This window comes from Leptonychotes weddellii, chromosome 13 (assembly GCF_054177405.1).
Source record: "Leptonychotes weddellii isolate Sample4059 chromosome 13, ASM5417740v2, whole genome shotgun sequence".
In the NCBI taxonomy this organism is placed as follows: Eukaryota; Metazoa; Chordata; class Mammalia; order Carnivora; family Phocidae; genus Leptonychotes; species Leptonychotes weddellii.
Genome location: NC_138381.1, coordinates 76,553,332 through 76,614,995, shown reverse-complemented (window position 1 = coordinate 76,614,995; position 61,664 = coordinate 76,553,332). Strand labels below are relative to the sequence as shown.

The following is a 61,664-nucleotide window of genomic DNA, read 5'->3' as shown; positions in this document are numbered from 1 at the left end:
CTTTCTTTCCTTTTTTTTTTTTTTCCCCTTTAAGATTTTATTTTTAAATAATCTGTACACCCAAGGTGGGGCTCGAACTCACGACCCTGCGATCAAGAGTCTCGTGCTCCATGGACTGAGCCGCTCAGGCACCCTGAGACTTTTTGCGGGGGAGGAAATTTCCTCACTTCAGAACTGTTAGCAGTTCAGGGGAGGGTTCCTCCAATACAGAGTGGGTACCAGTCTCTCAGAGCTTTTGATGATCAGCCTGCTGATTGTACAGATAAAAACTATGGCCCAGGGGCACCAGAGTGGCCAACCATCTGATTGCAGCTCAGGTCATGATCTCAGGGTTGTGAGATGGAACCCTGCCCCAGGCTCCTCGTTCAGTGGGGAGTCTGCTACTCTCCCTCTCCCTCTGCCCTCCCTCGCTCGTGCTCACTCGCTCTCTAAACAGATAAATAAAATACTAAAAAAACTATGGCCCCGGGAGCTGTAAGTTTCCTCAACCTGGGTTCAAATCACAAAGTATCATTTAAAACTTCACTGGCCTCCTTGGGGCACCTTTGATATCCCTAAGTTGGTGTATTTAAGAGCACAATTGGGAAGGTGAAGCTATCATACTTAACAAAATCAATGGAAGCCTATTTTCAGTTGGTACTTAGAAGCCCCCAAAAGAACCTAGTCAGTCATAGCCTCTGCAAAAGAAAAAAACTCAAAGATGAAAACAATTAGAACAACTCAACACTGAATCAAAAATTACTCTACATCTTCCATTTCCAGTTCTCTGTCCCCCACAGTATGCCTTCTGTTTCCTCTGCTATATGCAGATCTTTCCAAACTTCCTTTTTCCCCTCTGAAGTTTCTCCTTCCCCAGCCCTGCCGCCATCCATCCTCCCAAAACTAACATCATAGCACCTTTCAAAGTCAGTTACTTGTCCTAATCCCAATAATCAGGTCCTTTCTTTCATGTCCTGCTCCTAAATAGAACTTCTTAATCTTGCAAAAGACTTTCCTAACCCAAAAGAAAATTCAAAAGAGTTCACCTGACAATCAATTTGGACTATCAGTGCCCTTAATGCAGGCCCTTCTGACTTTTACCAACTAATAGGCATGCTCGTTGGACCTCTACAGGCCCAAGAATGGATAAATAAAGCTGGATAGGAAGACCCCCCTGCAGGATTTTAAACTTCCTCATAATGAGGCCCTAGAGAAAACTTCTAATATAGCTGCAAATTTAATCAAAATGATTCCCCATATGTGGGCACCTCAAATAAATTAGAAGGCAGTACAAAACAAAAAAGGAAGAACTTGTTTTAGAGTTTTTTGATAGATTCGAAAAAGGTTTTGTCCAAAATTCTGGAACCCTTAGATTGGATAAAGGATCAAATTATTTAATTCAATGTTTCTAGAGGACTTCCTTTTTTCAATCTTAACTGTGGTCAGACAACATGACCCTGACCAACAGACCAAAACTCCTCGTGATCTAGCCACCACCACTAACAGATTGGCAAAGATGATCGGCTAATAACAAAAATAAATTTTAAATAGAACAAATGGCTAACCTTATGGCTCTACAAACGGCAAACCTCAAATCCATGTCATAAGTTAAAACATCTGGGCACATCTGGGTGGCTCAGTCGGTTAAGCGTCTGCCTTCCGCTCAGGTCATGATCCCAAGGTCCTAGGATCTAGTCCGTGTCTTGCTCAGCAGGGAGCCTGCTTCTCCCTCTGCCTGTAGCTCCCCCTGCTTGTGCTTTTGTGTTCCCTCTGGCAAATAAATAAATAAAATCTTAAAAAAAAAAAAAAGTTAAGGGGCGCCTGGGTGGCTCAGTCGTTAATCGTCTGCCTTCGGCTCGGGTCACGATCCCAGGGTCCTGGGATTGAGCCCCACATCGGGCTCCCTGCTCCGCAGGAGGCCTGCTTCTCTCTCTCCCACTCCCCCTGCTTGTGTTCCCTCTCTTGCTGTGTCTCTCTCTGTCAAATAAATAAATAAAATCCTAAAAAAAAAAAAAGTTAAAACATCTGGCTCAACTGATAAAACATGTTTCTTTTGCAAAAACCTGGACATTTCAGGGGTCAGTAGGGTGAGCCACTCTTGATCTCAGGGTCATGAGTCCAAGCCCCACCTTGGGCATGGAGCCTACTTAAAACAATTATAAACAAAAATACCCTGGACCTTTCAAAAAGGAATGTTTGAAATATAAAAGATGGCTCCAAAAGAACAAAAAAATCTTGGGGTGCCTGGGTGGCACAGTCAATTAAGCATCTGACTCTTGATTTCAGGCCAGGACATGATCTCAGAGTCCTGAGATCAAGCCCCGAGTCTGGCTCCTCACTGGGCGTGGAGCCTGCTTAGGATTCTCTCTCCTCCCTCTGTGCAGCCCCCTGCAACCCCACTCACATATGCATACATGTGTGCACTCACTCTCAAAAAAACAAAAACCAAAAAATCAAAAATCTCAAAAACAATTCCTCGATCAGATTAGAGATGTTCCAAGGACAAAAGGGGGATTTTTTTTCCCTTTCTCCTAGCAAACACCACCAGAGAAACTCCCATAACAATTCAGAATGAAGACGGTTTTATTCTTTTTTTTTAAAGATTTAATTTGATTAATTAATTTATTTCAGAGAGAGAGTGTGAGTGGGGGAGGAGCAGAGGGGGAAGGACAGGCAGACTCAGCGCTGAACCCAAAGTCTGACTCAGAGCCCAGAGTCTGACGTGGAGCCCAAACCTACCACCCCAAGATCACGACCTGAGTGAAAATCAAGAGTCAGATGCTGAGCCATCCCACCCAGGCGCCCCTAAGACGTTTTGCTCTTACAGACACTGGAGCAACTCCTTCAATCCTCAACCACTGATCTATTTTCCAGTCCCTGGCCTCAAGAATACAAAAGCACTTAACCATCAGGGTCAGGGTCACTAATCAGCCACCAACTGTCACATTATCTCAACCCCTAGAGTTCATTCTTGGCACTTGACAAGGCAACCATTCCTTTTTATTGGTGCCCTCATCCCCAGCACTTTCTTTTATTTTTTAAGTAGACTCCATACCCAATGTGAGGTTCAGACTCAGGACCCCAAGATCAAGAGTCACTGCTCTACCAACTGAGCCAGCCAGGCACACACACCCCTCCAGGACTTTTGTTAGGAAGAAATTTTTTGCACGCATACCAGGCCCATATTTCCTTTGACCAAAAAAAATGAAGTGCTGTTATATCTGCCTTCTCAATCTTCAGAATTCCTAACTGATCTGCCCAGTACTACCCTCCAGTAAGTCCACTGCCCCCCCTCCCCGTTCCTAAATGCACTCCCTGATCAATTGTGGGTAACCTCTTCTACCAATATAGGACACATAACCTCGGCTTCCCTAATAACTATTCAGATTGATCCATTAAAGGCCTTACCCACTATTAAGTAATACCCTTTAAGCACTATGGCCATTAAAAGAATAACTCCTATTATTCAAGACTTTATCAACAAAGGATTGATCATCCCCACTACAAATCCTTGTATTACCCCAACTTTTCCAGTTAAAAAGCCCCATAATAGAGGAAGGCATTTTGTTCAAGACCTTAGGGCAATTACCAATACAGTTATACCCTGTCACCCTATTATTCCTGACTCCCACATCCTCCTCTAATATACCAGCTGAAATTACTACGTTTTCTGTCATTGCCTTGTGCAGTGCCTTTTTCAGCATCCCTGTCAGCCCCCAAAGTCAGTATCTTTTTACTTTTGCATGGAACAATCAACGATACACTTGGATAGTCCTACCCCAGGAATATGCTAAAAGTCCTACCTATTTGCTGACCTAGAAGATCTTGATTTCCCTGGGATATCGACACTTTACAATATATAGACGATTTATTACTATGTTCTACCACCCTAAAGGCTTGTCCCACTGATGCTCAGTGCCTTTTCAAACAATTAGCCAACAAAGGACACAAAGATCTAAAGATAAATTACAACTCTGTTCGGCTTCAGTCAAAATCCTAGGCCACCTTTTCCTGGATGGGCTAAAAATAGAACCAGACAGAATTACTACCTTCACCCAGTTCCCTCAACCCCAGACTAAAAGACAATTACAGGGTTTCTGGGTCTTGCTGGGTACTGTCGTCTTTAGATTCCCAATTATTTCCTCACAGCTCAACCCTTATATGCCTGCCTTTGCAAACCTGATCCATGGCCTCAAGAGGCCCAAGATGACTTTATATCTTTTTTTTAAAGTTTACTTACTTATTTAAGTAATCTCTACACCCAGCATGGGGCTCGAACTCACCAGTCAAGATCACAGGGTCACCAACTGAGCCAGCCAGGCGCCCCACCTTTATATCTTTAAAACAAACAAAACCAGCTCATCTTTTCCACAACTCTAAGACACCCTAATTGCCAACTGCCCTTCTCCCTTCTTGTTCATCTGGGAATCCCAAAGGCTTGGAGGCCTACAACATCCCATAGGATATTATAATCTTCAAGTAGACCCCGTGGCCAAATGTTTATCTCCCAGACTCCATGCCCTAGCAACCTGCCTCTGTACTCATTACTGCCGCTGAAAAACTAATAACCAGATTCTCTCGTGCAGGTATTAGTTCCACATACGCTTAAAACTCTTAGACTCCCGCCACACCCAACACCTATCTGCCAGTCGACTTACAAAATTTGAACTAGTTTCCTTCCTCTCCAAGCATTTCAGTCTCTCATTGTCCTCCTCTCAGTCCTGCTACCTTATTTCCCTTACCCCTCAAAAACTCAACTGAACACAACTTCATCATTGTAACTGACTCATTACTTACCCCTGGGTTAGACTTTCACGAAATACCCTTCCCAAATCCAGATTTTATTTGGTTTACTGATTGATCTTACATTAAAAGATGATCAAGGGCCATCTGGGTGACTCAGTTAAGCGTCTGCCTTCAGCTCAGGTCATGATCTCACGGTCTTGGGATTGAGCCCATGTCAGGCTCCCTGCTCAGTGGAGAGTCTGCTTCTCCCTCTCCCTCTGCCCCTCCTCCCTGCTCATGTGCTCTCTCTCTCAAATAAATAAATAAAATCTTTTTTAAAAAATGATCAATAGGGGGTGCCTGGGTGGCTCAGTTGGTTAAGCAACTGCCTTCGGCTCAGGTCATGATCCTGGAGTCCCGGGATCGAGTCCCGCATCGGGCTCCCTGCTCAGCAGGGAGTCTGCTTCTCCCTCTGACCCTCCCCCCTCTCATGTGCTCTCTCTCTGTCTCTCAAATAAATAAAATCTTTAAAAAAAAAAAAAAATGATCAATAGGGCGCCTGGGTGGCTCAGTTGGTTAAGCGACTGCCTTCGGCTCAGGTCATGGTCCCAGAGTCCTGGGATCGAGTCCCACATCCGGCTCCCGGCCTGGCGGGGAGCCTGCTTCTCCCTCTGACCCTCTCCCCTCTCGTGCTGTTTCTCTCTCTCTCTCTCTCTCTCTCAAATAAATAAATAAATAAAATCTTTTAAAAAAATGATCAATAAAAATACAATGCAGGACACTCTAGTACCACTGAAAAAATTATTGAAGCAGAATCTTTATCCCAAGTTCATGTGGCCCAACAAGCTGAATTATATGCTCTAATAAGAGCATGCCAATTGATAATAAATAAAACTCTCATCGTCTATACAGATAGCAGATATGCTTTTGGGATCACCCATGATTTTGGTAAGCTCTGGAAGCAGGGTTTCTAACATCCTCTGGACAACCCATAAAAACAAAACTTAGGGGCACCAGACTGGCTCAGTCGGTGGCGCATGGGACTCTTGATCTTGGGGTCATAGTTTCGAGCCCCATGTTGGGTGTAGGAATTACTTAAAAATAAAATCTTTTTAAAAAAACCCAAAACTTATTTATTTTTTAAAAAATTTATTTATTTGACAGAGAGACAGTGCAAGAGGGAACACAAGCAGGGGGAGTGGGAGAGGGAGAAGCAGGCTTCCGCTGAGCAGGGAGCCCAATGTGGGGCTCGATCCCAGGACGCTGGGATCATGACCTGAGCTGAAGGCAGACGCTTAACGACTGAGCCACCCAGGTGCCCCCCAAAACTTACTTATTAAAACTGCTTGACTCCAGGGCACCTGGGTGGCTCAGATGGTTAAGCGTCTGCCTTCGGCTCAGGTCATGATCCCAGGGTCCTGGGATCGAGTTCCGCATCGGGCTCCCTGCTCCTTGGGAGCCTGCTTCTCCCTCTGCCTCTCTCTCTCTGTCTCTCATGAATAAATAAATAATAAAACAAAACAAAAACAAAACAATAAAAAACTGTTTGACTCCATTCTCCTTCCCTCCAGCTTAGCTCTTATAAAAGTTCAAACCCATTTCAAACTTGATAACCCTGAAGCCAAGAGCAATCGTTAGGCTGACCAAGCCACCAAAGATGTGACACTTCAAACTTCTGATTCACAAATATTCATCTGTATGACACATGGGGCACAAATAAAATGGTCCTATGGGCACAACAATACTATTGTAAACCATCTCTAACTGTTGCCCAACTAATATTTCAAAATGTACAATTTGCCCCCTTGCACAATCCTGGGAAACCATATCACACTGTGTTAGGTCAAGTTCCTCTTCCTGAGGGGCCTTTTGACATCTGGCAAATTGATTTCATCCAGCTTCCCCAGTGGTAACGATCTGTATGTTTTCTCACAGAACTGAGGCATTTCCTTGCAGGCAAGCAACAGCAAAAGCAGTGGCCAAAAACCTATTAGAAAACAATCATTCCCAATTGGGATATTCCTTGATAGCTACACTGTGATTGAGGAACCCATTTTACTGGACAAATTGTCCAAGAGGTCTGCAAAATCTGGCCATCTTTCAACATTTTCATAAAGCACCTACCATCCTCAATACTCAGGATTGGTTGAACACTCTAATGGCCTAATCAAAACCCAGTTGGCCAAACCAACAGCTGCCTTTGGTCCACCCCAGTCCAAAGCCTTGCCTCTTGTCCTTTTAAATCTAAGGTCTCTACAGATATAAATCTCACTTTTGTATTAGCTGATTGCTATAATCTATCAAGCTGCAACTATATCTCATCCACCTCCCCTAACGCTACTGCCCTCTGCCAGGTCATCCCAGAGCAGAAGATGAATAATGAAACTTACTATCAATGCTTGGGTCCAGTAATCTCCAGGGGAATGATTCATAAAAAGCCCTGTCACTGGAACCCTTGGAAGAGGTTTTGCTATAATCAAACCAATACCAAGTTCTAGCCTTACTGCAGGGCCCCTATCTTCCCACTGTGCCACTCTTCTTTCCCAATCATCAGTAGCACCACTCTGGGCGATAAAACAGGAGCAATTCAATCTTGGTGTGCTCCTGAAGCGTACTTGTTCATCTGTGGTTGTCCCCTTAATTGTCTTCCCCTATTGGCAACCCCTATGAAAAAATAACTAACCAAACCCTACCCTTCAAATGCATTAACTGGGTCACTAGACAATGCATGCTAGGATTCATACAACCCCATCTGTCTATCATGTTGCCCACAAACCCCACAGTCCCTCATAGAACCAAAAGGGCTTTAAGGTATAATAATTGCTAGAACTGGTCTGGCCATAGGCATGTTGGCCCCCTGGGAAGAGTTTGCCTATCATGAAGCTACCCTGTGTAATTCAACAAATACCCTAGAAGAATTATCCCACTATATTGCTTCAGTCCTGCAAAACTTAACAATCATTCTTGCACTCCCTTGCTTCAGTAGTCCTAGACTATCAAATAGCACTGCCAGTTGTCAGGACAAGGGGGTGTCTGCTGTTGCTGATAGCTCTTGTTACACCTTGAGAACTACTTCCTCCCCAAAGTAGAGCTACATAATTTTTTTATACAAGCCTCCTAGCTTCACAATATCAACAACCCCACCTCCAGTGAAATTTGGAATCACGTTAAAAGTTATCTACCATTATCCAATCTCTTTAGTTGGTTGCCTGGCAAAATAGGAAACATCCTTCAATCTGGACTACAGGAGGTGCCTGGCTGACTCAGTCATAGGTTCGAGCCCCATGTTGGGTGTAGAGATTACTTAAAAATAAAATCTAAAGGGGTGCCTGGGGCTCAGTCGGTTAAGCGCCCAACTCTTGATTTCAGTTCAGGTCATGACCTCAGGGTCCTGGGATAGGGTCCTGGGATTGAGCCCCGTGTCAGGCTCCGTGCTGAGCTCCGTGCTGAGCACGAAGCCTGCTTGAGATTCTCTCTTGCCCTCTCCCTCTGCCCCTCCCCACCCTGTCTGAAATAAATAAATTTTTAAAAAATTAAGTCTTGGGGCACCTCGGTGGCTCAATCGTTAAGTGTCTACCTTCGGCTCAGGTCATGATCCCAGAGTCCTGGGATCCAGCCCCGAATCGGGCTCCTGCTCGGCAGGAAGCCTGCTTCTCCCTCTCCCACTCCCCCTGCTTGTGTTCCCTCTCTCGCTGTGTCTCTCTCTGCCAAATAAATAAATAAAATCTCAAAAAAAAAAATTAAGTCTTAAAAAAAAATCTGGACTACAGTACTGTATGGTACTATTAGTTTTGGGATTAAGCATCTGATTGCTATATAAAATACTCTTTCTAGGGGTGCCTGGGTGGCTCAGTTGGTTAAGCATCAGACTCTTGATCTCAGCTCAGGTCTTGATCTCAGGGTCACGAGTTCAAGCCCCGCACTGGGCCCATGCTGGGTGTGGAGCCTACTTAAAAAAAAAATACTCTGCTTGTTTCCAGAAGTTGCCTCTCTTTCTCTTCTTCCACTCCCAAGCTAATTATGATGACTTGGGCTTCTGAATGTACTGCTCCAACCCTATGCCCTGTGATTCTTGAGGCATAATTAAAGACCCCTGCCGTTAGCGTCACAGTTAAGAAGCTCAGATTTAAAATTTGTGTGTGAGGGGCGCCTGGGTGGCTCAGTTGGTTAAGCGACTGCCTTCGGCTCAGGTCATGATCCTGGAGTCCCTGGATCGAGTCCCGCATCGGGCTCCCTGTTCAGCAGGGAACCTGCTTCTCCCTCTGACCCTCCGCTCTCTCATGTGCTCTCTCTCTCTCGTTCTCTCTGTCTCAAATAAATAAATAAATAAATAAAATCTTTAAAAAAAAAATTTGTGTGTGGGATGGAGGAGAGAACCATGTGGTCAATAAATACTTGTAGAGCGGATAGATGTATGCATTCTGATTAGGTTATGTTTCTTTTTTTGATAGGTGCTTCTATTGGGGTAGATTACAACTGGATTGTGTTACAACTTGAAATTTGTTGATACAATCATGCTTAAATTTGATGGTGGGTGTCTTGTGGTTTTCTTCAGCCACTCATTTTATGATCAAACCTTACAAGTGGATGATTTCTGCAACTGATGTCATTTTCAGTCTAATCTTATCCCTAGAAGGTAAGTTTATCTCTAATTACTAAGGATGTCTTACTGTTACCTAGTCTTCATTGAATCTTTATTACATAGGTAAATGTAGCTTTCTTCATAGTACGTTTTCTTAAAATATATTAATAAAAATGTATCATTGAGTAAAAAATGAGTAATACCTATGGTTTAAAATTGTGTTTAAAAATATGTGTTTGGGGGGGCGCCTGGGTGGCTCAGTCGCTGGGAGTCTGCCTTCGGCTCAGGTCATGGTTCCGGGGTCCAGGGATCAAGCCCTGCATGGGTCTCCCTGCTCCACGGGAAGCCTGCTTGTCCTTCTCCCATTCCCCCTGCTTGTGTTCCCTCTCTCACTGTGTCTCTCTCTGTCAAATAAATAAATAAAATCTTTAAAAAAAAAAGTGTGTGTGGTTAAAAAAAAGTGTGTGTGTGGTATATGTGTAGATGCAATAGAATACTACTGAGCCTTAAAAGGAAGGAAATTCTAATCATTGCAATAACATGGATTAACCTGGAAGACATTATGCTAAGTGAAATAAGCTGGCATGAAAGGACAAATATTGTATGATTCCATTTATATGAAAGACCTAGAATAGTCAAATTCACAGAGACAGAAAGTAGAATGTTGGTGGGTTTAATGTTAGTGTTTAGTAGGTACAGAGGTTCAATTTGGGAGGATGAAAAGGTTCTGGAGATGGATGGTGATGGTTACACAACATTATGAACGTACTTAATGTCACTGCACTGACACTTAAGAATAGTTAAAATGGAAAATTTGTATGTGTATTTTACAACAATAGGAATAATTTTGTTAAATATATATATGCGCAGTCCAGTAGCAATGAGCACAACTTAACATCCAGATCTTGGTTTCTAGTATTCTCCAATAAAAGTAACCAATGCTCCTTGGAGAAATGGCAATTCTAGCCCTGGGGCAAGAAATACACAAGGTGAGTTTGGAGCAATGTGTAGTGCCAGAAAATACGGAAGTGCTAAAAACAAAAAACTCACCAATGATGATGATGTCACAGGGACATGGGAGCCACCTGATAAAAGCAGATAAAGTAGTGTTAGATTGTAAACCAAAATAGGGGCACCTGGGTGGCTCGGTCAGTTGGGTATCTGCCTTCGGCTCAGGTCATGGTCTCAGGCTGGCATAGTGGCTTCCTTCCAAAGAGAACAGTATGGAAAGGGGATAGGGAGGAGTAACTTTCCAGTGGGGAAACCTAACACTACCTCAGTTTGTGGTCGAGATCAACATCAATGGTGATAAGTATGTTGATGGCATATACCTTTAACATGATGTGTGGAAAATGGCACTTTACCTATGTAGACTTTTTCCCCAAAACCCATAACCCCATAACCCCATAACCCCTCTAATCATGAGAAAAGCATCAGACAGATCCCGGGGAACATTCTACAAAATACTTGACCAGTACTCCTCAAAACTGTCAAGGTCATGAAAAGGAAAATCAGAAACTGTCACAGCCAAGGGGAGCCTAAAGAGATATGGCAGCTAGATTTAGTGTGATGTCCTGGATGGAGTCCTGAAACAGAAAAAGGACTTTAGGAAAAAAACTGAGGAAATCTGAAGGAAGTATAGACTTTAGTTAATGAACTGATATCAGTTACTTAACTGGAACAAATGTACCACACTAGTGTAAGGTGTTGATCATAGGGGAAACTGGGTATGTGTTCTAAATTCCCAGTTTCTGTACTAGCATCCTAATTTTTCTGTAAATCTAAAACTGTTCTTGAATTAAGAGTTTATGAAATACATATGTGTGAGTGTGTGTGTTTAGAAAGAAAAAAGAAAATAGAGGGGCGCCTGGGTGGCTCAGTTGGTTAAGCGACTGCCTTCGGCTCAGGTCATGATCCCAGGGTCCTGGGATCGAGCCCCGCGTCGGGCTCCCTGCTCGGCGGGAAGCCTGCTTCTCTCCCACTCCCCCTGCTTGTGTTCCCTCTCTCGCTGTGTCTCTCTCTGTCAAATAAATAAATAAATAATCTTTAAAAAAAAAAAAAGAAAGAAAGAAAAAAGAAGAAACCTACTACTACATCCAACAACGTGGTTGAATTTCTCAGACAGAGCAAAAAAGCTGGACTCGAAGGAGTACAGACTATACGTTTTCACTTATGGGAAATTCTAGGATAAGCAGAACTAACTTGTGATGATGATAAGGATCAAAATAGAGGTTTCCTGTGGAGGAGGGTATTACTGATGGGGATAGAGCATAAGGGGGCCTCCTGGGGTGCTGGGAATACTTTAGATCTTTATCTTGATGGTGGTTATAGAGTTACACGTTTTTGAAAAATTCATCAAGAAGTACATCTAATGGTGCAGCCACTCTGAAAAACAGTATGGAGATTCCTCAGAAAGTTAAAAATATAGCTACCCTACGACCCAGCAATTGCACGCACTGCTAGGTATTTATCCAAAGAATACAAACGTAGTGATTTACAGGGGCACATGCACCCCAATGTTTATAGCAGCAATGCCCACAATAGCCAAACTATAGAAAAAGCCCAGATGTCCATCGACAGATGAATGGATAAAGATGTGGTATATATATTTGTATATAAATATAAGCAATGGAATATTACTCGGCCATCAAAAAGAATGAAATCTTGCCATTTGCAATGACGTGAATGGAACTAGAGGGTATTACGCTCAGTGAAATAAGTCAGTCAGAAAAACAAATACCGTATGATTTCACTCGTATGTGGAATTTAAGAAACAAAACACATGAACATAGAAGGGAAGGAAAAATAAAATAAGACGAAAACAGAGAGGGAGGCAAACCGTAAGAGACTCTTAACTATAGGAAACAAACAGGGTTGCTGGAGGGGAGGGGGGTGAGGAGATGGGGTAACTGAGTAATGGGCATTAATGAGGGCACTTGAAGTAATGAGCACCAGGGGTTTGTATGCAACTGCTGAATCACTGAATTCTACCTCTGAAACCAATAATACAGTATATGTTAATTAAATTGAATTGAAATAAAAAATTTTTTTAAAAGATGTACATCTAAGATTTGTGCACCTTAACATACAGGGTATAATGTGTTACACCTCAATCAAGCAGGAGGCACTGTTACTGCCAGTAGGGTAGCCTCTAGCCACTGGCCGCTGGCTGTATAAAGTTCAACTTAATTAACTTTAAAAAAATCTTTTTTGAGAGAGTGAGCGTGGGGGTGAAGGGGCAGAGGGAGAGAGAGAGAATCTTTAGCGGGCTCTTCGGTCAGCGCGAGGCATGACGCAGGGCTCAACGTGGGGCTCAGTCTCAGGACCCTGAGATCAGAATCCTGAGGTCACGCCCTGAGCCAAAATCAAGAGTCAGATGCCTAACTGACTGAGCCACCCAGGCGCCCCTGACTTAATTAATTAAAATTTAACAACTCAGTTTCCCAGTTGGATTAGCCACATTTCAAGTGCTCAACAGATGTGGTAGCTAGTGGCTCACATATTCGACAGTGTAGATACAGAACATTTCCATCACTGTAGAAAGTTCTGTCAGACCACACAGGTGTACAACAGTGTTGTTCCATAGAAAGAGAATGTCAGCCCATATGTCATCTTAAATTTTATAGTAACCACATTAAAAAAGTGAAAAGAAACCAGTGAAGCTAATTTAAATAATATTTTTCATTTAACCCAATACATCCAAAACATCATTTTAACATGTAATCATTAGAAATGTCATCAGAGAGGGTGCCTGGGTGGCTCAGTTGGTTAAGCGACTGCCTTCGGCTCAGGTCATGATCCTGGAGTCCCGGGATCGAGTACCGCATCAGGCTCCCTGCTCGGCAGGGAGTCTGCTTCTCCCTCTGACCCTCCCCCCTCTCATGTGCTCTTTCTCTCTCTCATTCAGTCTCTCAAATAAATAAATAAAATCTTTAAAAAAAAAAAAAAAGAAATGTCATCAGAGAGATGGCTTCTATTCTCATTTTGGAATTCCAGTATGTACTTACAATTATAACTCATCTCAATTAGGACTAGCCACATTTCAAGCACTTGTTACTCACATACTAGTGGCTACTAGATTAGTGCAGGTGTAGGTTACATCAAGCTGCTGACTTTAGTAGCTTCTGGGGATAACGGCAGGATTGTGCAAGAGGATCTCTCGCTTTGAAGTATGTTTAACCAAGTAACATTTAAAAATTTTTCACAATGAGCATATGTTCACGTGTTTCTTGTGTTAGTTGGGTCCTCCAATTAACAGAGGGTCAGACCAAGTTAGGAGCACAAAGAGGGTTAGTGGAGATACCGCTGTGAGTCACAGAGGAGGAGGAAGCAGTGCTGGGCAGAGAAAGCCTTCAGACCAGGATGCAGGTTTGGTGTCTGAAAAAGGAAAGGAAAGAAACAGGAAGCAAGAACCTCAGACCAAAGCATGGACTTGGCCGCCCCAGGGTGGGTTGTCCCAGAGTAGATTGCCTGTTAGAGTTGTCTCATGTTGGACACAAATGTCATGGTCCTAGTCTCCCTGCTGTGCTCAGTCATCAGCGGAGAGCCCCTGGGAAGCATGTCCCGGCGTGAAGGCTGCGCAGAATCCAAAGGTGCTACAGCTGGAAGCTGGCAGCAAATAGCAGCCCTCCCACTGACCGGCAAGTTCTTTCCTCTTTTTTTTTTTTTTAATTGTTAATTGTGGTCAAACAAACAAAACATAAAATTTACCATTTAAATTTCTTTTTTTTTTTTTTAAGATTTTATTTATTTATTTGACAGAGAGACACAGCGAGAGAGGGAATACAAGCAGGGGGAGTGGGAGAGGGAGAAGCAGGCTTCCTGCGGAGCAGGGAGCCCGATGCGGGGCTCGATCCCAGGACCCGGAATCATGACCTGAGCCGAAGGCAGACGCTCAACAACTGAGCCACCCAGGCACCCTGCCATTTAAATTTCTAATTACCATCTAATTTCTAAGTGTACAGTTCTGTGCTGTTAAGTATATTCGTATTGTTGTGCAACCAACCACCAGAACTGTTTTACCTTGCAAAACTGAATCTCTGTCTCCATTAAATAAAACCCCCCAATCCCCCTGCCCCTGGTAACCACTGTTTTGCTTTCTGTCTCTATGAGTTTGACTATGGTAGGCACCTCACATGAGTAGCATCTAGAGCATTTGTCTTTTGTGGTTGGCTTCTTTCACTTAGCATCATGTTCTTGGGTTCATGCATGTTGTAGCAATTGTCAGAAAGTCGTTCCACTGTATGGGTAGACCACACTTTGCTTATCCATTCATTTGCTGATAGAACATTTGGGTTGCTTCCACCTTTTGGCTAGAAGTGAATGATGCTGCTATGAACATGGGTGTACAAATATCTTTTCCAGATCCTGCTTTCAGTTCTTTTGGATATATACCCAAAAGTGGAATGGCTGGATCATATGGTTATTCTATTTTTAATTTTTTAGGAACCACCATACTGTTTTCCACATCGGCTTTTCTGGGTTTTGTTGTTGTTTTTGTTTTAATAATAGCCATCCTGATGGCTGTGCAGGGTGTTACCTCCTTGTGGTTTGATTCGCATTTCTCTAATTAGTGATGTTGAGTATCCTTTCATGTGCCTCTTGGCCTCTTGCAGGGTCATCTGAAAGGCTCTCCCTGACGGCCAGGTCTAGAGAAAGCCAACTTTTGAATTACATGGGTTTTAAACTCTGTGGGTCCACCTGGATTTATTTCGGTAAGTACAGGACAGTCCTGTAAATGTATTGTCCTTACGATCTTCTTAATCACATTTTATTTTCTCTAGCTTACTTTATTGTAAGAATACAGTATATAATACATAGAACATACAAAATATGTGTTAATCGATGTTTTTATTATTGGTAAGGCTTCCGGTCAACAGCAGGCCATTAGTAGTTAAGGTTTGGGGGAGTCAAAAGTTATACGTGGATTTCTGACTGTGTGGGGAACTGGCGTCCCTAACTTCCGTGTTGTTCAAGGGCCAGCTGTAATTAAAAATTAATAGCAGAATACTTTACAAACCAAGCAGAAGATCTAGAGGGCAGCAGGGACCACCCTACTTGAGATTTCTGTAGAAGTTGCACACTAATAGAATCTTAGAGCAAACCTGCCCGGCACTGGGCTAGGCTCATTTCATCATCTCAACAACTCTTTGAGGAGTCTATTTTTACCTTCCAGGGTGCAGCAAGAGCTAGCCTGGAGGGTGGGGCGGAGGATTGTATTCCCTTCCGCCAAAATCTCCTGTAATGCTTCTTCACCCACTCACCACCGTGAATAAACATTTCACCTAAGTTTAAAAACAAAACAAAAAAAGTATGTTCTTATGCAAACACAGATTCAAAACTAGTGCCTGGGTACCACCCTTCCTGCAACCAGACTGTTTTCTAAAGACCTTTAACTCCTAGAGATGAAGTCACTGACCCAAGGTTGCAGGCATTTAAGTCAAACTGGAAAATCTCCAAAATCCTTGCTGTTTTGGTACATGATTTAAGGGTAAGAACACTTGAAAATAATGTGGAGAACACGAAGAAAGCTATACTGAGTGTACCACTCAGGAAATAAATGGTGCCACAGGTATTCAGGAGGAGAATAAAACTCACTCTGCTTGATGTATCAAAATAGTGATGAAGGGGCAGAAGGCAAGCTGAGGACAAAGCACAAGCTGACACCCCGCTTTCCGCCCCCTCCTGCCCCCCCACTCCCAGGTGGGACAGGTGGGACATTTCTCAGGCACTCCTGGCTGCCCTAACGCTAAGGGAAGGGGAAAAAAATGGTTAGCTAATAGAGATCACAGTCCTGCAGGACATGGGTCTCCGTCAGCTTACAAAATGTCTTCGTGATTCACAAGAAAAAAAGTGTTCTTATCAATAAAAGCATTCTTGTCAATAACCTAACTTCCAGAAGGAAGCTCCCAACTGTCTTAATGTTATGCTTTACTAGAGGGAAAAACTTGACAATGACAAGGCCTCCAATATCTTGTAGGTTGTCCTCTTTTAGCATAAAAAATTCTTTTGAAAACCTCCCTTTTGGGGCACCTAGGTGGCTCAGTCGTTAAGCGTCTGCCTTCAGTTCAGGTCATAATCCCAGGGTCCTGGGATCGAGCCCCGCATCGGGCTCCTTGCTCCGCGGGAAGCCTGCTTCTCCCTCTCCCACTCCCCCTGCTTGTGTTCCTGCTCTCACTATCTCTCTCTCTGTCAAATAAATAAATAAAATCTTTAAAAAAAAAAAATAGACAACATCCATTGATGCTTAAGATGTGCTAGACCCTGGACTAGGCACTTTTCATGCATTATCTCATCTAACCTTCACACCATTCTTGGGAAATACTTTCATTTTTCCCAGTTTACATTGAGGAAATAGGGATTTGGAGAGATTAGGCAACTTGATCAAACTTATGTACCAGCAAGTAGCAACTGTGAGGTTCAAGTCAAAGACTGCTTAACTCCACAGCCCAGTTGACTACAACACTCTAGACTTTGCGTGCAGTAGATGCTCTCTCTCTATGGACTTGCCTATTCTTGACATCTCATATGAATGGAATCATACAATAGGAGGTCTTTTGTGACTGGCTTGATTTAGCATAACTTCCCAGTAATGAGTTATGACATCTGTGAAATGTTGTCTATGAGAGAAGCTCATTAGAGACTGTGCTAAAGGTTTTTAAGGGGGCTTGTCATGAAGGCACCTTCTGCCTAATGCATACCAAAATTCCATACTCCCAGGATGAAAGCCGGTAAACTATGTTGTTTGCATAAACAATTAAGGCACACTGAGCTACTCTTATCAGTTGGGGTGGTGGAACCCTCCCCAAACACAAATTCCCAGATCCTAGCCAAGGGCCAACCTTGGAAGCAGGATTTTCAAATGATAGTATCCCTGGGCCTGCTATGTTAACTGTTTTGTGCACAGATTTTGATAGGATTTATGCTGATCTATAGATCAGTTGGAAATGTAAGATGGAGAATATCACCATCTTAACCATATTGTTACAATTTTTGAACACATGATGTCTTTCAATTTATTTACATCTTAATTCCTCTCAAAGATATTTTGTAGTTTTCAGTGTGCAAGTCTTGTTTTTCTTTTGTTAAAGTTATTTCTAAGTATTTTCTACTTTTTGATGTCATTGTAAGTGGAATTAATTTCTTAATTTCATTTTTGGTTATGTCTTACAAATGTATATAAATGCAATTAGTTTTTTTCTTAAGATTTTATTTATTTGAGAGAGAGAGAGAAAGAGCGCAAATGAACGCTGAACAGGGAGCCTGATGCAGGGCTCCATCCCAGGACCCCCAGATCACAACCTGAGCCAAAGGCAGCCACTGAACCAACTGAGCCACCCAGGCACCCCACAATTGTTTTTTGTATATTGATCTTGTATTCTGCAACCTTGAGCTGTTTATTAGCTCTAATAGTTGTGTGTGTGTGTAATCTTTAGCCTGTTAATATGGTGGATTACATAGATTGTCTTTTCTGAACAAGCCTTGCATCCCTGGAATAAACCCTACTTGGTCATGTTATATAATTTTTATGTAGTGCTGAATTCTGTTTACTAGTATCTTGCTAAGGATTTTGCATCTATTTTTACTTTGCGTATTTTTTAATCAGCTTATTTAGGGTTTTTTTTTAATCATTGCATTGTAGGAGATACATATACACCTCTCCTACTACATATATATATATATTCATTCTGGATTTTAACCCCTTATTAGATATGACTTGCAAATATATTCACTCATTCTGTAGGCTGCCTTTATACTCTGTTAATTGTGGTCTTAGATGCACAAGTTTTAAATGTTGATATAGTCCCGTCAACTATTTTTTTCTTTTGTTGCCTGTGCTTTTGAAGAAATTATTGCTAAATCCAGTGACATAAAGCTTTTCCCCTATGTCTTCTTCTAAGAGTTTTATAGCTTTATGTTTTAGATCTATTTTGAGTTAATTTTTATATATGGTGTAACACAAGGGTCCACCTTCATACTTTTACGTGTGGGTATCCAATTTTTCTAACAACATTTGTTGAAAAGACTGTCCTTTCCCCAAAGAATGGTCTTGGCACCCTTTTTGAAAAGTATTTGACCGTATTTGCAAGAGTTTATTTCTGGGCACTCTATTCTATTCCTTCATTCCTTTTTATGGTAGAATAATATTCCATTGTGTGGATATACCATATTTTATTTATGGCAAGCTTAACATTTTATCTCATTTAATCACTGGGTGTAATCACATCTGTGATTTATGGATTACTGAGCCTTTGCCCAGAAACCTGGTTTTGATCATTAGAACATTGTACCCTCTGAAAATAGTGTCTATTTTGTTTGCTTGCTTTGGTTTTTGCTTATTTTATCCTTGGCCACTCAACATGGGGTTGCTGGAATCTCAGTGTGGAGAAAATCAGGTACATCTATCACAAAGAAAGCTAGCAATATATTCCTGGGAAAAATAGACAAGCTCCATTGCTAAGTTTTCTACCTATGACTATTAGAAATTTCTAATCACGGCGCGCCTGGGTGGCTCAGTCGTTAAGGGTCCTGGGAACTAGCCCCACATCGGGCTCCCTGCCTGGCAGGAAGCCTGCTTTTCTCTCTCCCCCTGCTTGTGTTCCCTCTCTCGCTGTGTCTCTGTCAAATAAATAAATAAAATCTTAAAAAAAAAAAATTCTAATCAAACCTAAAATAATTCGTTTTGTAATCCACGCTGCTAATATTCTAATACCCTATCCGTAGAATGCTTTCTAACTTTCAAAGCAGAGAGTGATTTTTGACTTGTTTATTACTCCTTCCAACCCAACCCATGTGCTACGTGTGTCCCACACAAGTTTAATGTTTGGAAGACAGAATGACGAATACCAGCTACCATTTTTTGAGTACTTCCTAAGTACTCTTGTCACACACATTATCTCATGACCTCATCTTAATATGTTCCTGCAGCAACGTTAACCACTTAGGTGCTGTTATTCACTGAGCAGGAAATTGAGGGTTAAGTAATTTGCCAAGGCTGTGCCGCTGAGTTAAGGGGAGGAGCCCAGGAATCCGCAAAGGGCACAGCGCAGGGATTCTCCATTTTATTGAGAGTCAGATTCCGGAGGTCCCGGCGACAATGGGCCCGGGAGTTTTGTGCAACCCAGGTCTCTTGACTCCCACGCGCAGACACCAAAAACTGTCCTCTGTTTTGCCGCAGACCCGGATCTTCCTCCACGTAGAATGCAAATTCTATGGCTGAAAAGCTTGAGCATAGAAAGGAAAAAGTTGTGTGCTTTTTACCCTCTTTCCCAGACTGGCGGTGGAAACTCCACCCCCCGTCTCCATGGAAACCCGGCAGCGGTGGCGGCTGTCACCAAGGGTGGGGCTCCGGAGGCCGCCCCTCCCCCACCCGGTTTGCAATACTCCCAGCCGGGGGCCATCGCTGTCACCCCTTAACCTCTCCGTTCCTCTTCTCGGCTGTCCTCCCTTTCTGTTGTCTTCTCGTGCCCCAAACCACATCCTGGGGGCCTCCCTCCTGCACGGTCCTCAGCGGGGCCGGTGCACCCCGCGTCCGGGCCTGGAAGCTCCCGAGCGCCTCTTTTCTGCCCCGGGCCCACCCCTCGGCTGCGCTGATTGGCCGCTCCTGGGCCATCCCCTCCCGCCCCGGGCAGGCAGGGTCTCTACCTCGCGGAAAGTTTTCTGCGCCAGGAGGAAGTTGGAAGTTTGGGGACCCTGAGAAAGCTGCTCCTGCGGCTGCGGGGGTCTGGGTGGCCATGGAGGAGCCCCCTTTGCGAGAGGAGGAGGAAGAAGAGGAGGAGGAAGGGGACGAGGCTGGGCCCGAGGGGGCTTTGAGCAAGAGCCCCTTCCAGCTGACGGCCGAGGACGTGTATGACATCTCCTATGTGATGGGGCGCGAGCTGATGGCCCTGGGCAGCGATCCCCGGGTGACACAGCTGCAGTTCAAGATCGTCCGCGTCCTGGAGATGCTGGAGACGCTGGTGAATGAGGGCAACCTGACGGTGGAGGAGCTGAGGATGGAAAGGGACAACCTGAGGAAGGAGGTGGAGGGGTTGCGGACAGAGGGCTCTGCGGCCGGCGGGCAGGTGAGTGCCGGATTCCGGGCCCTGCGGGGGCATCCTGGGCTGCGTGGGAGGGCAGCTCCCAGTGGCCCGGAGGCCGCTCTCCCAGGAATATCCGAGCCCCTGAAAACGACCACAGCGCCCACCCAGTCCTCAGATGAGAAGCATCCTCATACATTTATCGAGCACTTACTAGGTGCACTTACCGGGCTGCGTTAGTTCTGAATCAGGGGCTTTGAGCCTTTTTGACTTGACCTAGCTCAGTGGCTCTCAAGCTTTAGCCTGCAGCGAAACCACCCGGAGTGTTCGTTAAAGCCCAGATTGCAGGGCCCTGGCCCCAGAGTTTCTGATTCAGCAGGTCTGGGGTGGGACCTGAGAACCTGCATTTGTGACAAGTGCCATCGCATTCTGAGAATCTTGACCTAGAATAAGAAGTAAATTTTAAGTGAGAGAAATCAGTTCTGTGACCACCAAAAGACGCCTATAAGAATATTCAGAGCACCTTTATTCAGAATTGTGCCAAACTGGAACAAGTGCAACAGAATGGATATTAAAACTGTGGTATAGTCACATGGTGGAATACTACACGGTAGTGAAAAAGAGCAGAGTGCTGATACACACAAGTGTGTGCGTGACTCTCACAGACGTTACGCTAAGCGATAGGAGCCAAGCACAAAAGAGAGCCTACTATATATATTTATGGGAAATTCAACAACAGGCAAAATAATCTGTATTTATAGAAGACTGATGGTAGCTCCAGTTTTTGGGGGGGGGAGAGTTCATAGGGAGCGCATCTGGGTGTGATTACATAGGTGTGTACCTATGTTAAAAATCATCAAGGGGTGTCTGGGTGGCTCAGTCCATTAAAGGTCAGATTCTTGGTTTTGGCTCAGGTCATGATCTGAGGGTGTGGGATCCACCCCTGGTCCAGCTCTGCACTCAGTGGGGAGTCTGCTGGAAATTCTCTCTCTTTCCCTCTCCCTCTTCCTCTGCTCCTCCTGCTGCTCATGCGTGCACTCTCTCTCTCTCTCTAAAGTAAATAAATAAAATCTTTTTTAAAAAAGTCATCAAGCGGGGCGCCTGGGTGGTTCAGTCGTTAGGTGTCTGCCTTTGGCTTAGATCATGATCCCAGGGTCCTGGGATCGAGCCCCATGCTGGACTCCTTGCTCAGTGGGGAGCTTGCTTCTCCCTCTGGCTGCCAATCCCCCTACTTGTGCTGTCCCTCTCTCTCTGACAAATAAATTAATTAAGATAAAAGCTTGAGGAAGTGAAGAGATATTTTTAAAAAATCATCAAGCTATAAACTCAAGATTAGGCATGTATGTTATACCTCCATTTTACAAAATTACCCATTATATTGCTTTCCATATTGATGAAACAAAAGTTTTAAGAAACAATTTATCTTAACTCACCCTTATTAAATATGATGCACAATCATACTTGCATATTCTTTTTTTTTTTTTTTTAAGATTTTATTTGTTTGGGGCGTCTGGGTGGCTCAGGCGTTAAGCGTCTGCCTTCGGCTCAGGTCATGATCCCAGGGTCCTGGGATCGAGCCCTGCATCAGGCTCCCTGCTCAGCGGGAAGCCTGCTTCTCCCACTCCCCCTGCTTGTGTTCCCTCTCTCACTGTGTCTCTCTCTGTCAAATAAATAAATAAAATCTTTAAAATATATATATATTTTATTTGTTTGTCAGAGAGAGAGCATGAGCACACAAGCAGGGGGAGCGGCCAGCAGAGGGAAAAGCAGGCTCCCCCACTGAGCAAGGAGTCCAGTGTGGGACTTGATCCCAGGACTCCGGGATCATGACCTGAGCCAAAGGCAGACGCTTAACCAACTGAGCCACTCAGGAATCACTTTACTTGCCTATTCTATTTTTATGAGTTTGAATATTCTTGTTGCGATTGATTAGATCAATATGAATTACTAATGGGTCTCCAGCCACACTTAAAAAAAAAAAAAGCTGCTCTAAGTGGACTATCTCATTTATTCCTCTTACTATCAGTATATCCATTTTACAGAAATGAGGCATAGAACAGTTAAGTAATTTGCCAAAGGACTTACTGCAAGTAAGAGGTGAAGGCAGGATTTGAACTCAGAGATGCCAGTCTTCACCACCTCACACAAAATACATATATTCGACCTTATTTGTTGGAATGACATTTGATGAGTGATTGCACCGTGCTGGACCCTGGGGCTGCAGAGGTAAATTAGACGGGGACCCTGCCCTCACAGAGCTCCTGTCTAGTGGGAGAGGTAAGACACCCCCACCAGGGTGCCTGGGTGGCTCAGTCGTTAAGCGTCTGCCTTCAGCTCAGGTCATGATCCCAGGGTCCTGGGATCGAGCCCCGCATCGGGCTTCCTGCTCCGCGGGAAGCCTGCTTCTCCCTCTCCCACTCTCCCTGCTTGTGTTCCCTCTCTCGCTGTGTCTCTCTCTGTCAAATAAATAAATAAAATCTTTAAAAAAAAAAAAGACACCCCCACCTCCAGAACTGCAATACAAGAACACAAACTGAGAAGCGTGCCAAGAAAGGACAGGAGGAACAAGGTCGCTGACATTTGCAGGGAAATAAGAGCGAAGGTTTCTGGTCACTTCCCCTGGTACACTTATTTCAGCTACTTGTTCTTCCCAGTGACAACTGTACTTGTAGATACATTTCTACTTTAGTGTCCATCATACGAGATAGTTGAGTATCATGATCATAGTCTGGCTTTTGAGACTCAAGAGAAGTTAAGTGACTTGCTCAGAGTGGCTCAGCTCACGTTCTGAGCTCATCCCTGCCACCTCCAACCCCAGGAACAAGGATATGGAGGGAGCCCCACCATAGACCGTGTACAGCATGCTCTGCATGGGGCCCGGGTGATTTCCTGTGTGGGGCACAGCGGACAAGCTTTATCAACCAGCAGATGAGATGGCATTTTCCTCCCAAACCGCAGTCTTAAGAACCAGGGGTGGGGAAAAGGGCAGAGAGAGTGAATTAGTTTAGAATCACTAGGCAGTTCATAAAAATACACCTTATTATTTTTTTCGGGTTTTTTAATTTTTTTAAGTATTTTTAATTGCGGTAAATTACATGTCAAATTTACCACCCTAACCATTTTTAAGTGCACACTTAAGTGTCATTAAGTACATTTACATTGTTGTGCAACCATCACCCACCATTCCTGCCCGAATTCTTTTCATCTTGCAAAACTGAAACTCTGTCCACAGGAAACACTAGCTCCCTACTCCCCCTCCCCCTGTCTACTTTCTATCTCTATGAACTTGCCTATTCCACTATTCTACTTATATTCATATAAGTAGACTTGTATAGTATTTGTCCTTCTGTCACTGGCTTATTTCACTTAACATAATGTCTTCAGGGTCCATCCGTGGTGTGGCTTGTATCAGAATTTCCTTCCTTTTAAAGGCTGAATAATGGGCGCCTTGGTGACTCAGTCGTTAGCAGCGGGAGTGGGAGAGGGAGAAGCAGGCTTCCCGCTGAGCAGGGAGCCCAATGCAGGGCTCTATCCCAGGACCCTGGGATCATGACCAGAGCCGGAGGCAGACAACCAGGTGCCCCTCTTTTTAAAACAATTTAAGTTCCAAATTCAAAAGGTGCAAAAGCGTTTGGCCTGAAAAATCTACCTCCCCACTTCTCTCTACCCCCAGCCACCCACTTCCCCTCCCTGGAAAAAATTTAAATGATCAGTTTCTTGTGTATCCTTCCAGAGGTACTTTATGGAAACAGAAGCAGATATGAAAATATTTTTCCTTTTTTTTACACAAATGGTATTATAACATATACCCAGTTCTGCCTTTTGTGTATTTTCACTTAACATAGCATGAAAGGTGAATTAAATCAGGATATAAAGAGCTTCATCATCTTTTAATGAGGAAAACTTCCATTGTATGGTATTATCAATTGTTCAGCTGAGGGTTCTTTTTTTTTTTTAAGACTTTATTTATTTATTTGACACAGAGAGAGAGAGCACAAGCAGGGGGAGAGCAGCAAGCAGGGGGAGCAGCAGGGAGAGGGAGAGCAGGCTCCCCGCTGAGCAGAGAGCCCGATGTGGGGCTCGATCCCAGGACCCTGGGATCATGACCCAAGCCAAAGGCAGACGCTTAACCAACTGAGCCACCCAGGAGCCCCAGCTGAGTGTTCTTAACTTGAAGTTCTTGGACGCCCAAGGGGATCGTTGATTCTTTTTTTTTTTTTTAAAGATTTTATTTATTTATTTGACAGAGAGAGACACAGCGAGAGAGGGAACACAAGCAGGGGGAGTGGGAGAGGGAGAAGCAGGCTTCCCGCGGAGCAGGGAGGCCAATGCGGGGCTCGATCCCAGGACCCTGGGATCATGACCTGAGCCCAAGGCAGACTCTTAACGACTGAGCCACCCAGACGTCCCGGGATCGTTGATTCTAATCCAAGAGGCCCATGTCCTTGCATGGGAAAAAATTATATTTTCATTAACTTCCAACTGAAATGTGTCAGTTTCTTCAATTGTGAATGTAGACAACAAAGCACAGTAATATTAGCAATTCCTGTGGCAATCACCGATGGAAATCACAGCTATCTTCATGTCCCATTACAGTGTAGTTCACATCTCAAAGTTTTGTTTTTGTTGAGTATTTCACTGGCCCTGCGTCTAGCTCACTTTATTTAATAAAGAAGCAGGTATATTAATCATAAATTTGTTTTTAGAGGATTTTGATGAGTGTATGTCACCTTAATTGGTCTCCTTATAATTTTGTGCCTTTCATTTTATACATTTTAACACATTGTTTGGAGGAGGGCCACGTGGGCCTTCCCAGGCTGCCAAAAGGGTCCGTGGCACAAAAACGGTTAAGATTCTCTGCTTTAACCAGTCTCCTATCAAAAGACGTTTATGTTCCAATCATTTGCTCTTAGCACGTGCAACACTGAAAAATCCTAACAAATGTCATTTGGCTCCTGAGGGAGAGTGTCTTGAGGAAACGGACGCACTGGATCAGAGGGAAGGAGCATCTGAAATTCGGATAATATGTAATGTTAAATTACGCTTCCCAGAGGCCAAGGAGACCCAGTCCTCCGGCAGTGAGCACAGGTGCGGCTTCCCCACAGCCCTTACAGCTCAGGGGGTGTTCAAACACCCTGATTCCTGTCAGTGCGACGAGAGGAACGTGCTCACTATTACTGTTACCTCTTCCTCCCGTGCCTTGTTCTCTCCGTCACCTGCGGCCTGGTTGTGCCTTAGTTTTTATTTAACTGGGCATCTATTCGTGGACATGTAGGTTGTTTTCAAACAGTTGCTTAAATCTTAGTTTGAAAACATTTCAAGCCTATGGAAGAGTTGCCAGAAAAGCACCATGGACATCTGTATACCGTTCACCGGGATTCAGGTATTGTTTCAGGTGTGTGTGCGTGTGGTGTGTAGTATGTCTTAGAAGATACACACCGAAGTATTTATATACACGCACAAAACACATATACGTGTATGTATATATGCATATACAAAAGTAATATGCATTATGTATTCACTACTAGTTTTCCTCAACTATTTGAGCAGACATTACGTTAGTTGCAGGATTAGTAGAAGACTAGGGTCCTTTACCCTAAATACTTCAGTGAGTATCTCACAAGACCTACTATTGCATAATCGCAAGTAAATGATCGAATCCAGAGGGAAAAAGTGATAGAATACAAAGACCTGATATACTACCCCTATTCAAAATTCAGAATAATGTCCTTTACAGCCTGTTTTTTCTGGTGCAGGACCCAATCCGGGGTTACACAGTACCTTTGGTTGACATATCTCTTCAGTCACCTTTAATCTGGAACAGCTCCGCAGCTTTTCCTTGTCTTTTACGACCTTGACATTTTTGAAGATTATGTATCAGTTGGTTTGTAGAATGTCCTTCAATTTGGGTGAGTTCAAGTGATACGTGTTTAGCACGAATACTGCTGGAGGGATGCTGTGTCATAGTGCATCGTATCAGGAGGCACGGGACTCAATTTGTCATTACTGGTGATGTCAACGTGTATCACTTGCGTAATATGGTGTCTGCAAGATTCCTGCACTGTAAAGGGGACTTTATTCCCCTTTGTAATTCATAAGTACTTGTGGGAAAATACTTTAAAACTGTGGAAAATATTCTGTTCCCCAACAAGCTTTCACCCAAAAGTTTTAGATTCATTCATTAGTCTCCCCTGAATTGATTATCACAAAGTTGGTTAAAAAAGGATGATTTTTTTTAAAAGATTTTATTTATTTATTTATTTATTTATTTATTTATTTGAAAGACAGAGAGAGTGAGTGAGAGAGCATGAGCAGGGGGAAGGGGAGAAGCAGACTCCCTTGCTGAGCAGGGAGCCTGATGCGGGGCTCCAATCCAGGACCCTGGTATCCTGACCTGAGCCGAAGGCAGTCAGCTTAACCATCTGAGCCACCCAGGTGCCCCACTGGTAAAGATTTTATTTTTGGGGCGCCTGGGTGGCTCAGTTGTTACGCATCTGCCTTTGGCTCAGGTCATGATCCCAGGGTTCTGGGATCGAGCCCCGCATCGGGCTCCTGGCTCCGTGGGGAGCCTGCTTCTCCCTATACCACTCCCCTTGCTTGTGTTCCCTCTCTCGCTGTGTTTCTGTCAAATAAGTAAATAAAACCTTAGGGAAAAAAAAGTAGAAATAACGTTTAACCAGCTATCTGGGCAATCCTTAGCCCAGTCAAGTAGACACATAAAATTAACCATCACATCCCCGTTAATGAACTAATTTAAATATTTAAATTTTAAGTGTGAACAAACAAGTTTGCCTTTTTGGGGTGGACAGTCCATCCTCATGAGAGAAACCGTATAAGCGACCAACGTCTTTTCTCGCAGGTAAACCTGGGACCGGACAAAATGGTGGTTGACCTGACAGATCCCAACCGACCACGCTTCACTCTCCAAGAGCTGCGGGACGTGCTCCAGGAGCGCAACAAGCTCAAGTCCCAGCTGCTGGTGGTGCAGGAAGAGCTGCAGTGTTATAAGAGGTGGGGCTCCCCTGCCCTGGGTGCCCCCGCACTGCAGAGACATACCCCGCCTGCAGTTCCTTGACACGCTCTGTATTTGTTCTTATTTTCGCTCAGCCAGTTTATTGGAGACCTACTCGATGCCAGGCACTATTCCTGGCACCGGGCTATAGCAGTGAACAAACCAGAGAAAGTCCATGCTAGTCTAGGGGGGAAGACAGGCAATTGACAAGGAAGTCTGAGATGAACATGCAGGATGATGGTGGTAAGTGCTCTAAAGAATGTAAACCAAGGTGACGGGGGCGCCTGGGTGGCGCAGTTGGTTGGGCGTTCGGCTCCTGATTTTGGCTCGAGTCATCATCTCGGGGTTGTGGAAGCGAGTTCTGCGTCAGGCTCCTCGCTGGGTGTAGAGCCTGCTTGAGATTCTCTCGCTCTCCCTCTGCCCCTCCACCCTCCTCTTTCTCTCTCTCCCTCTCTAAACCAAACAAAAACAAGGTGACATATGACAGCAAAGTGCTGGGGGCTTGGGGAGGGGCCTGTTTTACATGGGCTGGTCAGTGAAGACCCTTCTGAGGTGAATGACAAGAAGCAGCCAACCATGTAAAGATGGGTAGGGCAAAAGTAGAGCGAGAGCGCTAAGACCCTGAGGTGGGAACCACCGTGGCCAATTTAAGAGACCCAACATGGTAGAAGTTGGAACACAGGTAGAGGATGAGAGGTATGCCTTGTGAGCCCCAGAAAGGGGCTCTAATTTTATTGTAAGTGTAGTGAGAAGTCATTGGAAAGTTTTTTTGTTTTTTTTTTTTTTTAAAGATTTTATTTATTTGAGAGAGAGAGAATGAGAGACAGAGAGCACGAGAGGGAGGAGGGTCAGAGGGAGAAGCAGACCCCCTGCTGAGCAGGGAGCCCGATGTGGGACTCGATCCGGGGACTCCAGGATCATGACCTGAGCCGAAGGCAGTCGCTTAACCAACTGAGCCACCCAGGCGCCCAGTCATTGGAAAGTTTTAATCAAGGAAATGACAAGATCTGATTTACTGTTTTGTTTGTTTTTATTTTTTACTTATTTTTTCAAGGAGGCTCCATGCCCAATGTGGGGCTTGAACTCACGACCCTGAGATCACAAGTCGGAAGCTCTACCCACTGAGCCACCCAGGTGCCCCTGATTTAGTGTTTTAAAAGATCAAATGTGGGGCACCTGAGTGGCTTAGTCGTTAAGCGTCTGCCTTCGGCTCAGGTCATGATCCCAGGGTCCTGGGATCAAGCCCCGCATCAGGCTCCCTGCTCGGCGGGAAGCCTGCTTCTCCCTCTCCCACTCCCCCTGCTTGTGTTCCCTCTCTCGCTGTGTCTCTCTTTGTCAAATAAATAAATAAAATCTTTAAAAAATAAATAAATAAAAGATCAAACGTGACGGGCACCCGGCTGGTCTTGATCTCGGGGTCATGAGTTCAAGCCCCACATTGGGTGTGGAGCCTACTTTAAAAAAATCGGGTGCCTTGGTGGCGCAGTTGGTTAGGCATACGACTCTTGGTTTCGGCTCAGGTCTTAACTCAGGGTCCCGGAATTGAGCCCAGTGTGGGGCTCCGCGCTCAGCAGGGAGTCGGCCTCAGGATTTTCTGTCTCTCCCTCTCCTGCCCCTTCCCCTGCCCACTCGGCATGCGCACGCACACTCTCTCTCTCACACACAAATAAATAAATAAATCTTTAAAATAAATTATCAGTGTGGTAACCTGATAACTGAACCAGTTGGTTCTTTGGAAATACACACTGAAGTATTTAGGAATATAAGGGGGTAAGATGTCTCCAGCTTACTCTCAGGTGGTTCAGAAAGAAGATAGATGCATGGTTGGATGGGTAGGTGGGTGGGTGGATGGATGGATAGATGGATAGGCAGATAGGTGGGTAGAGAGATATACAGAGAAACAATTGGGAGGGGGATCTGGGTAAAGAGTATATGGGAATTCTTCATACTAATCTTACAACTTTTCTGTAGATTTGAAATTATATAAAAGTTAAAAGCTTAAAAAGATCACAATAGGGCACCTGGCTGGCTCAGATGGTTAAGTGTCTGCCTTCGGCTCAGGTCATGATCCTAGGATCTTGGGATCGAGTCCTGCATCGAGGTCCCTGCTCAGTGGGGGAGCCTGCTTCTCCCTCTGCCTCTACTGCTCCCCCCGCTTATGCTCTCTCGCTCTCTCTGTCAAATAAATAAAATAAAATAAAAATTTAAAAACTATTATTATTATTTTAAAAAAACCACAAAAGGGGCACCTGTCTTGCTTAGTCGGTGGAGTGTGTGACTCTTGGTCTCGGGGTCATGAGTTTGAGCCCCATATTGGGTGTAGAGATTACTTAAAAATAAAATCCTATGGGGCGCCTGGGTGGCTCAGTCGGTTAAGCGTCTGCCTTCGGCTCAGGTCATGATCCCAGGGTCCTGGGATCGAGCCCCGCATCGGGCTTCCTGCTCCGCGGGAAGCCTGCTTCTCCCTCTCCCACTCTCCCTGCTTGTGTTCCCTCTCTCGCTGTGTCTCTCTCTGTCAAATAAATAAATAAAAATATTAAAAATAAATAAAATCCTAAAAAAAATCACAGTAACACGTGTAGGGAAAAGATTGTAGGACGATCAAGAGACGAAATAAGAAGCTGTTGACCTATCAGGTTTGGACTTTGCTGTATTCATCTGCACCCTGTTTCCCAAAATGTTTTCTTTCGTGTAAGTGCTTCTTGAAAAGGGGGCTCTAAAAAAAAGAAAGAAAGAAAAAGAAGAGGGGGCTCTGTGGTCAAATCATTCTGGGAAACCATTGAGTTAAACAAAGCAGATTCCCTTAGAGACAGAAGAAGGAAAGCCCAAGAGAATAAAAATTCAGCGCCAGCTAATATTTATCAACGCATACTGCATGCCAGGCACTCTGCTAAATGTATTCCAAGCATCGTTTCAGTTAGTGCTCACAGCAAGGTGAGCTAAAGTAATGTTATCTCCAAGGTGTTCTAAGGTTCATGAAAGTCAGGTACCTGCTTGAAGTCCCATAGCTGGTGGGGACAATGGTGAGACATGACCTCAGACAGCCTGATATCAGAGCCTGTGCTTTTAGTAATCATGCCACATTTGGACTCTGAAAGTTTAAAGTAAGAAATACGCTGGCTCAGGGACGCCTGGGTGGCTCAGTCGTTAAGCGTCTGCCTTCGGCTCAGGTCATGATCTCAGGGTCCTGGGATCGAGCCCCCCATCAGGCTCCCTGCTCAGTGGGGAGTCTGCTTTTCCCTCTCCCCCTGCCTCTCTACCCTGACTTGTGCTCTTTCTCTGTCTCTGTCTCTCAAATAAATAAATAAAATATTAAAAAAAAAACAAATTCAGGGGTGCCTGGGTGGCTCAGTCGGTTAAGCGGCTGCCTTCAGCTAAGGTCATGATCCCAGGGTCCTGGGATCGAGTCCCGCATCGGGCTCCCTGCTCAGCAGAGAGCCTGCTTCTCCCTCTCCGTCTGCTTGCTGTTCCCCAGCTTGTGCTTTCTCTCTCTCACTCTCTGATAAATAAATAAAAAATCTTTAAAAAAAAAACAAAACCCAAATTCATTCAATGTAGAATTACTAAGGGAGCAGCAGTACAGTAAAAATGTTCTAGCAAGCTTTGCCCAGCGGCAGTATCGTAGCCAATGAGGTTTATCCAAGGCGTGATTATTGCTAATTAAAAATGTTCTAGCAAGCCAAATCTAAAAGGGCTGAGTTCTGCCAACAAGAATTTAATTGTCTTCCTTCTGCTGAGGTTGGAACCATGTTAATGGAAAGACCTGTCTTCCTCTCATTTAATAAGTACTTCAGACACAGGTAGTTGAAAACAGGAACAGCTGAACTGCTGGGGCTTGAGCAGCTTGTTAGCGAATAGAGCGACACACTTTAGTTCCAGTTTTGAATTCCAGAGAGCATCAGCCGTGTACTTCCCCTCTGGTAGAGGCCAGTCGATGGCAGGATTCTGTTTACTCACTTGGGTCCTGCATTCTAGAGAAACCAGCATGTCAGCTGAGGTATTCTCCTAGCAAGTGCATCAGTTTCGAGGTCCAAGATCATACTAATGATTGTTTCTCATTGAGGCAGATGTGGTAGGCTGCTTCCAAAGATGGCCACGATTTTTCCCATCTTGCATGCTTTCTGCAGTGAGCCTTTTCCACTCCTCAAGAGGTAGAGTCTATTTTTTCCCTGCCCTTGAGTCTGGGCAGCCCAGTGACTTGCTTTGGCCAATGGAATGTAGTGGAGGCAATGCTATTTGGCTTCTGAGGCTAGGGGAGGCCTGTTGCAGCTTCCATTTTGGTCCTCGTGGAATTTCTTGTCCTCGTGGAATGCTTGAGACCACAGTCCTGTGAGGAAGCTCAAGGTAGTATCAGGGAGAAGTCACACAAAGAACAGAGGTGCCCCAGCTGATGGCCCCAGCTGTGCCCAGCCCCCAGACGACCCACCAAGCCAACCGTAAGAAATGGAGCCATCACGAGAAATCATAAATCTTCATTGTTTTAAATCACTATGGTTCAGGGTGTTACGTAACAATAGATAATGGAAAAGGGGGGTTATTAATAAATTAATAATGTATTAATATTAATACTATAATAGGTAAATAATAATATTGAATAATAAGAGCTCATTCCTTGCAAAGGAGAGAGAAGGATGAATCCTGCTCTCTGACACTCATACCTCAAAAGGTGTCTCAGTCTGCCGGGCTGCCAAAACAAAATACCATACACTGGATGGTTCAAATAACAGACATTTTTTTCTCACAATTCTGGAGGCTAAAGTCCAAGATCGGGGTGCCAGCATGGTTAGTTTTGACTCTTTGTGGCTTCTTGCACACGGCAGAGAGGAAGTCCTCAGACGTCTCCTCTTACAAGGGTTCTAATCCAACCATGGGGACCCCACCCTCTTGACCTCATCTAAACTTAATTGTTTCCCAAAGGCCCCATCTCTAAATACCATTACACTGGGGCTTAGGGCTTCAACATATGAATTCTGGGGGACACGATCCAATCTGTAGGAAGGGGGAAACACCACAGGTATAAATGAACCAGCAGGTGCCACAGCAAAATACCCAAGTGGAGATAACAATTTCATACATTGAAACAATGCATTGTGGTCAGGCTTCTATTGGTTGCAAGTGACAGAAATCCAATTCAAACTAGCTTAAGTACAAAAGGGAATTTATTAACCCACATAGCTAGGAAGGATCTTGGGACTGCTTTCAGAAATAAAGAACAAACTGCAGTTAAGGTGTCAGGGTTGGAGGGGCCCAAGACTTGGTGCCTCTTTCTTTCATCCTTGTTTCTCTTTGTTGGCCTCATTGTTTTCTGTTGTAGACACCCTTTCTAGGAATCATAGGAAATGTGGATGCTGGCAGTCCCAGCTGAACAAATGAGAGAGAACAGCTTTCTTCCAGCTTCTGTACATCAAGTCCAGGGAAATATTCTGGTCCTCTTTAAGTCAACTGACCTCAGTATCTTATCAATCAATATCAATTCAACTTAATTTAATTATTTGTTTATTTTTTTAAAGGTTTTATTTATTTATTTTTAAAGATTCTATTTATTTATTTATTTGACAGAGAGAGACACAGCAAGAGAGGGAACACAAGCAGGGGGAGCGGGAGAGGGAGAAGCAGGCCTCCCGCCGAGCAGGAAGCCCGACGCGGGGCTGGATCCCAGGGCCCTGGGATCATGCCCTGAGCCGAAGGCAGACGCTTAAAGACTGAGCCACCCAGGCGCCCCAGATTTTATTTATTTATTTGAGAGAGAGAGAGAGAGAGCTAGAGAGAGAGCACAAGGCGGGGGAGGGGCAGAAGGAGAAGCAGACTCCCTGCTGAGCAGGGAGCCCAACGTGGGGCTAGATCCCAGGGCCCTGGGATTATGACCTGAGCCGAAGGCAGACACTTAACCCACTGAGCCACCCAGGCGTCCCTCTTATTATTCTCATTTTATTGATTAGAAAATCAAGGCTTAAGTTAGAGAATTGATATGTGGTCATATTCCTAGAAAGTGGAGAAACTTGAAGTATTAGCCAATGCAGTTAGACAAGAGAAAGAAAGAAGAGGCATCAACATTGGAAAGGTGGGGGGAAGAGTCTCCTTATTAGAAGCAGAATCTCTCTGACTCTGCTTTCAATGATAATATTACTAATATAATAATAATTATTAAGACCCTTCACTTTCAGAGCTGCTCAGACAGAAGGTCTGCAATAAAACAATCCTTTTATTTGTCCCCTTTTCCCCCAGTGGTCTGATTCCACCAAGAGAAGGCCCAGGAGGAAGAAGAGAAAAAGACACCCTTGTTGCCAAGACCAGCAAGACCGGCAGTAACAAGGAGGAGAAGACAATCATAAGGAAGCTGTAAGTTACCTGCTGCCCGTTGCTACTAAATCGTTGCTGAAGGAGGGCGAGGAGGCCCGAGGAGGCTGGCCAGCTACCCAGGGTGGGGACGTGTCCTGGTTCGTGGTGCTACAGCGGATAGGAAAATTCGGGGCTGGACTGTTAGGAGATCTGTTAGGCAGCAGTCTAAGCACTTGACTCTTCACAGTGACCCTGTGAGATCAGAGCTGCCATCATCTTCATTCTACAGGTGGGGAAATAGATGCTGAGAGGCAAAGTAATTTGCCTGAGGTCACCCAGATAGTAAATCGTAAAGTCAAGACTTGAACCTAGAAGTCCAGATTCTACACTATTGCCTCCCTATGATAGAATAATACTACAACAACAAGAAAACCAACAATAATTATTAGAGTTTAAGGGGGATTCATGGGGCACCTGGCTGGCTCAGTTGGAGGAGCACGTGACTCTTGATCTCAGGGTCATGAGTTAGAGCCCCACGTCGGGTGTGGAGATGACTTAATAAAAGGGCAGGGGTGGCTGATTCATTACCTCTCTTACCTACAACTTTCTTTTTTTTTTTTTTAAGATTTTATTTATTTATTTGAGAGAGAGAGAAAGAGTACAAGCAGGGGGAAGGGCAGAGGGAGAGGGGAGGCTGAGAGGGTAGTCCAACGCGGGGCTTGATCCCCGGACCCTGGGATCATGACCCGAGCCGAAGGCAGATGCTTAACTGACCGAGGGACTGAGCCTCTCTTACTTCCAAATTTAGGGGACCCTGTGTCTCCCATCGTTGGGCCACATATTATGATTTCCTTTGAATACTCCCCTCGTATTTATGCTCCCTTGTTAATCCCTCATTTCTTCGGGTGCTAAGGCTCAAACCATAGAATGTGGGGTCCTTGTTTAAAATTCAGATTCTCAGAAGTCAAGTCTAGGATGAAGCCCAGAAATCTGGATTTCTAATAAATTCCCCAGGTAACTCTGATGTGGAGACCCCTTGGACCACACTTTGAAACGTGCGTTCTCAGCTGACAAGTGTCAATACAATGAGGCATGCCCTTCCCCCACCCCTCCATGAAGCAAACAGCCCATTTGCCTTGGCTGCCCTGAGAATGTCTGGCCCGGTGACAGTTACCAGCCCCTGACCTCTTGGACAGAACTGAGAAACAGCCTTGGTCAGGGATCTCAAATGCCTGTGGGGGCCAGGCACGTAACGCAGATGAGTGATGGGGGGGGGGTGGGGGGGGACATTTGCCAGGGTCCTGGCAAGAAACAAATAACACACTTAAAAGGAGTGACTGAAAAGATTTAAAGAAGGGACATCTTACAGACATGACAGACATGGGAGCAGGGTTAAGGGAACCAGCAAGGGATAGAGAAGCACTCTAGCATGGCAGCTGGGCTGAGGGAGCAATGAGGGAAAGGGAAGGGGGGTGGTCAGCAGAGGGACACAGCAACTAGTAAGACCAGCCTCGGGGGGAGGGACCCGGGGCATCAATACACCCCCCTCCCCACCTTCCCAGCTCCTGCTGGGGCCTCCTAGTAACTGAGCCCATCCTGAAGCTAGAGGACAGAGGAAGAAGATTTGCTGTCATCCACAAAGATCAGCCTCCTGGAGCAGAGAAGGGATGAGATGGGCAGAGAAGGGATGAGATGAATCTGAGGGCCAAGCAGCCCACAGAATATGCACATACATAGTTTAGTTAAGTATTACCAGACTTTCTGGAATGCCCGCATGAAAACTGCTGTGTCAGACAAGACCACCTGAAACCCAAATGATTCATCCCTTCAACACATATTTATTGGGGGCCTACCATGTGCCAGGCATTGTTCTAGGTCCTGGGGATGCCCTGAACAAGACAGAGCCCCTGCCTTCATGGTGCTTCCGTTCCAGCAGGGGAGTCAGAATGAGCAGGTAAGGAAGTGTATTGACAGGACCGTTTCAGATATCCATTCAATAGGCTGCTGAGAGAGAAGTTGACAGGGGGCAACTTCAGATTTGGGGAGTCCTGGAAGCCTTCAATGAGGAGGTGACATTCAAGCTGGGCCCTGAAAGACCATAAAGACGTGAGGGAAGTGCATTTCTGGTGGAGGGAACAGCAGGTATAAAGGCCTGAGGCAGGAGAGAAGCACGGAGAATCCAGTGAGGGCTGAGGTCAGTCAGGGCAGGGGCCAGGGGTTCCCAGCGAGGACCCTGAGTTTCACGGTGAGCACTTTGGGAAGACACTGGAGGGTTTTAAGCTGGAGAGTGACATGTGCATATTTACATGGAAAAGCTCACTCTGGCTGCTTTGTGGAGGAGGTGTGGGGGGACAGACTCAAAGCCGGGCCTGGGGGAGTGTTTCTTTCCCAAGGAAGGTTCTCCTGAAGTAAGGTAATGAAGGAAAGAGCATCTCCATGCCACACCAGCTGTTGCATCTGAAGGCATTTGTTTAACACTTCTATTGGCTGGGCAGGAGATGTAAACTACTGGTTTCTTTGGGCCTCTTGGAGGAGAGTTCTTTGGGCCCCTTAGAGTTTGAGCCTGATAAGGCAAAAAATAAGATGTTTGTTCTGTGCACAAGCCGTACTGAGGTCGTGTGTCTAATGAGCATGAGGCCACAATCTCATGGTCAGACAGGCTCATTATAATAGAATGAGTGAATGAATGGCTTTCTGAAGAAGTAGGTCATGCTAAGAAGGATTTTGGTCTTTATCCTGAGGGCAGTGGGGAGCCATGGAGTGGTGTGAGCTGAGGAATGACTTAGCTCTGTATAGTGACACAGTCCTTCTGGCTGCCGTGTGAGTGGATTGTAGGGGGTCGCGGGAAGGCTGTGGTGCTCATCGTGGTGACTTGGACTGGGGGGTGGTAGTGGAGGAGATGAGGAGTGTTGGGATTAGGAACATATTTGGGGCATGATGACTAAAATATAGCAGATGGGGGGGGGAGGAGCTGAGAACAACTCCCGGGTTCCTGGCATGAATGATGAGATGAGGGATGATGTCACTTCCTGAGACAGGGAAGGGGGCGGGGAAGGGGCCCCCGTATGCACAGGTTCAGGGGAGGATGGCTGAGTCTGAATACTAGTCCAGGGCCCGCCCCAGCCATGGCGAGCAGGGCTGCTAACGGTGCTCAGGGGGTTTGCCTTTGACAAGAAGCACTAGCCCATATTCCCCGTCACTGGCTTTCCACCCCACCAGCCAGCTCTGGGTCTTTCTCATAGCTGCAATTAGCACTGAGATTGAACGTTGTGATCCACCCCAGATAGCTTTCTTCCTTTTCAAAACTTTGCATATGAGGGCGAAAAACACTGAACGTTTGGTATTCGTGTCTCAGGGCATACATATCTAGGTTTTATCCAAGAATTTATATGCCAATCTTTATTCATTGCAAAGATCTGTTTTATAATTGTAAGTAACATGGATGCTTCCTCCACAATAAAACCTCCTGAAATTAAAAAAAAAAAGTTCAGACACCATTTTTCCGCATAGCACAGTGCTTAAGTGGGCTCTGGGTCCAACTCCTGGTTCTACAACTTACTGTGTGACCTTGGGCCTGTGACTGAACTTTGCAGGACCTCAGTTTGCTAATCTATAAAATAGGGATATTGAGGGTACTTACCTCATCGAGGTGTTATGAGTGTGAAATGAGCTGATAGATGGAAAACCTCTGAACAGTGCTGCCCCCACTGAGCCCTGGGCAAATGTTTGAGTCAGTGGCCTGCAAGAGCCTCTCACAGATTCTGCAGAGTTCTGCCCTCCTTGCTTCGTTCCGTCTATGCCCTCTGACCCTTCTCTCTCTATACCCAGGTTCTCTTTCCGATCGGAGAAGCAGATGTAGATCGAAAGCCACGACTAAGACAGAGGTTCTCGGACTCAAGAAGGCAATGCACCAAGACTTCCAAACTCATCTCTCAGTGCCACGCATACTCACTGTACTTGCTCATCTGTTTCCCCGGAAAGCCACCAAGGAGGAAGGAGGTGAGGCTCTCTCGTGATAATTTTTTCCCTGGCTTCAGAAGTGGACACCCGTGAAGCCTTGGCCAAGGCTGGGGAAGCAGCACAAAGAAATCAAGAAAGCAGAAGGAAAGCAAAAACGAGGCCCACTTCCTGCTGCACGCCAGCCGTCCAGAGGGACCTCCAGTGTGCAGATGTGCGTCCTGCCTGTCTGGTCTCACGGATGACCTGGGTCTTTACCATGTAGTAGCAGCGAAATTCGTGAGCCCAAAGGGAGAGGGGAGGAGAGAATGCAGGAAAAAATGGTATTGACATTCCAGTGATGATTTCACAGATATTTAGTGAACGTTCGGTTTTGCTAACATGACTTTCTTTACATGATTTTGTATTAAAGTGAAATGACTTTTATACTTTCTCTGAGTGTTTTTGAGTGGTGCCTGGAGTTATATGACCTTGTCTATGGTGCTTTAACCTTTCAGAGTCTTGGTTTCCAAATCTGTAAACTGTATTTATGTACGTGTGCATATTTATTTGGTGGTGTATATATATATGGTGCATATACATTTCAGTGACTTTAAGTGATGCACCAGTATTTTGTGTGTTGCTATGAGAGAAAAAAAATGCTGCAAATTATTATTATTTTTTTTAAAGATTTTATTTATTTATTTGACAGAGAGAGAAAGAGCAAGCACAAGCAGGGGGAGCAGCAGAGGGAAAGGGAGAACCAACATGGGGCTCGATCCCAGGACCCTGTGATCATGACCTGAGCCGGGGGTAAATGCTTAACTGACTGAGCCACCCAGGTGCCCCTTATTATTATTTTTTAAAGATTTATTTATTTATTTGAGAGAGAGAGCATGAGCAGCAGGAGGGGCAGAGGGAGAGGGAGAGAATCTCAAGCAGACTCCCCACTGAGTGTGGAGCCTGATACAGGGCTCGATCCTACAACCCTGAGATCATGACCTGAGCCAAAATCAAGAGTCAGATGCTTAACCAACTGAGCCACCCAGGTACCCCTATTATTATTTTTTTGACTTAAGCTCCCAACTAACCAAAGCATCTTTTTTTTTTAAGATTTATTGATTTCTTTTAGAGAGGGAGAGAGGAAGACAGAGAAAGAGCGAGCATGGTGGGGAGGGGCAGAGGGAGAGGGAGAGAGAGAATCATAAGCAGACTCTGCACTGAGTGTGGACCCTGACACGGGGCTCGATCCAATGACCCGGTGATCACGACCTGAGCCGAAACCACGCAGTCGGATACACATGACTGCACCACCCAGGTGCCCCCCAAATAACCAAAGCATCTTGAGATGGAGGTATATCAAGATATACCACCAAGCTAGAGTAATCAGAGCAGTCTGGTACCAGCACAAAAATAGACAGATCAACAGAACAGAAGAGAGAACTCAGAAATAAACCCACACTTATGTGGTCAATTGATCTATAGGCAAGAATATACAATGGGAGAAAGACAGTCTTTTCAACAAACAGTGCTAGGAAAATGGGACAAATTATAACATTAAGATGCTATTGATTTTAAGGCTCGTCCTGATTTCAAAGATGTTAAAATGTGGGGGGCAGGGGAATGCGTTTAGGATTCAGTGAAATACAGTCTGTAAAGAACAGATGGCTGCTCTTTGCAAAGAAACTAATGCGCCTGCTGAAAACACCCTGTGAGCTGGTCGTGCTGGTCACCGACCCTGGCTTGCTGCATGTTCTGCCTGCTGCACGGACCTCGCTTATTCCTGTAACGACTCGGGGAGCTGGGGACCAGCACTAACCCGCCAGTGTACAGATTCGGAAAGTGAAACTCCAAAAGATGAAAGTACACGAGGTCACAGAGCTAGGAAGTGGCTGCCCAAGATGCACGTGCGGGCCTGATTCTGAGGCCTGGGTTCGTACCTGCAACGTGCAACGTGCCCTTCTTCTCCAAAAAGCACTCATGTTGATAATGAATGTGTGTCTCGCTACACCACTTGGAGGACTTTTTGCCCACTGCCTCACTGTACCTCTGTGGGATGGGTGTCATCATTCCCGTGGTACACTCAAGGTGACGGCACAGTGGGGCTGAGGAACTCGTCCAGGATCCCAGCTCCAAAGTGGTAGAAGTCGGACCCGAACCCAGAGGTAAACTCCACAACCCAGACTTCACCCACTCTGTCTCCCAAGAAATGCTGGCCCCGCTCAGGCCGGTCCAGAATGCCATCTGGGCAGAGCTGTTGATGAGGGGCTCCTGATTTTTAACCCCAGATGACGCTGTCATCCTCACGGCGTGCTCCCCTCTTCACAGGGGGAGGGAGGGGAAAGCTTTTCTGTGCCTTGGAGGTGAGAGCTGGCTGGGAAAACGGATCTATGCATCCTGCCTTCAGAACCCTCATGCAGAGGCTGGGCAGACCGCACACAGGGGCAGTGAGACCACAGAACAGAGAGAGAGAGAGAGAGAGAGAGTGGGGGGGGCAGGGGCAGGGGGAGCACTCTGTCTTTTGCAGGAGTGCAGAGCAGACTCAGCTCCTGGGAATGACATGTAAAGTCCACCCTCCAAGGCACCAGCCTTACATCCTAGAGTCCCAACGATGGCAGCCCACTTCCCATACCTGAGCCATTCTTGCTTTGGTTTCCATCTCCTTGTCTCCAGGCTGTAGGACAACCAGAAAGTCTAGAAGCAGACAGATCATCGTGCGTTGCTGTCTGTAAGCCATTAATACATATTACCTGCATTTCCAGACCTGGGGGTCCCCCTGTATAAATGCTTAGCTGCCTCTTTCTCCCTCGTGGAGATAGATAAGGCAAGAAAACCCACTCCGAGAGAAATGTCAAGTTAAAACAGCCCTGGTTCCTGTGTATCCCTGGGGGAAACTAAAAAAAAAAAAAGACAATAAAGAGTGCTCAGATCTTAGCAACTCTTGGTCAAATCAGACACTGGGGTGTGGGAGTTCCAGAAGGTAATCCGGGGAGCATTTCTCCTGGAGCTGGGGCCCGGTGTGACCACGGAAAACTGCTAAAACTGCTCCCATGCTGCGGGCTTCCTTCTCCAAACCCAGCATCGGGAGGAACCAGCTGAGAAGTGGGTTTCCAAGCCAGGTTTCACAAGGCACAAGAAGTGGTTGCTGTAGAAATCATCTTTAAAAAATGAATAGGTAAATACAGCAACTAAATATCAGAGCTCGGAGGCTCTTAGCTGTCAGTCCCGGACACTTGCAAACAGTGAATGGTACAAACAACGCAGTTTTTTTTTTTCTTTTCTTTTTCTTTTTTTCTTTCTTTGCTTTCTTTCTCTCTCTCTTTCCTTTATAGATTTTATTTGAGAGAGAGAGAGAGACAGAGCACAAGCAGGGGGAGGGGGAGGGACAGAGGGAGAAGCAGACTCCCCGCTGAGCAGGGACCTTGAGATCATGACCTGAGCCAAACGCAGATGCTTAACCGACTGAGCCACCCAGGCGCCCTGAAAAAAGCCAAGTTTCAATCCTAACAGCAAACATGGATGACTGCGGGGTATCTAGGTGCGAGGCAGTGCTCCACATGCTTTCCCCGTACGAACTCCTGTAACGCAATCACCCGCGTGCGCACACCAGAATGGCTCCATGTCGCCCAGGGGGGAGGTGACGCACACAGAGCTGTCACCTGCCCAAGGTCACACAGCCGGCTGTTCCAGGGCCGAGTGCACCCTGTTCCCTCCAAGGTGAAGATGCAGTCATCCATGACGGCTGAATCCTCAGGACACCCCTGCACGTCAGCAGGGCAGAGGCTGTTTCCGTGTGATGGTCAAGCTTTGGAAAAGGAAAGGGATTTGTGCAAGGTGACAGGCTGGCCAACACAGCTGCTCCTGGTGCCGGATCTTCTGCTTGTCAACCAAGGACTCTGTCCGCCTCGGGTGCGGGCGGCTGGTGGGCACAGAGATCTGGACTGGTAGGAGGGGCTTCCCGCCAAGACAGGGTGCAGATGATGATGCCAGTTGTTCTCAGGGAGGATTCAACATGCATTAGTTTTTAATCTTCTCTGGCACCTATGACCCCCACTGTACAATGAAGAGACTGTCCCCCTAGGAGGCCATTCACCAAGACAGACACATACTGCTCCGTAACCCTTTTTTTAAAAAAGATTTTATTTTTAAGTAATCTCTGCACCCAACATGGGGCTTGAACCCACAACCCCGAGATCAAGAGTTGCACGCTCTACCGGCTGAGCCAGCCGGGTACCCCTGCTGTGTAGTGTGTAGCCCTTTTGTAAAGTGAAGCAGAAAATTCCAATCCTCTCTCTGCCATGTAAAAAACAGACACACAGGTGGCCTCGCCTGGCAATAAATATTTTAATTTTTGTTTAATTTTTATGATGACAAATAATTTTCAAGTTATTTCCTTTTTTTTTTTTTTTTAAATACAAAGCTAAACCACAAACAGGTACAACCAAGACATTTTATCTCACATTTACACACTCTGTCGGATCCTCCTCCAATTCTCTGACCACTGACCAGGCAAGTGGGGGGGGGGGGGGGGGACACTTTCTTGGGTAGCACCGTGGTGACGCCGGGGGGGCATCAAGGTTGAGGACAGGCTCTCATACCTGTCTCCATTCACATTTACCTGGGACCAGGGGAGGCTGGGAGACCCCAGGTCATGGATCCAGAGCCACGGCCCCCTGGACTGCAGGTTACCAGAGTGAGAATAGGTCCCCCTTCAAGAGGGAGGAAGCTACCTACTCCTCCTGCATCACAGTCAAGGTGAAAACTGTACCCTTAGCCTTGATCCCTGGGCTGCTGGGCCTGCCCACTCAGCTGGTGCACCAGCGGCTGGGGTAGGGGCCCTGCATTTCAGGGTCTGCGGGTTCCCCCTTCGGTTCATGGCTGCATCTTCATTTTTGCAGGAAGGACACCAGGTGGTCTGACAAACAGAAAGCCTGACAGCAGGTCTGGAACTTTCAACCCATTGGAATTGGGTCAGGGTGGGGGGAGGGGGGTGATGGGTAAGTAATTTCTGGTCCCGCTACAAAACTTTTATTTTTGATTAGAATAGAGTACCATCTCAAATCTCTTCTACAAAAACAAAAACCAAACCAAACCAAAACAAAAAAAAAAGAAAGAAAAAAGAAGAAAAAACGCAGCCACTTCACTCACTTCAAGACCTATATACATGTAAGTTGTTTTCTGTGGTTTTTTTCTTTTTTTTTTTTGTCTTTTTAAAATTTTTAAATTTTTATTATCATTTTTTTTTTTAAATAAATTCAGTGTTCACATTTCTATAAAGAATTAACCCAGTTCTGGGAAACCCTGCCCCGGCAGGGCGAGCAAGCAATGCTTTTCCCTGCCCACATCTACTCTGATTACCCGCCCTGATGCTTCGAGGTGCCCAGAAAAGCGGCAGCCTGTGGAAGAGTAAACCTAGGCCCGGCCCGCGCCCGGGGGCCACTGGGTCAGTAAGCTTTCAAGAAAGCAGAGGGGAAGACTAGCTTACTGCGAAACCTTTTTAAAAAATATTCATACACTTCCATGTGCGCCTGTCCAGACGTCAGGAAAACAAGAGCTTGGGAACACCCCGGCCGGGCCTCGGGAGTCGCCGGCGGGGGCGTGGGGAGGAGAGTCCTGGCTCTTCGGCGGGAGGCGGGCGTCACCCGGCCTCCTAGTTCATGTTCACTCTTTCCTCTAAAACCTGTGCTGCGTCCTCGACTGCATGCACGGGAAGCACGAACGTGTGACTTGTATGCAAAAAAGGTACAAAACAACTAGAATATAAAAGTTTTGGTAATATAAGGCCATCTGTTCCAGTCCACCTTGGAAACCTGCAACAGATATTTAAATACTACAGTGAAAAGGCATCTTAATATACTTTTTAAAAACATCTGAAGTAATCTGCTAAGATTAAGTGTGTAAAAAAAAAAAACCAAAAACTCAATTCCCTTTGAGGGCACTTTGTCCGTGGAAGGAGGGAGGGGCGGGGAGGGCGGGGAGGTTAATGCTTCAGCCAGGGGTGCGCTTCGATGGAGGCGCGGCTGCGGTCCCCGTAGTCGTACAGGAGCTCCTCCCCCGCCTTGATGTCGCGGGAGGCGATGAGGATGAGGTGAGGCACGCCGTCGATGTCGTGCAGTTTGGTTTGGCAGTTTCCACATTTACTGTGATTGATCAGTCGTCCCAGGCGATTTGTCTCTCTAGTCGCATCCACACTGGCGGGAGGGAGGGCGACAGAGGATTACACTGACAAAGGGGCTTTTGATCCCAGTCACGCCAGCTCTCGACTCTGGTGGGATGTCGATTTATGGCCGCGTTTCGGGGAAAGCAGTTCAAATCAAAAAACCATCTTTAAGAGCCCAGGGAGGCACTGGGTGGGAGGCGGCAGGAACGCAAAAGGCTCTTTGTGGGGGCGCGTGAGGCAAGTGCATAACAGATAAATGAGTACAAATCAACTCGGCTGGTAGTGGGGGAAGCTGCGCGTGTGAGGAGGCAGGGAGCTTCGGGAACTCTCCGTACCCCCTGCTCCATTTTACTGGGGACCTAAAACCGCTCAGAAAAATGGAGCCTAATAAAAAAAAAAACAACAAAACAAAAAACCCCAATCGAGTGCACCGGCCATATGGAGAAAGGAGCAGCCACGCATTTCTAGAGCTGCTCTGGCTGCAGGCCACGACAGAGCGCGGCCTGGCGAGCCTCGGAGCGGACTGTCCCCGCCTAGCCCGCTTCTGCTTCTCGTCTGCTCAGACGGCAGCCGGAACAGCTCCAACCCCACATGGTAAAATGGCAAGTGGGGGAGAGCTGCTTCGCGGCTTGGAAAAAAAAGACGTAGCAAGAGTGAAACCAGAAGCAGGATGCCCTCGTGGCTCCCGGCCCGGAGGCCTGTCCTCTGCCAGGGCACGGAAAAGCCACTTGAAGCTCCAGCGGACTTACCAGTAGGTTTTGCTCAGATACTGAAAATAGTACATGTAGCAGCCCGTCGAGGGGTCCTGTGCATACAGAGCCTCCCGCTTCTTGGCGTCGGTGATCTCGATGAGGTCCCCGTGGTACTCGACCACAAACTCGCCCCGGGAGAACTGCTTGGTGGCGATCACACCTCTGCCCTTGCCGTCGATGAGGTCAATCTGTCGGGAGGTGAGGAGAAGCGCTGCTTCCTGACCCCGCGCAGGGCCAGCGGCCCGGGCTTGCCCCCCTCGCCGAGGTGTGCCCTAGATCCCGCGCTACGGACACAGCACGGCGGGCAGGATGAACCGGATAAAAGCTGTTCCACCGTCGCCACAACCCGTCACCCCACAAGGGTCCCTCGTGCTCTTTGCAAAGCACTGTTACACGTGAGCCTCCGGAGAGACCTGCTGGGTGGGTGTTGCCCCAGTTTGTAGAGGAGGGAACGGAGGCTTGGAGAGGCAGAACCACGTCCAAGGCCACGTGGAGGGGAAGTGATAAAGCCCGACTCACATCCACACACGTGGCCTCTTCTGGGGAGCAGTAGGACCCCGTGTTCCAAGTGTCTCCTTTTTTCTGGAATTTACCCTCCCGTGCTTCTCCTCACTCCGTTACAAATGGGGTTGCAGGGTGACTGCTTGCGGGGCCCAGACTTAAGTTCGGGTCCTCCTGGATGGGTGTGTGGAACTGGAGCTTTTTTCTGACCCTCGAGTCCCAGCCCAGACCCACCTGGTGGCCACTGTAGGGCCCCGCCCCTCTCATCCACCCAGTGTTTGCAATACGTGAGAATAAAGGAAATTTCTTGGGCCCTGTCGTTTCCCAGGAAAACAGTTTAGGAAAAATGTTTGCCCAGGCCTCATGCTAAATGAAAGAAAGCCAGCTACGACAGGCCATCTACTCTGTGACTCCATTCACATGACATGTCCAGAACAGGCAAATCCACAGACACACAGCTGGGGCTGGGGGAGTGGGGGGTGACGGCTACTGGGTGCAGGGTTTCCATTTGGGAGGATGAGAAAATTCTGGAACTAGACAGGGATGACAGTTGCAAAACACTGTGAACGTACTTAACGACACGGAATTGTACACTTTAAACGGGTTAAAATGGTACGTTTTATGTTATACATATTTTACCGCAATCTTAAAAAGGTTTCTCAGGATAACGTTTCCCATATAAAAACCATTAGTGTTTCCTTCCCGAGATGCTCCCTGGGCAGATTTCGTATCTGGCCCCTTGACAACCTAAGAGTCTGACTAGCCGCAGTGACTGTTAACGGGGTTACGGCAACCCGCCGGCCGCCGGGCACTGAAGGGGGGGGGGGTGTACCTTCCAGCCTCAGCCTCCGAGCAGTAGACCCTGCTGCCCCTTACCTTCATTCCTTCTTCCTTCCCACTTTCAATCAACTCGTCTATTCTTTTCCTTTCTTCAGACTGGGTGGAGGGAAGAGAAACAAGAAGCACTTCAGCATTCTCTCCTGGGCCACTCTGGGCAGCCTGGACCACCCGCAGGTCACTCACGGCTGGCCTCCGTGACATCAGTCCCCAAAGACGCCCATGCCCCACAGCGCCATCTGTCTCTCACTGCCCATCTGTTGTGGACAGTTTGCCACCTGGGGCTCAAATGGACCAGGAGGGACGCAGTGGTGGCCCAACTGCAGAACTGGGTTGGGGGTTGGGTTCTATTTGGCACGTGCAGTGTTTTTTAAACCATCTAAATTGCCAACATGAAAAAATCATGACTCTTGACTTCATATAAAATCGGCTAGGGCAGATGAGAGGCTGTGCCTTTCGAAGGGGCGGGTGTACGTCAGTCACGTCCCTCCTGTCTGATGGCCCCTGTTGGCACCCTGGTTCAGGAACTTTGACCTGGGTCTCCATGAAGCCACTGCTACGGATGAGAACATGCCTCCCACCCCCAAGAGGCAGGACCACCCTGAACAAAGAAGTCAGACAGGAGTGGACACTCCTGGCCCCACCGGCCCCTCGGGGCCACCACCTCCCTCCCAGATCCAAGTGCCCGGGACTGCGGGGAGGCACGGGGAGCCACACAGAGACCACCAGAAGCCCAGGCCCTCCACTGGCTGCCACGGCTGGGCTCAGAGGCGAGGCCTCCACCCAGCGCCGAGCACAGACCCAGCCGGGCCGGCGGCCCCCACCCACAGCGCGCACGGACTCGGTCCCTCTCCACGTGGATGTACTGAACGCCTGTGGTGTGACGCGGAGCCCAGGTCTCTGTAGGTTTACAGACGCCGCGCAAGAGCCACACCAGACGGCCTGCCTCCAGCCCACACCCCAGCGCTTTCACGGCCGCCTCCCCGGGCTCCTGGCGTCCGCTCTGACCACCCCTTCACTCTATTCCCCACACAGCAGCCAGAGGGGTCTTGTAAAAAGCTACGTAAGGGGCGCCTGGGCAGCTCAGTCGGTTAAGCGTCCGACTCTTGGTTTCGGCTCAGGTCGTGATCTCTTGGGGTCATGGGATCGAGCCCCACCATCAGGCTCTGTGCTCTGCAGGGAGTCTGCTTGAAATTCTCTCTCTTCCCTTCCTGCCCCCCACTCTCACTTTCTCTCTCTCAAATAAATAAATCTTTAAAAAATAAATAAAAAATGGGACGCCTGGGTGGCTCAGTCGTTAAGCGTCTGCCTTCGGCTCAGGTCATGATCCCGGGGGATCGAGCCCCGCGTCGGGCTCCCTGCTCCCTCTGTCCCTTCCCCCCGCTCGTGTGCTCTTTCTTTCACTCTCAAATAAATAAAAATAAAATAAAATAAAAATGTACATAAGATCATGTCATTTCCCTGCTTAAAGCCTTCCAAAAAGTTTACTGAATAGTAATGGGCCAATGTTGGTTCACTGTGACAAATGTACCAGGACAGTGTATGGAAGGTGTTAATGATGGGGAAACCGAGTGAACGGTCTATGGGGGTACTCTGCACTATCTCTGCAACTCCTCTATAAATCTAAAATTATTCCAAAATAAAAAATTTATTTAAAGAGAAGCAAAAGCTTGGGGCACCTGGGTGGTGCAGTGTGTTGAGTGCCCAGCTCTTGGTTTTGGCTCAGGTCATGATCTCAGGGTCGTGAGATCGAGCCCCGCATTGGGCTCTGCACTCAGTGGGACTCTGCTTGAGACTCTCTCTCTCTCCCTCTGTCCCTCCCCCTCTCAAATGAATAAATAAATCTAAAAAAAAAAAAAAAAAGAGAAGCAAAAGCTTTTCCATACCTTCTCACTGCTACGGGGATAAAACCCACTTTTCCCATGGCCTGTAAGGCTCTGCAGGGTCCCAGCCCTGCCTCAGCAGCCATCTTCACCCCTTCTCCCACATTCTGGCCACACTGATGACTCTCTTAGAGGGCCAGGCTAGTTCCTGCGTCGGGGCCTTTGCACGTGCTCTTCCCCCTCCCTGGAACACCCTTTCCCCAATCCATTCACCTGGCTTGTGTCCTCCCTTCTTTCTAAGCTCTGTTCAAAAGGCACCTCCCTCAGTGAAATTTCCCTGACTACTGTAGCTAAAGTAGCCTTAGCCTCACTGTGCTTTCACACTACTCTGTTGTATTAAATTAATGTCAAAGGACTATCTGAAATTATCTTGTTCTTTGGTGGTTGTTTTTTTTTAAAACACTCTCCACTTGAATATAAGCTCCCTGAGGACAGGAGATCTTGTCTGCCGTGGGATATCCTGGCCGAGAACAGTGCCTGGCACGAAGTAAGCCCTCAAGCAACGGCAACAGCAACACATACACATCACACACACAACCACCTTGCTGAAAAATTAGTGTGTGGAGAAGACCAGACCAGGGAGAAATGCAGTGAGCTCTGTAACCGGGATTGATGGTGGGCTAGGCGCCCGGGGACTTTCCTGCTGGGACTTAATGAGGCAAGAGGAGCTGAGCTGGGGGAAGCTGGGCGCAGGCTCGATGCCCTGAATGCCCTGAATGCAGAGCCGCAGTCTGAGTTTCGTTCTGGAGGCTCAGTGCTTGGGGGCATGCACCAACCAGCTCCAGGCTTCCGAAGAGAATTCAGGCAGGCAGCAGCCTGGGCAGGGCGGGGGTGGGGATGGGGTTGCTAGAGGCGGACTGAGCGGGAGGTAAGCAAGGTCTGAATTAGGTCGAGGCTGCTCTGCACATCAGGCCCGGGGCTGGGCTGGGGAGAAAGAAGCCGGGGCACTGCCCCAGTGCAGGCTGTCACCCCACCCACAAGCAGGCCAACCAGCTAAGGGGCCCCTGCAGCGAAACAACGAGGGGTTCAGGGTATCTCTCCAAGGCCCAGTGTCCACCCTCTTCCCTGGCCCTGGCCCTGCCCGCTCTGCCTTCAAACTCAATTAAGTATCCGCAAAGGTTTTAATTTTAGTTTCTCCTCTGGCTACCCCCAGCCCCTTCTTATGCCCCCTGTGCCTGGGCCGTGGTTTCTGGGGCCTCAAAGAGCAGGCAGGGCAGGACTGACCTCACGCCTCAGATGAGGCCCAGCTGCCCCACCCTCGAGCTTTACCTGTGCCATGCAGAGAAGACACCACCCTGGCCAACCACAGCCTTGCCACCTCAGCCAACAGCCGCCTTCCCGCCGGGCCAGCAGCCCCCCGGCCCTGGAGTTCACTCAGCAGAGCCGCCCCAAACAAGCGGAGCGCGGCACGGCTCTCCTCGCCACTGGCTCTTTGTCTGGTGACATGGCGAGCTTACTAGCTGCAGACCAAGCTTCGGAGAAGTGAGTGTCTGCTCCCTTCTGCTCATCTGCTGCGACATTTTGCAGACCTGCATCACGTCCCTCCTCCAGCCAGAAAAGCCCTTCTTTTTCATTAAAAAGGCAAACTGAGCTGCCCCCGCTCTGCAGCCCGTGGCAGGCCTCGGCGAACCCCCAGCGCTCCCTGTGTGGGCACCGCAGCCCCGACCGCGGCTGGGAGGTGTTTGGGGTTCCGGGGCCTGGCACCACCTCGCCCTCCGCAGTGCTGTCTGTGAGACCGACCTAGCACGGCCTCCCGCTGCAGGCAAACGTTTTATAACAGCTTGTTCTTGGCTCAAAGACATTGCCTTTCTAAAGAAATAAAGCCAAAGCTGCTCTCCGGGGGGCGGGGGATGGACCCCTTCTCTCATTTATTTTAAAGGAAGCCTCATCAATTCAAATAAGCAGAGCAAGAGAATGCTAAATTGCCGTATCCGCATCTATGGTTTTAACCCACAAAATGCGGAAGGAGTCTAGTTCAGGTTGAAAAGCTAAAACCGACAAGGCCTCAAGGAGGAGGCTGGGGGGGGGGAGGCGGTGCGCATGGAACTTCCCCGCCGCTCTGTGGGGGCGGCAATCCGAGCTCTGCTCCTGCCCCCCGGCTGGCTGTGAGGGTGCGGGTGGGCGGGGGGCTGCAGGGCACACGGCGCCCGGGGTCCTGGGGTCAACAGAAAGGCCAGGACCGCACCTCCCCGCGCCAAACACTGACCCGCTGCCGCCGGACGGCCGACTGCGGAGCCGCTCGCAGCCTACAGACCCGGGGGCCCGGCCTGCTCTTCCCACCTCCTAGGGCCACAGCCCGGGGGAGCGAGGACAGAGGCGCCACGGGAAGTGACAGCTATGGGGAGCAACTGCAGCAGTGTAACCGCTGGCCGGTGCCCCCCGGGGGCCAGGCCCGGTTCCCAGCTCCTCGTGCCCCAGCGCACCGGCCCTCCCGGCTACACCCCTACAAGCTAGTGCTTTGTTGTCCCGCTGGACACACGGGGCGACCGAGGCACAGAGCAGACGCGTGACTGGCCCGAGTTGTACAACCATGAGTGGCTTCCAAGCCACTGCTCCGTGCCCCCTTGAGACGCGCCACGGAGTGCGTGGCGAGCAGACGGACAAGCCTCGCGAAGAACACGCGGCCCCCCGGGGTCCCAGGCTCCCTCGGCCCCGCCCACACGCCTGGACAAGATGCTGTCACGGGACCGCCGGCCGCGCCTCGCCATGCGCCTTCACGGAGGCGTCGTGCCGAGCCTCGGGTGACCCCCAACGTCAGGATGACGCCCACTAGGCCACGGCCGCCAGAGAACGCGCCCGCCCGCCCTGCGAGCCCGGAGGAAAGCCGCGGCCTCTACCTGCAGCTCAGCTTTGCTCTTCCGGGAGCTCCTGCGCACCGGGTAGAAATCCGTGAGTTTGCGGTTCTGCTGCGTCTTCCCTTGAGCTCTGGGGTGGGAAGGGTAGAGGAGAAAACAAGGATGAGCACTGAAGACGCACTCAGCCCAGAGGCACGCCACTCCTCAGCGATCATGTCACTTCCACACCTCTGTCCACCGGGACCTGCGCTCACGCAGGCTCACCTGCCCAAGGGGGCGTCGGAGCGTCAAGAGACAGGTTGTCTCCTCGGCGGGGGGGGGGAGCTCCCGAGCTCTGGACTCGGGCCAGACTGACATGCTGACAAGTAACGGTGTCCCTGGTGGTGACGCACGGCACCTGAGCCCCGATGACACAGACGCCGGGCGGGGGCCCTGCTCCCCCTAGCGAGCACCTGAGCCGGGGCCACTGGAGTGAGAAGCAGCACGCTGCGCCGTGGCAGGGGAAGGGCTCCGGAAGGCACTTACTTTTTCCGAGGGGCCTGTTTGCCCTTGACGGGCTTTTTCAGGGCTGGCTTGGCCACGGCGGCGATGGCAGGATCACAAGACGAGGTCGGAGTTTTTGGAGGTTCTGCTGCTTCAGATTTTTGGTTTGGAAAAGGTGCCAGGGGACCTCTCCTGGCGTCTTTGAGCTTCTGTTCCTCGGACTTCATGGTGCTCCGTACCGCGTTCCCACTGTTTCTCTTCTCTGCAGGCAGAGCGTGGGGAAAGACAGAGGGTTAGACTCCACTCTCCGTGTCCCAATCTCTCAACCCTCAGCTGCATTCTAAGACAGGCTTTCAGAGGAGAGAGGACCCTGGGTGTGCCAGTCGCAGTGCCCCCCGCCTGTGAGACCCCGTGTCTGCCAAGGGCTTCCGGGGGAGAAGCATGTAGCTTTACTTTCGGACCCACACACTGGGCAGAGCTGTTCGTCTGCATCTTTTTTATTTTTTTTTTCTTCAGCTTTACTGAAGTATCGCTGACAAATAAAATAGTAAGATATTTGCAGTGTTCTTCCTGATGAGTGGATAGACATGGTGGAAGGACTGCTCCCATCTAGTCTGTGAACGTTTCTGATCTCCTGCAGACCCCAGGAGAAAAGCTAAATTCCCAGAGTGGGCCAGCGTTGATGGACAGGAATAAGGTAATAAAGCAGAACTTCTTCCCTAGCAAAGACCTCTTCCCCAAGAGCCGCCTGGCATGCTTCATTTCAGACTCTTAAGAAAAAAACATTTCCTCTTCTAACGGGGCCAAAGCCCTACGTTCATGGTGGTTCTCAGCACAGTGACCTGACACTGGTCAGTGCAGCGCCGGGAGGGATGGCAAAAAGGATTCGTTACTAAAAATAGTTGTGAAGCACCAGTGTGGGTGAATGATTCACTTTTTAAAAAAATGACTTACTTAAAAAAAAAAAAAACTTACTTTAAAAAAAAAACAATAAGTAAATAATACATAGCTGGTAGGAACGTAAAATGGCGCAGTCACTTTCAAAAAGAGTCTGGCAATTGTTCAAAAGTTCAACATGGAGTTACCATATGACCCAGCAATTCCACGCCTAGGCGGCTGCGAACACAATTAAAAACATATGTCCGCACAAAAAACCTGTATGTGAATGTTTGTGGCAGCTTATTCACAATAGCCAAAGAGGAGAAACCACCCAAATGTCCATCCACTGATGACTGGGTGAGTACACTGGGGTCCATCGACGTGACGGAATATTATTCAGCCACGGAAAGGAGCGAAGTCCTAACACCTGCCCTTGAAAACATGATGCTGAGTGGAAGAAGCCAGACACCCAAGACTACAGATCCTGCGTGATTCCATTTACTTACGTCCAGAACCAGCAAATCCACAGGGATAGAAAGTAGATTAGTAGTTGCCAGGGGCTGGGGGAGAGGTGGTATGAGGAGAGACTAATGGGCACAAGGCCTCTTTTGTGGGGTGAGGAAATGTTCTGGTACCAGGAAGCTGGTCATGGTTGCGCCGGTCTCTGAAGAGACTAAAAACCACTGCGTTGTACGCTTTAAAACGGCGACCACTATGATATGTGAGCTCGATAAATAAGCTAAAAAGAAAACTAAATACATCCAAATCCAGCCAGGCCATTCTCACTGCCTTACATGCCTTCAGTGGAACCAGAGGGAGTGAAGTCCAAGACATCACCCATAAAAACCCTAGGAATGCGTGATGCCCGTGAACGTCAGCGACCACGTCAGTCTGAGTCAAAGCAGAAAAAGGGTTGAGAATCAAGGACAAAAGCCTGGCCCTTGGGCTCTCCTTCAAATATATCTGGCCCCAAATCCTAACTGTGGCCATTCAGTGACACTGTAAGTCAAATAAGCTTATGTACCATGCCACCATTGAGGATCATTTACATGCCACCCCACTCCAGGAGGGATGGGAGACTGCCTGACCACCACCCAGGGAGAGCCCGTTCGCCACCCAGCCCCTCCTCGGTGGAGGCTCGTCTAAGTGCTGCAGATGCAGCAAGGATCAGGCCAGCCCAGGAAGGGGGGCCGGTGTGGAGCACTGTACAAAGCCCTCTGCACCCATGCTTTCACCAATCTTCAGAATAGCCCTGCGAAGTAGGAGTTCTCCCTCCCACTTCAAAGAGGAAAGAACGAAGGCTCAGAAAAGCGGAGTGACCTGCCCCAGCCTCTCCTTGGAAGTGGCAGAGCTAGGATTAGAACCCAAATCATTTGACGACTGACTGAAACAGTATCACCCACTGCCCTGGGCAGGGAATCAAGCCGAGGCCCGGCTCCTACCCCTGGCTCTGGGCTTCCCCACGCCTGGCGCTCAGATCTGGCCCCAGACATTGGCCTCACCATCACTTATGGCACTTTCTGGAAATGAATTACGAGGCTTCCTCGTCCGGAGCCCCTGGCAGCCAGAGTTCTGCTTCTTTAAGGCAAGTTTTAATTAGAAGGGAGCGTGGTGCACTGGGGAAAGCTCCTAGTCCCCACTGCAGCTTTAACAGGGGAAACATTTGGAAGAGAGCAAGATTTCTACGAGGTTTCAGCTTGCTTTGCAGGGCCGAACAGAATTTTCAGTAACTATGTATGTTCTTGTTCAATATTTTAACTCCAAACCTCACTACAGAGTATGCTGCTTCCGAAAGCAGCACTGAACACTTGAGTGGAAAGAAACTCAGAAATGAGGTCAAGGCCAGCTCAAAAGAGGGAAGGAAGTCGGTTCCCTACGTTCACACAACACAGTTAGGGCTGCCAGCACCTGGCCTGTACCATCCAGACTCGTAACTTCTGTACTTTGGGTACATGTGAGCCTCTTCATCTGCAGCTCAGGTGTTATTTTTGCAACTTGGCAACACACTCAAGCTTGAAGGACATGCTAACTCTTGTGAAAGCAGGGAAAACCTGTTAGACCGACAGGGCACACACCCCGGGACAGGCCTCTCTTCCCCTGTGTCTGTTTCTTAGCAGCAAGACAGAACGTGGTTCAAACCCCTGAACTTGGGTTTGAAAAGGCTGGATAAACATTTAACATATGTGCACAATTATGAAGGAGAGAGGCTTCTGCAACCCGACCAGCTGTGGTCAGAACACGGCCATTTCAGAGCCTTACCTTCTCGTCTCCTGTAGAGTCCGGCTAATGGCTTCCCCTGGCATTTGACTTCGTGATGTGCAACTGAGTTCTCTTCCTGAAGGGGGGAACGCATTCCAGAGCATTTGTTGGGGCTCATGTAGGAATAGATCTTTGATTGCCCGGTAAATACGTTCTCCTAAAACGACAAATGCATGTTCTGAAAGAGGCTTGAAGAAGAAGATCCCAGGGCAAATGGCGGAGAAGGGCACTCAGAATAACCGAAACCAAAAACCGACACCATCTCTCAAAAGCAGGCCACCAGGAGTTGCCAGCCCTGGGAGAACAGTGGAAGGTTTACGATCTCCCAGGTCCGAGTTAGACATTTCCTGAACTCATGTGGTCTCGAGTTCTGGTCACTAAGGACACATCTGGCCAGCAGGAAGCCAGCTGTATACCAAGGCGTATACCAGAAGCAGACAACCTACCAGCAGCAGACGGGTCAGAATGACCCGGACTGAACAACTGCAGAATTTGAAGGGCTGGCCTATGTGCAGGAGCTAACTCCCCTGGCAGGAGCTGCAGGAGCTCTTAGCACAGAAACAGGCCTCAGGGAATCTGATTAACCACTTCTTGGTCCTGAAGGCCTCCGGCAGGACTTGTCATTACTGCCTGAGCCTTCAGTGTGCCCAAGCCTGGCCCCTCTCAAATCAACGCAGCCCAGCAGCCTCCCAGGACTGCGGGACTGGACTGCAGCGGTAACTGAGGGGTGGGGTTGGGGGTGGAGAGCTTAATAAAAGCAGAGCCTAGAGCCAGCGCATGCAGGGCGGTCACTCTACTGCAAATGGCATCTTGGCATTAATAGGAGGAGGGTGGGCAGGCGGGTGGGGCGGTACAGGTCACTGCTGGCGTCTCTGGGCGTGGGGCCTCCCTCGCCTCTGAGTAAGCACAGAATGGGAGGAGGGCTTCCCCAGAAACACTGCTAGGGCCCTTCTGCCTGGTGAACCTTTAAACACCAAGTCAGCGAGACCCGTGACCTCTCTGAGGGACCCGGCCAGGCCCCGCACACCCTGGGAAGGCAGCCACTGCCGAGGTAGCTGGGTCTCGGGGTGCGCAAATGCCACAAAGACACAAACTTTTCCGAGGTCAAATATTGCCAGGGTCATGGCGGAGCCAGTGTGGACGCCACTCCCAGGCAGGCAGCAGAAAAGGAAGCTGCCCGAGCCGGGCGCCCCGCCCGCACGCCCGCACCCCCCGCCCCTGGGCCCAGGGCCGCGGGCGGGGGGTCCCGGGGCGCGCGCACGTGCTCGAGGCGCCCGGCCGGCGGGGGCGGCCCGGCCGCGCGGCCCCTCGGGACGCGCTCAGTGAGTGCGGGGAGGGTGCCTGCTTACCCCGTTGGTGCGGGGCCTCCCCGGGCCCCTCCGCTCCACCATCTCCGGGCCCGGGGCCGTCGCTGCCACCGCCGCCGCCGCCGCCGCCGCCTCCACCGCGCGGGGCTTGGACATCTTCCTGCCTGGAGAGGGGGACCCGGGGGAAGCGGGGGAGGGGGCGCTCAGGGCGCGGCGGGGCGGGGAGCGGGGCCGCCCGGGCCGGGCGCCGAGGCGGCGCCTCCCGCCGCAGCCATGTTCCGAGGGCCTGGCGGTGGTGGGCCACCCGCGCCGCCGGGAGGCAGGGGCCGGCCGGCCGGGCTGGGCCGGGGCCCGGGTCGCCCTCCCGCCGCCCGGCCCGGCCGGGCCCCGCGCGCCGCCCGCCCCCCGCGCGGCCGGGCCCGCCACACCCACCTGCAGCCCGGCCAGGCCCATGGCGGCGAGCCCCGCGCCCTCGCCCTCGCCGCCGCGGCCCGGCCACCACCGCTGCCGCTGCCGCTGCTGCTGCTGCTGCCGCCGCCACCAGCGCCGCCGCGGCGCCCCGGGGAAGGGCCGGCGGCGCCCCACGGCGCCCCCTTCCCCCATGGCCTGCGAGGCAGGGCCCGGCACCAGCGCGCCGCGGCAGCCCCGGCCGGCCCGGGACCGAGGACTCTGGGAGGGAGGCGCTGGCGGCGCGTCCTCCGCGGCCCGCCCGCTCGCCGCCGCCGCCGCCGCCCACCGTCCGCCTCCCGGCCCGGGGAGGGGGCTGGCAGGGGCGGCGCTGCGAGGCTCCTCCGGAGGGAGGGAGGGAGGGAAGGAGGGAGGGCGGGCCGCGCGGCCGCCACGAATCCCGACTCGGGCGCGCCCCCTCTCGCGCGTCCTCAGCCACTCGGGGAGGAAGGGGTGGGAAACATGATAATGACAGCCCGGGCTCTCGCCGGCCAGGCTCTTGCTCTCGCTGGCTCCGCGGATATTTTGGGAGACCCGTCGGTGCCAGGCGCAGTCAGCAGCGGGGAGCGCCACAGGCGAGGGTCCTCCTGTGTGCCCGAGCCTGTGCTCCCTGAGCGTTTTATGGGCATTTAATCCTCTCGCAAGTCCCCCTCCGGGGGGGAGAGGGGGGCAGGTCCTGTGGCAAACCCGTTAAAAATGAGGATACTGGGGCTCAAGAGAGGTGCAGCGGCTTGCCTAAGGCCACAGAACTAGAAAGCGACGGGGTCAAGTGTCAAACCCAGGCGGTCTGCACCTGACCCGTTCAGGCCCTGGGGAGATAGAGCCAGTGGTTTTAATGGCAAGTTGGTGGGGTGCGCCCCGTGCATACACCATCTCATCCAAACCTCACAACAGCCCTATGAAGGTACACACCATTATTCTATCCTTTCCACGGATAGGGAAACTGAGGTTCAGAGAAGTGAGGAGCTTTGGCCAAATTCTCGGAACTGAAAATGAATTTCCAGGCCAAATGGCCCCAGAGCCTGCACTCCCAGCCACAGATGAGGAAATTCAAGATAGGAGGGACGGAGACTGTTGCAGAAGCGTTTAGCAAGTCACCTGGTTCTCCTGTCCACCCCCATGAGAAAATGTCCTAGGAAGGCAGGGGTTCCAGCCAGTGGGGTGTCTTGTGTTGGCAGAACTCACTGCCCTGCACCACTGTGCTGAAGCCATTAGGGTGTGAGGGCCCACAGCCAAGAGTCACTGTATTTCTGCTAAGTCATAGATGCAAACAAGACACCTCAGGGCGTCTAGCTCCTACTGCTTGGGTCATGGCCTGGGAGGCAAGCCTTGGGTTTCTCTCCCTGCATCTGCCCCAGAGGTGCTTTGTGACCACGGCCCACTCACTTCCCTGGACTAGGCCTCAGCGTCCTTGTGGATAAGAACCAAGAACCTTGAATTCCTTAACCCACCCAGGGCACCTTCCAACATCCACAGAAAAACAAATAGCTGTCACTTGAGGTAGCTGTCTCCCCTTAAGAAGGGATAAGACGAAATAGGATTAAATGGCAGGAATAGGCTCAGGACAACATCTCCCAAATCAGTTCATGCTTTAGCATCCTGGACAGGGCTGGGGAGCACCCTCCTTCCTACATCTATCCCCTCCCCCCCCCGGCAGTCCCCACCCCAACACTAACTCCAGTAGGGTGGGATACTCTGCTCACTTGAATACCCAAGAGACTATGCAGAGAGTGAAAGCGAATTCTAAAGTGACACTCTGACATGCAGGTCAAGCCATCTGAAATAGAGCGCTAACTCTCCAGGGCAGAGAATTTTGCAGTTTGTCGCCAAACTATCATGGGAATCGTGGTTTGGAACAGGAAGCAGCCACTCAGGTCATCTTTTCTACTTCACATGCTATTTCAACATCCTCCCACCCCCCACCCCCAACCACACACACATGCTCAGGGCCACAGCTTTGTCTATTTCGGCCCTCAAATGCAGGGGTTACCTACATTAAGATCCAAGTCTAGCACCCATTCCTCAACTCTGCAGCTCTGGTACTAGAAGATCTAATACAAATCATTTGATATAACCTTCAACACAGTCTTTCCTGTCTCTGGACAGGAGGTGTTTATGTGTATGTAACAAATATACCCAACAGCAGAAATAAAAACTTTTTTTTTTTTAAAGATTTTATTTATTTATTTGACAGAGAGAGACACAGCGAGAGAGGGAACACAAGCAGGGGGAGTGGGAGAGGGAGAAGCAGGCTCCCCGCAGAGCAGGGAGCCTGATGCAGGGGCTCGATCCCAGGACCCTGGGACCTGAGCCGAAGGCAGATGCTTAACGACTGAGCCACCCAGGCGCCCCAGAAATAAAAACTCTTAATGTTGTCCAGGATCTCATAGAAATAGAATTCAACAGGAATGATACTAATAGCTAACATTTATTCAATGTTTATGTGCTAGGCCCTATTAATAATGCATTATTTAATTTAACCTTTCCAACCCTTTAGGAGAAGGTACTATTCTTATTTCACAAATGTAGAAATTGAGGGGCACCTGGTGGCTCAGTCGTTAAGCGCTTGCCTTTGGCTCAGGTCATGATCCCAGGGTCCTAGGATCGAGCCCCCGCATCAGGCTCCCTGCTCGGCGGGAAGCATGCTTCTCTCTCTCCCACTCCCCCTGCTTGTGTTCCCTCTCTCGCTGTATCTCTGTCAAATAAATAAAATCTTTAAAAAAAAAATGTAGAAATTGAGGCTCAGGGAAGATGAAGCACTTGACTGAGGATTACATGACTAAAGTGGTTAATAGAGCTGAGATCTCAACCCAGTGCTGCCTTATGAGAGTACTCTACCATAAAGAATGTATATTGCTTCCCTTGAACTCAAGCACAAAAATAGCAATTCATTCATTCCACATTTATTGGATACCTACTTTGTTGCAGGCCCTTGCTAAGGACACAACAGTGTACATAAAGACAGATGGAGCACATTGAGGCCAGAGGGGTAGGCAGGGCCCTATAGGCCATGGTGAGGATTGAGGATTTGATCCTAAGAACAGTGGGGGAGGGAGGAGGAGTGAAGGTCACACGATAAAAATCTGTGGTTCTTGGGGACCACTCTAGCTGCTGAGGGATAATAAATTGTAAATGGTAAAAGTGGAAAGAGGGAGACCAATTAGGAGGCCATCTGGCCCTGGCAGCAGAAATGGAGAAAAGCAGATGGACTAATCCTCCTCAAACTAATATACTTAAGGTTGAAAATATTTACATGATTGTAAAACTTCAGAACCAGAGAGGAGTTGCCTGGTATCTGAACATTTTGTTCCTTGACCCAGCAGGGTTCTCAAAGTGAACTACAAGTTTGCAACAAAGACAGCTTTTCTAGAAGAAAAAGCCTGACTCTTCATTCAAAGTATTCTAAATGATTTGATATTTACACTACCAAATGCCCAATTTAATAATCTACAAGAGTAACGAAGCCTTAAGAAATAAGTAACTATTAAGAAAGAAAGAAAGAAAGAAAGAAAGAAAAAAAAAAAGAAAGAAAGAAAGAAGTAACTACTAGTTTGGGGGTCAGGCGAGATGGGGAGAATTACTAACCAATAAATTACAAAGGTGATTTGTAAGCCTGCCATGGTAGGAGCTGGGAACACTTATCTTCACTTTGGCTAAGGGAGACAGAGTGTAAGAAGCAAAGGCACAGCATGGCCAGAGTCTAGACAGTGACTTTGGACTTCAAGCTTCCACCTCTGAAAAATGGGAGTAACAATTTGTAAAGATTAACTGAGATAATAAAATGTCTGGTCCTCAATGGTAATTATTATTTGCCTATATTAAGTATTTACATGTTTCAGTGGCAAATTGCTTAGTTTTGTTTTCCCTATAAATTAAAGCAAGCCATCTTCTTCCTTTTTAAGGCCCTACTGTTGAAACAGTTAGCTTGAATGATTTTGCTCTAATGGGAAAAATGAATCAGGGAAGCATAGATTTATTATGATCTGTCAGATACTTTTAAATATACTTTTAGATGCTTAACACTTTTCTGAAGAAAAAAAATTCGTCTTAGCTTTCTCTGTGGATTGGGTTATGAAGCTCGTTAACTTGAAGTTCACTTTGCCTCATTTCTTAATCAGAATCTGGGTTGTCCCAAAAGACCCTAAAAGGACTCTGGGATAATAAAGGATGCAGCTGGGTGCAGGGCCTGAAAACAAAGGTGCCCAATAAATATTTGCTGAATGAATCCTTATTTTATTCATTATAATTTTTATAGGGAGCGTACTGCATTAAGGCAAATTCCTACTAACCTGTACTGCCTTGGGATTTTGAGGAAAATGTCAAACCTCAACTAATTTTTCTTAAATAATAATTCTACTCAACCGTCACGCTCAAGTTTTTGCATGGAGGAGACACAGCGGCTGGAAATGACCAGCGGTTGGAGATCACTTTGCCGCATAACGTGGGTTTTGTTGTGCTGACAGCAAACTAAGTGTGCAAAGAAGGACTTAAGGCAGGGACATCGCCTCCCGCGGCTGGACAATCCCACCCAAGCCATCTCCCGTGGGCAGGAGTCCTGACCAGCTGCAGGACGAAGGGTCGCCCCGGGTGGTGCCATGGGACTCATCTCACCCCAAAAATGAGGTGACTCAGGGCACGGAGAGGGAAGGCGCCTGCTGCGGTGTCCACGCCGACGCGCTCCCCACGATGGAGGTTACCCATCTGCGCCCTGGCCTCGGAGTCACCTCCTTTCCCAGCGAGAGAGAGCCCCGAAATGGGCGAAGCCTTGCCCTCCCCCGTCCTCGTATCAGTAACAACCACTCCCTGGAGGGGCCCTGCGCTTTAGTCTCCGAAGAGCTTTGACATATGGATCTGTTGTCCCTGGAGAGGCAGGCCAGCGGGTGCCCACACTTTAGAAAGGAGAAACCCAGGCATGGGAGTGGGAGGGACTTCTGGAGACTTGGCGGGGGGGTAGGTCGGAGAAGGTTCCGCAACAACCCCCCCAGCCCCGTCTCCGCGCTCCGTCCGAGCAGACCTCTCAGCAGGGCGCCTCCCCGCTGCCGCTCGCGCCACCCTGGTGCCCCGCTCAGCGCGACCCCCCACCCCAGCCGCCCCGGCGCTGACCACCTGGGCAAATACCTCTAGCCATGGCCCGGCTCTGTCACCGCCTAGGATCTCCCGGGAAACGCAGCTTTCGAAAAAAGTTGCAACAACTGTAGCCAACTGCTCCGCGGAGCTACGGCTGCTGCCCTGATTGGCGCAGTTGCCCGCCTCTCCCCAGGCTGCCCGCTGTGATAGGCGAACTCAGGAGGGAAAGCCCGCCCTTCTTCCCGCCTCCTTGGCGGGGGCGGGGCAAGCGGCCGCACTTTCTACAAGCGCTTTAGGGACAGGTCCCGGCGGAGGAGGTGGGAGGGGGTTTAAATTTTACCGTCTCCCTGCGCTGATTGGCTGAGGTGGGAGGACACCCGCGATGCCATTGGGAGGCCCCAAACTCCGCCCTCTCCCGGTGCTGAAGCTCCGCCTCGGGAGCTTTAGTCACGCGGCTGGAGGCCCGGGCTCAGAGTGGACCGGTTCTGGGACTTCCGGTTCTTCTCGGGTTTGACAGGAACCCGACCTCTGACCCCTCGATCTCCCCTTATGACCTGCAAACCCTAGTTCTCCCCACAGTTTGGCGTCTCCAGCCCCTTGACTGCGACAGCAGTTTATTTCATTCATTCCTAAGTTTGAAAGGTTTACTGAGTCTGTTCTTCCAGTATTCAAAACTAGCTGGCACAGCTACCAACTAAATGGGTCAGAGGATGAACCTTCCGGAACCTCAGAAATCCTAGCCCATGTTACCTACCCATTTCCC

The 61,664-nt window shown here is 48.4% G+C and overlaps 2 protein-coding genes and 1 non-coding gene across 6 annotated transcripts; 2 read left to right on the top strand and 1 right to left on the bottom strand.

The window, feature by feature from the left end:
• Positions 1–19,497: 19,497 nt before the first annotated feature.
• On the top strand, positions 19,498–37,978 carry RILPL2 (Rab interacting lysosomal protein like 2). The gene is made up of 4 exons (XM_006740415.3): positions 19,498–20,349; positions 27,164–27,315; positions 33,542–33,655; positions 37,424–37,978. Exons 1-4 carry the CDS (start codon positions 19,498–19,500, stop codon positions 37,452–37,454), a joined length of 1,149 nt encoding a protein of 382 aa, XP_006740478.3. The 3' UTR covers positions 37,455–37,978.
• LOC115943320 (U4 spliceosomal RNA) lies at positions 30,916–31,055 on the top strand. The gene has a single exon (XR_014139856.1). It is a non-coding gene; the product is annotated as a U4 spliceosomal RNA (small nuclear RNA).
• Positions 37,979–41,856: 3,878 nt separating the features above from the next.
• Positions 41,857–61,042, bottom strand: KMT5A (lysine methyltransferase 5A). Of its 4 annotated transcripts, none has more exons than XM_081802373.1 (8): positions 60,953–61,042; positions 55,430–55,551; positions 54,081–54,237; positions 50,985–51,204; positions 50,502–50,589; positions 45,821–45,880; positions 44,441–44,631; positions 41,857–43,722 (listed from the first exon to the last, which is right to left on the bottom strand). In XM_081802373.1, the coding sequence occupies exons 1-8, from the start codon at positions 60,960–60,962 to the stop codon at positions 43,512–43,514; spliced, it is 1,059 nt and encodes a 352-aa protein (XP_081658499.1). In that variant the 5' UTR covers positions 60,963–61,042; the 3' UTR covers positions 41,857–43,511. The 4 variants fall into 4 exon arrangements, with proteins under 4 accessions (XP_081658499.1, XP_081658500.1, XP_081658501.1 ...); XM_081802374.1 differs by lacking the exon at positions 60,953–61,042 and adding an exon at positions 55,820–55,930; XM_081802375.1 differs by lacking the exons at positions 55,430–55,551; positions 60,953–61,042 and adding an exon at positions 55,820–56,025 and having other exon boundaries at positions 54,081–54,156.
• Positions 61,043–61,664: the final 622 nt, after the last annotated feature.

What these genes read in the sequence shown, in the direction of transcription:
- RILPL2 (XM_006740415.3), top strand. Translation starts at nt 19,498, where the DNA reads ATGGCTGAAAAGCTTGAGCATAGAAAGGAAAAAGTTGTGTGCTTTTTA. An exon ending in GAGCTGCAGTGTTATAAGAG is followed by an intron (nt 27,316 to 33,541) that starts GTGGGGCTCCCC and finishes CTTTTCCCCCAG; the next exon opens with TGGTCTGATTCCACCAAGAG. An exon ending in AAGACAATCATAAGGAAGCT is followed by an intron (nt 33,656 to 37,423) that starts GTAAGTTACCTG and finishes CTCTATACCCAG; the next exon opens with GTTCTCTTTCCGATCGGAGA.
- KMT5A (XM_081802372.1), bottom strand. Translation starts at nt 55,990, where the DNA reads ATGGGGGAAGGGGGCGCCGTGGGGCGCCGCCGGCCCTTCCCCGGGGCG. An exon ending in TGGGCCTGGCCGGGCTGCAG is followed by an intron (nt 54,238 to 55,819) that starts GTGGGTGTGGCG and finishes TTGTCGTTTTAG; the next exon opens with GAGAACGTATTTACCGGGCA. An exon ending in TATCTGAGCAAAACCTACTG is followed by an intron (nt 43,723 to 44,440) that starts GTAAGTCCGCTG and finishes CCCTCCCGCCAG; the next exon opens with TGTGGATGCGACTAGAGAGA.